Source organism: Magnolia sinica, chromosome 8 (genome assembly GCF_029962835.1).
Source record: "Magnolia sinica isolate HGM2019 chromosome 8, MsV1, whole genome shotgun sequence".
NCBI lineage: Eukaryota > Viridiplantae > Streptophyta > Magnoliopsida > Magnoliales > Magnoliaceae > Magnolia > Magnolia sinica.
Genome location: NC_080580.1, coordinates 58875492 through 58947580, shown reverse-complemented (window position 1 = coordinate 58947580; position 72089 = coordinate 58875492). Strand labels below are relative to the sequence as shown.

Sequence of the window (72089 nt, the reverse complement as noted above, 5' to 3'; positions counted from 1 at the left end):
TTGCAACACCACGCAGGATGTTACTACTGTTAAAACCTAGGTGGGGCTGTCATGATGTCAGTGAGAAATACACGCTGTTCATTCATTTTGCCAGCTGCCCAAAAATGTGGCAGATTGGAAATTCAAGTGGGCCATGCCACAAGAAATAGTAGGAATTGAATGTCCACCATTGAAACATTTGTGGGACTTTAAAACTTTTGGATCAGGTTAATGTTTTTAGGTTTTCAGTTCATTCTAAGGAAAATGACCTTACGAGCATTTTGGATGGCATATAATCATCACAGTAGACCTCAGAAAGGTTAGGCATTTCCCTCCCTACTTCATGTTGTGTGTTCCACTTGAGTTTTGGATGCCCATATCTTTTGAGTTCATGGCCTAATATGAGTTGAAAAAACGGATGGACAGGGCAGATCTCTCACAAACATCATCATGGTCAACTTACATAATTCTAAAATCATGTGAACCATAAAATGGGATTTACAGGTCTTGTGTAATTTTAAACTGGACGAGTGTAGAACCAGCCTGGTTTTTGACAAAAACCTGTAAATGGACGGTGTGGATTTCATGCAGGTTGAATCTTTTTCCCGTCTCAGAGACAGTTAGCCAAGGTAGGTACCTACCACTGTCACACAGATTTCCGGTTCACACGGCAAACAATTTATAAGGGGGCCGACTTGGCTACGACCCCCAAACCAGCCATGTGGGTGGGACCCTGACCGTAGGGCCCACCTTGATGTATTCATTATATATACATGCTGTCCACTGTTTTTCCATTTTAGGAAATGGAACAAAAAATAAAGCAGATACAAATTTCAGGTGGACCACACCACCCCTCGGGAATCAGTGGTTATTGACTATTGAAAATCTTTTGTGGGTCACAAAGGTTTTGCATCAAGTTGATTTTTCTTTTTTCCTTTCATCCAGGTCCGTGAGACCTCATCAACAAGTTATATGTGTAAGAATTTTTATAAGGTGTGCCTAATTGATCAACGGCATAGATATCTCTAAGGATTGGATAATGTCATTAGGCATACTAGTGGCTCCCACTCTAGTTGTAATTAATCTAAATTTATGCAAGGAGCGGTGTGTTATATATAGTTGTATTGCATGAACAAGTTATAGATGGACTAGGATTATTAAATTCGCATTGAGCCTAGAGAGAGGAGTTTTTATTGGTTTCAAACTCATCAACCCTCACAATTATAAAAAGAAGATCGAGTCCCCAATCCTACACATGTCTCACGCAAATTTTCCATCTTAGTATTCTCTGAAGGGTGTAAGGTGCGGATTATTACGACAATAGGCTTAGTGATGCTGTCTCAATGCACCGTACCATCCTTTCAAATCTATAAATTATAGTTTACAGTTGGTTTCAGAGTCGATTGTGGCATTGTATCAACATAGTTATCATAATATGCATCTATGTATCCAAGCAACTCCAAATGGTTAGACCCTCTATATGTGAGTCTGAAATCTTTGATTCCTTTATAGGTAGCACAACACTTTCTTTATAGCTATCTAATGTTGTATTCTTGGATTAGAGAGATACCTGCCTAACATTCCAACTTCAAAAGAAATATCTGGCAACGTACAGACTTGAACATATATAATACTTTTAACTACTAAAATGTATGGAAACTCCTTCATACAATTCTTTTTCAAATTATTGTTAGGGTATTGGGCGACAATGCCATAATTTTGTATATATTTAGTGAAGGGTCCTAGATTGAAACATGATTCGTCATATCTATCATAGTATTTACCACCACAGTCAGACCCAATGCATTTAATCTTCTTATCAAGTTGATTTTCAACTGCAGCTTTATAGATTCTAAAAGCATTCAGGGCATCTAATTTTTCATTTATAAAATAAATGTATTTAAAACAAAAGCAATCATATATAAAAGTGATAAAATATCTGTGCTCAATCTAAGATGTTATAAGGAATTGACCACAAATATCCGTATATATCACTTTTAAGAGTCTTATACTCTTAATTGCACTTTTTTCCTTATTCTGATTTATTTGCCATTAATACAATATATGCATATTTTATAGTCAATGAAGTTTATAAAATGAAGGATTTATTTCTATACTAGTCTTTCAAATCTCCCATGAGAGATATAGCATAATCATCAATACCAAAACATGTAGGAATTTTCGTAATCTAATCTTCATTTACATCTTATTTTATTTTCATGTAGGCCATTTACATTATAAATATATGAGGCATTCAAGTACAATTAGTATAGGTTGTGCACCATAGAGCTAGTGCCAATAATAATAAAATCAAAGTATATATATACTTAACATTTTATTATCAAATTTAAAAGAATATCCTGATTTATCTAAAAAAGAAACAAAAGCTAAATTGAACCTTATAAATGGAACACAAAATGTATTAAATAGATCTAATAAAGGATTAGACCCTAACATAAGCCTACAAAATTTGATTGCCTCCATATTAACTTTAACGTTGTTGCCTATATATATATTGATTGTTCCATATTAGTTGGTGGTCAACTCTATAGTAAGTCATACAAAGAAGTACAGATGTGAATATTTATACCCAAATCTGTCCACCATATGAATCTATCGGTACATTAATTAGATTAGATTTAAAATATATCAAAATAGAATTATTATCCTTCTTTATGAGTCATTGATTGTATTTTATGCAGTTTTTCTTCCAATGGCCCGACTTCTTGTAAAAAAGTAATTATTCTTTTAGCCTGCTTATGACTCAATTGATTTCCAGGTTGATTGCCATTAGAAGAACCTAAGGGTCCCTTATTAAAACCATGTTTCCTTTTTCTCTTTCCATTATGTCCATGTCAATGTCCTAAGGTTACAAATTAATATTTTGTTCCTTGTCTAATATCTTGAGCCTTTTCTCCTCTTGGAGGCCTATCCATTAAGATATTTTCTTTAAAATTAAAACATATTGGAAGCTTGTTGAAGGGAGGTTCTGCTCATAGATGTAATCCATTATGCACTCAACATCTCAGCACTTCTACGTCGTCGTAATCGATGAGATCTCTTCGTTTTTCTTTATTCACTTATTGTTTATCCACTCCTGTGTGAGTAAAGACAGTTGTAACATTCTACTTCATAGTGGATTGTTGATCTAGACGAGGTCTAGTGGTTTTTACCTCTTTGAGGGTTTTCCACGTAAAAATCTCTTGCGTGGTGTGGTTTATGCTTTGATTTATTTCATTGCTTTATTATCCCATAATTCTGGTTTGTTTTGGGAGGATAGATTTCCAGGTTGATTGCCATTAGAAGAACCTAAGGGTCCCTTATCAGAATCATATTTCCTTTTTCTATTCCTGTTATGTCCATGTCCACATCTTGAGGTTACAAATTTTCATTTTGTGCCTTGTCTAGTATCTTGAGCCTTTCCTTCTTTAGGAGGCCTTTCCATTCAAATATTTTCTTTAAAATTAAAATTTATTTTCGAAATGTTTTCAAAATTAAATATTGACATTGATTAATATAGCTCAAGTTGGAGAATATAAAAATTTCTATAAGGTGGACCTAATTGATCAACAGTATAGATCTCCCTAAGGGTTAGATAATGTCATTGAGCAAACCGGGAGACTCTAATTCAGCTGTAATTAATCTAAAATCTTATAAGAGACGATACACTATACCGTGTTGCACCCACAACATTTTAATTAGATTAGGATTATCAAATTTGTGTGAAACCTAAGGGAGAGATCTTTCAGTGGGTTTCAAACTCCTTAACTACAGTTTTTCTATTCGGCAAATTTCAGTTTACAGGATGGACAATAAACATTAAGATAGAACCTAGGAAATTTTTACCGGTGGGCAATCAATGATAACTGTTTCTGAAGAGAAAGTTTGACAGAAATGACATGTCTGCCTTTCTTCTTTCCTTTTCTTCGTTGGGATGAGAAGAGGAGAGGGATGGAGATATATATATATATATATATATATATATATATATATATATATATATATATATATATATATATATATGTATATATAGTGCATACATCGAGGTGGGCTTTACTGTCAGGGTCCCGCCCACATCGACGTTGCGGGTCGCGGCCAAGTCGTGCTCATTTACATCGCCTGTCTAACCTGGTATACGGCTCAGATGTTCTGCACATGCGTCTTCGTGTGTGATCACAACCCTCCCCAGAAAAAAAAAATAATTAAATAAATCCAGAAAGGTCCACGAGCCTGTTGCCGGTCCAACCTGACGACATTCATTGGTAATTGTCTTCCGAAACCCCGCGTAACGCAATCAGTGACCAACTAACTCTCGTGGACGTTTTGTGTCCGTCGCGCTGGAAGATCCATTGCTTCCAATCATGGTGACGTTGGGAACGGATTTGGTATTATCCGGGTAACACCTCAGTGGGTTAACCTTACCGTGGGGCACCTTGATGATTTTTTGTATATCCACTACGTACATCCGTTTCTACAGCCCCACTTTAGGACGTTCTTTAAAAAATTAAGCACATCCAAATCTTAGGTGGACCACACAACAGGAAACAGTGGTGTTTCGGTGTCTCAGCGTTAAAATTTTCAAAGGGCCCATCCTAAGGTTTTATGTTTTTTTTACTATCCAACTATTGATAATGTCAAGAAGACATGGATGAAGGCAAAATATGAAGATCAGCTTAATCTAAAACTTTTGGGGACCTCGAAAAGTTTTTTAACGGTCATTTATCACTGTTTCTAGTGGTATGGCCCACCTGAGATGTGGATATTCATAAGGTTTGGGATTGCACCCTAAAATGAGATTGAAAAACAGATGGACAGCATGGATATACAAAAAATAAATCAAGGTGGGCCCCACACGGTTAGGGTAACACCCACTAACGTGTAACCCGTGTAACACCTACTCCGCAAGCTGAATGTTTGATAATCCTGACCGTCCAACATGTGGCCACACTATCTAATGTGGAGCCTCTCAGATGGATGGTTGAGATCATCCTCTCATTCATCCAAAGTGGGCTCCGTCCATTGATTGACCAGACGACTTAGCTTCCAGCGTAGAAGATCAGATTTGGACTCACCTAATCTCTTTTCTTGCCATTTTCAGAGAAATGCCAGCAACGGCCTTCCCGAACCCAAAATTCAAACGTCAAAAACACGAGAGTGACTTGTTACGCGTTTGGCTATTGACCCCAACATCAGCTAATTGTGTGGTGTCAAAGCACTCTGGGCCCCACCATGATGTATATATTTTATCCACGCCGTCCATCCATTTTTTCAGCTCAGTTTTAGGGCATGCGCCCAAAAATGAGGTAGATTAAAATCTCTGGTGGACCACACCACAGGAAAACAGTGGGGATTAAAGCTCCACCATCAAAAACTTCCTAAGGCCTACTTTAATGTTTATTTGCCATTCAACCTGTTGATAAGGTTACACAGACCTGAATGAAGGGAAAACATAAATATCAGCTTGATCCAAAACTTCCGTGGCTTACAAGAAGCTTTTAATGGTAAGTGTTCAATCCCCACTGTTTCCTGTGATGCGGTCCGCCTAAGATTTGGATCTGCCTCATTTTTGGGCTCATGGCTTAAAATGAGCTGACAAAATGTATGAACGGTTTGGATAAAACACATACATCATGGTGAGTCCCACAGAGCTTTGACATCAGCTAGCTGGCTTGTGTTGGGGTCACTAGCCAAATAGCGTCCCGTGACTTGTAATCACCGATGGTCTCAATGAACGGACAAGATCCGCCCGCGTCGTGGCTCCCATGAAAAGAAGCTTGCCTAGTCCACACGCGCGTAGAGCCCTCCACATCTACGAGCAAGCACACGTCCAACATGGCACACGTGAGGAATATGCCAGCTTTTCGTCTGGTGGGCCACACCAGTTAGAGCTTTCGAATGAAGCTCGGGCCGTTTCACTGGAACAGGTGGGCCGAACTGCGCAAAACAAAAGGACGGCTAAGACAGTTCGAACCATCCATTCGTTTTGAGAAATGTGGCCCGCCCGGGTAAAACGGCCTGAACTTTTCGGAAAGACGGTGAACCACCATATGGGAGGCTTGGATTTCGCGCATATGGCTATTAGGACGCGTGGATGGGCAGAAATCTATACTCGTGTGGAGGTTACCAAACCTCTGGAAACGGATTGGCTACTCCCCCCGACACCAGCCCCGTGGCTGATGGTCGGTGCTCTGTGGGCCCCACCATGATGGATGTGTTTCATCCATTCCGTTCATCCATTTTTAAAGATCATTTTAGGGCTACAATAGTGATTGGATATCCATCATTTAAATCCTCCTAAGGCCCAATGTACTGTTTGTCTGACATCCAATCTGTTGATTAAGTCATGAAGACCCAGATGAAGGGAAAAAAACAAAGATTAGCTTGATCCAATACTTTTATGGCCCCCAAAAAGTTTTTAATGGTCGACGTTCATTCAACACTCTTTCCTGTAATGTAGTCCACTTGAGATTGGTATATACCTAATTTTTTGTGTAATATCATAAAATGATATATAAAAATATATGGACGGCAAGGATGAAACACATACTTTATGGTGGGGCCCACAGAGCACAGAACCTCTAATAATTTTACTCGTGCATGTCCTTATAAACAAGTCACGCGTGTAGTGAAGTTGAGCTGTTTATCAGGCAGGCCCACACCTGTGCCTCTATGTGAAACACAGCACGATGTCCGTGTGACATCCACTCCGTCCATCAGTGTCCCTTCTTGTTAGTTGTTAGGACGTGAGTCCAAAATGAGATAGTTCCAGAATTCAGGTGGGGCACGCCACATGAAACGGTGGGGATTGAACGCCTTCAAATGAAACTTTTGTAGGGCTTGGATCAGTCTAATGTTTGTCTTTTCTATTCATCCCAGTGGGAATGACCATATGAACGGATTGGATGGAATATAAACATCACAATGGGCGCCAGGTAGGTTTCAACAGCAGCGTTTCCATCACCACTGTTACCTCTCATGTGGCCCACTTAATTGTCTGATCTACATCTTTTTTAGGCTCTTCACCTAACGTGAGATGATGAAATAGATGGACGGAGTGGATATCACGTTGAAATCGCCATGGCCCAGTGTCTCCCTGTACACGGGGGACAGGAAAGTCCGGTCAGTATTGCATCCGGACAGTTGTTCAACCGTTTTCAACCACTCATCTTTTACCCCAATTCCAGTAGTTACAACTTTCCGGCCGGCTTGATTTACGGAACAGGTCACATCCACAGCGGGCCCCACGGGTGAACGGCTCCGATCTCACATACACGTACCTCGTCCACGCGTGCGCCGCGAATAAGTGTCTGCGAGTAAGATTAGCATTCCGCGAGCGAAAAATCCGACGTGGCCTCGCGGGAAACAAAGCCCAATCGCCTGGCCATCCATAAACAAAGATACTCAATTCGGCCAATCTCTCTCTCTCTCTCTCTTGCAGATTTCCAAACTACATAGCATTAGCGACGGCTATACGTTCTCCCTCCTTTTCTTCCTTTTGAATATTGATAGTCGTATGAAGTTGAAAAAACCTTCAATAAAAGCCTCCAAAATCTCCTCACTTCTTTCCTTTGATTCTTCCGTCCTCCACCATGAATCCTCTCCTCCCCATCTCTTATTTTCTATAATTCAAATCCCCTTTCTGTCTCTTCTCTCTTTCATGTCTTTTCCCCACCATGAGAAGAAGAGTCTCTGCATCATGTTCAAATTCTCCTCCCTCTTCTCCACCTTATCTCTTGCAGCTTTCCTTCTCCTTCTCCTCCTCGCCATCAGCGCTTTCTCCAATTTCTCACTCCACTCCGTCGCCTTCCGATCGAAAAGACCCACTTGGGTTTTCCCCTTTGATAAGGCTCGGGTACAGTTCAAATCGAACTCTACGCCTGCAGTTCTGCTTTCGGTAGAAGAAGAGGTCTGGGAGAATTACGTCCGAGACCCAGGTCCTGTTCTTCCTCCCATTAATGTCACGATCGAGGAGAGGATCAAATGGTTCATAGAAAACATTAATGAATTCAAGATTATTCGATCAAATGGGTTGACCCAGAAATTTGCAGCGAGGGCTCAGGAGTTCTTTGATGACGGGTGCGAGGCCCGGTTCTTCATGACATGGATTTCACCAGTGAGACTGTTCGGGCATCGGGAATTCCTCGCCTTGGAGAGCCTCTTCAAAGCTCATTCTTTCGGGTGTTTGATGATTCTTTCGACGACAATGGATTCCCGGCGCGGGAGCCAGGTCTTGAAACCTCTGGTGGATGCTGGTTTCAGAGTGATAGCAGTCACACCAGACTTGCCATTTCTGTTCAGAAACACGCCAGCAGGGGCCTGGTTTAATGAGCTGAAGAAGGGGAATGTTGATCCAGGCGAGATTCCATTAGCTCAGAATCTATCCAATCTGCTACGACTTGCAGTCCTATATGAATATGGCGGCATTTACTTGGACACTGATTTTATAGTGATGAAGAAGTTAACAGCTTTGAGGAACTCGATCGGGGCCCAGGCCATCGATGCAGAGACTGGGAATTGGAGCCGTCTGAACAACGCGGTCCTGATTTTCGATAAGCAGCATCCTCTCCTGTTCAAATTCATTGAGGAAATCTCACTCACTTTCAATGGAAACAAATGGGGCCATAATGGGCCGTATTTGGTTTCAAGGGTGGTCGCAAGAGTAGCCAAGAGGCCTGGATATAACTTCACTGTCTTGCCACTGATGGCCTTCTATCCAGTAGATTGGACTAAGATAGGTGGGTTGTTCAAGAGGCTGGAGAATCTGGTTACGTCGAGATGGGTTGCTGCGAAGCTGCTTCAACTGAGCGGAGAGACCTACGCAATTCACCTATGGAACCGACAGAGCAACAACTTGAAAATCGAAGAAGGGAGTGTCATGGGCAGACTCATATCAGATCACTGTCTCTTTTGTAAGCATGCATACAGTGCCTCAATATAAGCTCCCTGATTGTTATGAGTTGTTCTTCCATTACATTATTCTTTTTCCATTCTTCCAATGTAAATAGGAAATTTAATTTTCAATCAGACTCATATCAGATCACTGTCTCTTTTGTAAGCATGCATACAGTGCCTCAATATAAGCACCCTGATTGTTATGAGTTGTTCTTCCATTCCATTATTCTTTTTCCCATTCTTCCAATGTAAATAGGAAATTTAATTTTCAATCAGACTCATATCAGATCACTGTCTCTTTTGTAAGCATGCATACAGTGCCTCAATATAAGCTTGCTGATTGTTATGAGCTGTTCTTCCATTACATTATTCTTTTTCCATTCTTCCAATGTAAATAGGAAATTTAATTTTCAATCAGACTCATATCAGATCACTGTCTCTTTTGTAAGCATGCATACAGTGCCTCAATATAAGCACCCTGATTGTTATGAGTTGTTCTTCCATTACATTATTCTTTTTCCCATTCTTCCAATGTAAATAGGAAATTTAATTTTCAATCAGACTCATATCAGATCACTGTCTCTTTTGTAAGCATGCATACAGTGCCTCAATATAAGCGCCCTGATTGTTATGAGTTGTTCTTCCATTACATTATTCTTTTTCCATTCTTCCAATGTAAATAGGAAATTTAATTTTCAATCAGACTCATATCAGATCACTGTCTCTTTTGTAAGCATGCATACAGTGCCTCAATATAAGCTCCCTGATTGTTATGAGTTGTTCTTCCATTCCATTATTCTTTTTCCCATTCTTCCAATGTAAATAGGAAATTTAATTTTCAATCAGACTCATATCAGATCACTGTCTCTTTTGTAAGCATGCATACAGTGCCTCAATATAAGCTCCCTGATTGTTATGAGTTGTTCTTCCATTACATTATTCTTTTTTCCATTCTTCCAATGTAAATAGGAAATTTTATTTTCAATCTGAAAATCTCATACAAGAGAAGGAAATAGCTGTTTCAACTTTCAAGTATTAATACATGTAAATGTACAAATTCCTTTGATTGTTTCCAAGGAATGGTAAACTAGAATCTGAAATTATAAAAAAATCAATGGGCATGATTCCTCTGTTCCAATCGTACACCAACATCTTCCACTGCCCGTCGATGGTGGGTGGGAATCCCAACTCATTGTAGGATGCTGGACTGGAAATTACATGATCAAAACTTTCTTCCACAGATGATGACCCTCAATCGTCTCAACCTCAGCTTGAATCCAAAACCTCTGCATCTCCATATGCCAAATCCAGGTAAAATCTTAAATGAATTTTTTCTCATCAATCGATGTTTGCTTTTTGCTCTCTTCTTTGCAAAACCCAAATCTCTCTCTCCAAAGCTGCTATCTGATGCAAACCCATTAAGAGAACCCAATCCAGAACCATTGTCGATTGGTTGGACTATTTTCATGGCTGCCCATTGCGACAACCCTTGAAAGTCTTCATCCTCATCACTGCCCCACAGATATATAGGCTTGATTATGGGCGGCCCACTATATTCAGTGAAATGTGTAGACAGACTAGTATGCTCCATGTCAAACAATCTACTAAGGGACGTGCTTCCTCCTTTCATCAGATCTAGCAAACTGCTGCTTTTTCCAGACGAGGATAATGAAGAACATGAGGCAGCAGAGGAAGAGAGAGAAGCCAAAGAGGAGCAAGAGATATACAGAGATTTCTGGTAGTTGATTATCTGCCTGATCCTGTCCTTCTGAATCTCAGGATCAATTCTGCCTAGCATTTCATCATCAACTTCTTCAGTTATCTCCGATGGATTCTGAACTGCTTTCATCTTGGCAAAAATAACTAATTCATGCAAGATACAGGAACCTTATGTAATATGTTGTCACAAGCCCCAGAAAAGGATGATGTAAGGAAGAAACAGAAACTGGGACAATGCAAAGGAGGCTGGAAAACGACCAGGTCTCCTAATAATAATAAAAAATGCTGGAGCCGGCAATGAGGAATTTCCTGGACCCATCTGTTGTTTGATAGGAAGTCATTCTCAATGGATAGAAATGCAGACAAATTTAAAATACAAGCGACTGTCTTTATGTTTGTAAATGTAGAATAAATGATATCCATTTATCTGATCAGACGGAAATAGCAAAATAATTGGTTGTGATTTCCATAGTTCAAAACTCGAAAACTCGACTCAATCTTTAATCAACTTGATTCGATATTTTCGTAATTAAATTTCTAGTATTTAGTGCATTTAACATGGTTATAACCCAAAATAATTAAAACAGAAATCAGATAATTGTTTGTGATTTCCATAGTTCAAAAAACTCAAAGTCTGACTCCAACTGTACCTAGGTCGGGTCAACTCAAAGACTCAACTGAGTCTTTAATCAACTTGATTTGATATTTTCATAATTAAATTTCTAGTATTTAATGCATTTAAAATGGTTAGAACCTAAAGTAAATAAAATAGCAATAAAATAATTGGTTGTGATTTCCTTAGCTCCAAAACTCAAAAAGTCGACTCACTGATCAACTCAAAGACTCAACCAAGTCTTTAATCAACTTGATTTGATGTTTTCATAATTATATTTCTAGTATTTAGTGCATTCAAATGGTTAGAACCTAAAGCAATTAAGATAGCAACAATATAATTGGTTGTGCTTTCCATAGTTCCAAAACTCAAAAACTGAACTCATGAATCTCTACCTGGGTTGGGTCAACTCGAAGACTCGACCGATGATTCAATATTTTTATAATTAAATTTCTAGTATTTTATACATGTAAAATGGTAAAGCTGAAGTAATTAAAATCACGAAAATAACATGCAACCTTGTGGTTTAGTAAGCTTGCAGCACCTTCTTGCCTAGATAAGCGAGGTCGCCTGTTTGATTCAAGTCTCCTGCCATTTTACTTTTGAAACAAAAGAGCAGCTGGCTGGGCGAGTGACTCAGTCGAGTCAAGCCAAGTTGAATCAAGTTTGCTCAATTTTTTAGCTGACTTGATAGGTTGTGTCAAGTCCCAACCGAGTCATGCCACTCAGCGAGTTTCCATGAGACTCGGTTCAAAATCTGGCTGAGTCGAGTTGGACTTGGCTGAGTTTTGAGTCAAACTACCAAGTTCTTGAACTATCATGATTTCTAGCAAGCCACAAGGTCACACCAAGGCTCAAGCATCAATTTTAATTCATGTTTACTCTTAACCATGTGAAATGCCAATTGCACCCCAAGTTTAGGATATACACCCCTTTTTTCTCTACCTTCTGAATGTGTATAGATTTTTCTCCTAAGTATGTTTAGCCAAAGAGGAATTATATGATTAGCAGATTAGCAGCCCATGTCTTCGCACAGTACATACACGTTTTCAATTCAGACAAGTGGGCTGCATGGTCCAGTAGTCCAGACCATTGGACAGCTGAGTTCCATCATGGATGGACTATGCTCCAAATGTCTCCAATATAGGAAGATCTTAACCAAATTTGAGGTTCCAAAAGCTGTTGTATATTAACTTACTGGCTAGTTGTTAACAATGTCAAAAATCAACAATTAACCACTCCTCACCCAAACTAATATAAAAGGAGATCGTAGTATCTAACTGTGTTAGATTCAAAAATATAGTGACTACAAAAGAAAAGTAAATAAGAACAAATACGACATGTTAATGATCAAATAAAAATAAGAATGTTTAGACAAAGACTTGACTTCTAATACATCAGGACTTGGGTATCAATCTGGGAATTTTTTTTAGGCACGGTCCATCCATGGGGATGGAACAGGCCAATGATCTGGATTACAAGACCATATGCACCGCTCAGAATTGAAAAACTACATATAGCATCAGCATGCATAGATGCAGGTTGTGTATCATATGATTCCTCGTCTGGAAATTTATTGAATTCCCAAGAATCTTTTAGAAGTTTGACATAGAGCTTCGTCCCCTAGAAAAGTCATCTCATCGAGTTTTCAACCATTTTCTGTCAGTATTGCTTAACAAACAAGTAAATTGGAAAAGATCATAAAGGTCCGTCTAAAAATTTACAGAGCCAAACGCTAGGAAACTAAGGGCCTTTAGGAAGACAACTGAAAATGAGTTCATCTCATTTTAGTTAATCATAATTATGTATTACAGATCTTGATCTCTATTACATAATTCCATTTTAATTAATCATAATTATGTATAAAAGACCACGATCTCTAATACATGATTATGATTAAAAAAATGAGGTGAAGACATTTCAGATCTCTAAGGCATGATTATGACTAAAAAAATGAGTTAAAGCCATTTTCAGGCGTCTACTGAATAGGGTGTAAGATTTCTTTTCAGAATGTGATTTGCAAAGATAAAATAAGGGCGTGAAACAGACAAAGGTACCAGAGTGCAAGGTTTTTGAATTTCTTGCAAACTCATGGGAAGACCCTGGGTGTTACACTTTTCCTTTTGATAAAGAGAGTAGGTCTATTGAAAGAGAACTAAAATCAAAGCAGAGAACAGATGGCACAAGGCCTGAAAATAGAAGAGAGGTAATATAAACTGCTACAAGAAAGCAAGAGAAAATCAATGAACTTGCACGTATCCTATCATCGTAGGAGTAGCTTACTGTAGAGCGGGAAAAAAAAACGAAAGAAAAAAGGAAAATCACTAGCATACAATCCCAACTAAAGCAATGCTCAATTCAGCAATAAGATATTGACATCTTCAATTTTGATCATGCTATCAGAAGCGCCTGTTCTTATGTAGACAAAAAAACTGGTTTTAAGGAATATGTCTAGAATTATATAAACCAAGAGGAATTATATGATGTTGAAACACTGATGTACACAGTATACTCAGGCATTCAGTTTGTACTTTGTAACATTTTGGGGCACATGTTACTATAATCGAAAACTGTATTGTAAAGTGATCATGTGTGGATGGACCATGACATAAAAATGTCCCAAATTGGTAGATACAAGGCACCAATCTTGGGCACTTCTTTTTAGTGCTGACTATGGACCATTGTTGTATTTCCCTTTGAAACTATCCATTTGCAGGCCACGAACTGAAAGATTAGAGATGTCCTATCGAGGAGATAGTCAAAGCATTATCGATGTACAGTGGGGCCGAACAGATGAACAATCTGAATTTCTGAACCATGGGCCCCTGTAACGCCCTGAAATTCGGGGGTCGAGCATAACTCAGCTCCCGAGTTTCAAAACATCACTCATGCAACATATGTAATGATGGATGTATGTTGTCTATATGAGTACATAAAATATGGAGTAGATTAAGCCAAACTGCAAACATAATCCAGGGATAAGTGAAAGACGTAAGCGGAAGACTTATAGAAATATATATGTATATCTATGTAAGTCCCTAAGATATGTATGCTTTGCCAGGTCATAACTACAAGTGTTTGTTTTCAAAATATAAGTATCAAAATGAAATCATCCATTACAAAGGAAACCCAGAATCCCCATAGATCAGGACACGGCTCACATAAACCCGACTGAGAACTGCATAAAAGAAAACGCGTCCTCGTCATCCTCATATTCCTACTCTGCCTTAGGGGTCACATCATCATCTACATCTCAGACAAAGTCTGGTTGGTGTTAAAACACCGTCCCAGAATGTGGGAGTGAGTAATCAACTCAGTGGAACTATACAGTAAAAGCTAACATGTTATCAATCAATCAAGCAGTAATGATAAGGCAATACAATCAAACATGTCCTAATTACTCTTGTTAATGCAAGGATGTATGTAGAAATGATGCATGCTCTCGCCTGCACTCCCTCAACGTCTTCATCTTACGGTACACATGACAACCTCCTGCAGTGCCCACGATGCCAAAGCACATGCAATGCGGTGCATGAACATGATTACCAAGTTGTTATTAGTCCTTTTCATATAGCAGGATTGGGAAGCTAAGGTACCTTCCTCATATCAATTTCCAAACGGTGATCCATTCTAAGGTCGTCAGTCCTAGACAATCTCATACGATCATATGGTTCTAGGTCGCTGCAAAGGGCTCGTCACCAATCAATGCATGCCTATCATACCTTAGTTACTACCCTAAGGCTCGTCGCCTCAATGCAGTATCATGGTATGCTCGAGGTCACTACAAAGGGCTCATCACCAATCAATGTAGGCCGACAGCACGAATATAGTGTCCCATACCACCATAATCGGCTCACGAGTCTGGTGTACTCATTGGTCACTACGGGGAGGCTCGTCACCCCAGCGTAGGCCAACAGCTCGACCACGGTGTCCCATACCACCATGTCCGGCTCATGAGTCTTAGTGGATCAAGGTATAATGGTTAACGGGATTGCATTGGTAAGTTTGGTACCCTAGATTCAAACAATAGCGTCCATACATGGTGCACATCCACCGGGACAATCGGGTTACTTGACAAGCTCGACTAGCACGAGCCACGTTGAGTTAAACGACATAGAGTGCGCAAACACTCCGTGTAGCCAAACCACTGTCGACAACCCTAATATGACTCGGGTTCGTCAAACACATCCTACGTGGCGAAAACAACCTCGGCCACGAACTCAAGGTTTGTTACCGATTCCCTGGACTATTTCATAGCCCCAAACACATTCAAGTATAACAGATATTCATACCAGCAATTCAGAACAGTAATGGATCAACAATTCTAATCATACAGTATGTGAGCATTTGATGAATATCAACTTAACATGGATATACACATAAGTAGTGCCTGAATTTAAACAACAAAGAATGTAAATTGCATGTAGGAAATCATACACATCAATAAGATAGTTGAGAATCTCTTCTCAATGCCCATAAATAGGATAATATATTACACACTTGATCATTCAGACATTTCTACAAACACTTAGACTACATATTCCAACATACATGACGTATGTTGGTGATAACACACATTTGGACAATACCTTTTGCCAAGGAGTTGACACACATACAACTAGCACGAATACACGACAATTAATCATGGCAAACACATATTCGTATTTCATACGTATACGATGCTTTCTACATATACAAGGAATACACAAATCTCAATATAGCTCATATATATCAGGAACGCAATATAAACATCGCATTTGGCATGTGAAATTGCACCCATAACAATAATAAACCATTAACCGATATTGAAAGCCTTGAAAACCATAACCTATACGAATATAGTCCGCACCTTAAACCAGGAAGTGAGTAACAGATCTGGTTCAGACGATAAGTCTTCGTCAACGGTGACTAGATAACCTAAGGTATGAATAAAAAGAGCTACATCAACACTTAGACTATTCTAAGCTCCAAAACAGGCTAGGGTTTGATTGACTTACCCAAGAATGAACTTAGAATCGCTAGAATAACGATTCAGAAGTGATGGTTTAGGGACGCCGAATAACAGGGAAGAATCTCAAGATGATTCACCAACTTCTCTCTCACTTTCTCTCTCTTTTCCTCTCTCTCTCCAGCTAGGGTTTAGAAAATTCGTATGACATTTGAGAGTGAGGGTTTAGGGTCTTTATATAGGCCTAAAATTGATAAAAATAGCCTCAGGGCCAAGGTATACTTAGGTTATAACCAAATCAGGTCTATTTCGATCTAACGGAGCGCTTCTGGTGGTCCCTTTTCCACGTGCGGTCGGACTTAAGCTCACTGACCATGGATCTAGGTCAGGCTAAGTTTTTGTACCGATCGGATTTACAGATCACTCATGGCGGACCAATCTCAATTCAACGGTCACCGAAACTCGATCAGGTCCACCGGCACTTTGACATGCCTGGGCCATCTTCCCTAATCTGAGGGTAAATTTGGGTCAGAATCCAACGATCAGATTGCTTAAAATCAGCGCGCAAGCGACACGACTTAGATTTCATAAATTCATATTTAATTTCTCACCTTTCTCACACTCTTTACTCCGGACTCAAGCAAATCGACTCAGGACATCATCTGGACTTGATTTTTGAGGTGATTGTCAAGCCCAACAAGGTGATCATAATTGTCTAAGATCATCGCTATTGGACTTTTGACACACAGTCCAGGTCTGATACAAAGTTTCCAAGTATTCCCGAGAGCAACTGGATTTAGCGTTGAATCCTAGATTTCAGGGTAACATAGCGCTAACGATTCTACAGGTTTTGAGTCTTACAGATCAAAATTAAAGTGATTAGCGCTAATTTCACAAGTAATCGAGTTTGGCGCTAGTTAACCCACATGAACTTCTAAAGAATTTGAGGTAGTACTCGGGTCTTTGCACGAAGTTTTCCGGGTCATTACAGCCCCGCTCCAACAAACCGAAAGCCCTAGCATATCATTCATATCCTTGCGTTGAGGATTATAAAATTCTACATAAACAAGCAGCTTACTAAGTCAATAAGAACCAATACATGTACTTCACAAAAGCACCAATGTGCCATATAATTCCTTGCTTCAAAGTGCCAATTCTTCCATCGGAATATGCCCAAAAATAAAGTCACAAGGCCCAAAAGCAAAAGAGAAGTAGTATAAACCGCCACAATAAAGCAAGAGAAACTCAATGAACTTGCATGTATCATCATAAGAGTAGCTTATTGTAGACCCTCCAGGGGGAGGGACTCGCATACAATCCCAATTAAAGCAATCCTCAATTCAACAACAAGATATTGACATCTTCAGTTACTGTTCATGCTATTAGAAGTGCCCTATCTTGTGTGAACAAAATTTGATGGTATTTCAAGATGAAAAGCTATTTTTTTTTAATGGATATGTCTAAAAAGTATATAAACAAAGAGGAATTATATGATGTTGACCCACTGATGTACACGGTATCCTCGATTTCAGTTTGCACTTTGTAAAATTTTGGGGCACATGTTACAATAATCCAAATCCAAAACTGTGTTCTAAAGTGATTATCTGTGGATGGACTTGACAGAAAAACTCCCAAATTGGTAGATAAAGCTACCAATCTTGGGAATTTATTTTAGTGCTGGAAATGGATCATTGCTGTATTTCCCTTTGTAACTGTCTATTTGCACGCCATAAACTAAATGATTAGAGATGTCCTGTTGAGTAGATATTAGAAGCATTATCGATCCATAGTGGGGACAACGAGGCAAACGGTCTGGATTTCTGAACCATGGGCCCCACTCCAACAAACTGAAGGCCCCCATACATATCATTGGGTTGAGGATCATAAAATTCAAATTCTATATAAACAAGCATCTTACTGATTGAATAAGAACCAATACATGTATTTCAGGGAAAGCACCAATGTGCCATACAATTTCTTCCATTAAAGTGCTAATCTTGTCTTCCATCCAGATCATTTGGAAAGGTATTATATAACCATTACTGACATTTTGTAGCCCAAAAACAACTTGTTGAAATTGGATGCCCGATGACAACTGATGGAACACGTCAAGCTATGCCCTTAAATCATCAAGGATTGTAACAAACCACCATACTCCACAACTCACGTCAGTTGTAACCCACTTTGTGACAGCACTCACCTGGCACCTGGCCTTTATCAAGGTAGCGCCTTCCACCTCATGGATAGCCTATAAATTGGTTAAGTCCTGTAAAGGGAGAGCCAATCTTTGAAAATATAGTTGTGGGCTGTAAACGAAGAGCCTTTAAATGTAATCACAGGTTTTTGCCTGTAAATCAAATGGGGTTAAAAGCTGTAAATGATTTACAGCCTGTAAGAATGATTTACAGGCATTTTTTTAGCATCTAAATCCAGACTGTAAATCATTTACAGTTAGGCCCATTTACAAGCATACAAATGACCCCTAATTGCAATTTGCTCAATTCACTCTATTGAACTAGTTATTTCAATTCAATTCAGAAGTGCATCCAAATGCAGTCGAAATTAACCAATGAAAGAACGAGTATAGAATTGCCATAAAGATCAATTGGCTTTTATAAAAACAAAAAACCCAATTGACACTACGGAAACCACACAATATCAGCCATTCACCAATATCAGCCGGGATTTCATAATTTCCTGAGAGAGAGAGAGAGAGAGAGAGAGAGCAGAAAATGATTTCCATCCATTGGAAATGGCATTAAAGCATGAAAGTCCAATTGACACTACGGAAACCACACAATATCAGCCATTCACCAAACAATTTAAAGAAGTATTCACTCATTTGGAATTTCAGAAGCCATGAAATGTATCATCATAAGAAGCTGAGTAGTGTAACAGAGAAATCAAAGCCAATCACTTGTAACTAACTAAACAGAGACTCATATGTTTTAATGTGGGGCTCGCATAGGATCTCTTACCTTCTTCTTCCTGTAGTGAGGCCTCGCCTGATTTTAGGGTGTGTTTGGTTGCACCAATTTCATGATATTTAGTGAAACCAAACGCACCCTTTAGAAATAATTTAAAAAAAAAATTGCATACCAAGATATCAACAGAAGATTACAGAGTGAGGAAACAAACAGTGGTTGACGAAGCAGGCAGGCTGAATCTTCTGTTATCAAGGCTGCTCATCTGGAGGGGCCAAAACAGATGGGTCATGCCTCCGAAAATGAGAAATGAGTCGATTTTCTACATACCCTTAGAGTGTGGACTATTGACTACACCCCCCAATCATATGCGACCAGTGAGTAACTTAAAATCAGCAGCCGACAGAGGAGAATCCCAAAAAAAATAGGGTGTTGTGGGTGCACTCAAACGTGCACGGGAGCGGATTAGCTGTTACCTAACAGTTTAGTTACGGTTGTCAATGGGCCGGGCTCGAGCCTACCAAAATCTAAATTTTGAATAGGCCCAGCCAATGGCCCAGCCCTTAACAGTTCAAAATCTGGGCTGAGGTAAACCCCAAGCCCACCTCTGAGGGCAACACCACCTAATATGCAACCTCACCCTTTTGGCGGGGAGTTGATTCATGCTGGACGCGGATTGCAAGTTGTCACACCCCAAACTCGGAAACCGAGCTTACAAAATTCTCGATCACCAAATCTGGCACCGACAGCCTACGTAGAATCCCATTCTCGGCTCCCGGCACCCATTTACCAAGTTCCAATCCTAAGATCCTACAAGGAGGATTTCTAATATCAATTTGATTCATAATGAGTATAACTATAAGCATAACCCATGAACAATAACCACAAGAACACCATCACAAAATCCACTATGATCAAAAACTTTTAAGTACAAGGCATATGAAAGGAAAATACAATATAATGAAAATAACCAAAAACTCCAGAAGCTCGGCTGCACGCTCCAACTCTGACGAGGCTACGGCTGTGTCCTGACATCAGCTGCACGCATCGATCGTGCATAAGCTTATAGAAAGCTTAGAAGGTGGTGTAAATATGTGCACAATATAAGCGTGCACAGAATGCAAGGTCAGAGTAATGTGGAATCATGGTGATGAGTACATGAATGCAATCAGCCGTACCAAGGTTATGCGGTGTAAGATATGAATGTTATCGGCCATAACACGGTCATGCGATGTGAAATGCAACTCAAGCAAGTCAATCCTCATTAAATATCAGTACAGTTCTCATTCTAGATAATCACCGAAGTTTAGTACACTCCAAGTGGCACTGCCGCTCTCCTAGCCGCATAGTCCAAGTGAGCGTAAGAAACCTCACTATCTGCTTGGCCAATAGTCTGCCAATACCTATTTGGCATATCGATAGCGGACCCATTCATGAGCTGGTCAAACTCAACCTAGTATTGCGCCCTACCCTCGGGTGAGTAAGGCCACACCCCTTTCCAACCGACCACGACACGGTGGGAGACGCTGCCTCCTGGTATTCGGCCCTCGTGCGTTCATATATCCAGTCGGTCTCGACGTTGGAGTCATTCTCTAGTACCATTGGGTTTAGAGATTTTCACCTAGGGACATCTATGGTGCCCTGATGCTTAGTAACAATATTTTCGGTATTCAATCCAGCCACCCACGATGTGTCTGTGGAGGCTATGGCCCTGATGTTGCTAGGGCATACAATAATCACAATCACACAAATGCAAGTGCATAAATCATACTATCAGACATGCAACAATCCTGCGCGTACCGAGTGCTCATGTGGGGCAACTTCGCCTATCAGGGAGCCCATAAACAATCTGCCCGGAGGCTTATGCTATAATCAGTCACTCCTCACATCAGGCATACATATGATGCGTATGATCATGAATCATGGATCTATACTAACAAGTTATGCTCTGTCATAACTTGTTTAGTATAAATCCATGATTCGTGATCATACGCATCATATGTAGGAATTTCTTGTTTATTGCAAATTTGTATACAAAAAGCTTAAGCTAAAGGGAATGCCCATTCCTTGTGAAGGCTTTCACGAGAATGCTTCATCGTACACGCAGAAAACTTTGTTGTGCTCACCGTATATTTATGTGGTTTATTCGCACCGTCTATCCATTTTTTCAGCTCATTTTAGGGGTTGAGCCTAAAATTGAAGCATATCCAAAACTCAAGTGGATCACACCATAGGAAGCAGTAATAATGATTTTTACCGTTGAAACCTTCCAAGGCCCACAATAATGTTTATTTGTCATCTAACTTGTTTATAAGATCACATAGATATGGATGAAAGAAAAACATTCACGCCCTCTGTCCATTTTGAAAACTCAATTTAGGAAATTTTTCCAAAAAATGAAGTAGATGTAAATCTCAGGCAGACCATAATATAGGAGAAAGTGGCAACCGGCAAATAAAAACTTACCTTGGGCAACAAAAGTTTTGGATCAAGCTTATATTTGTGTGGTCTTTTCATCCAGGTTTTTGTGACCTTATCTACAGGGGCAAATAAGCATTCTGGTAGCCCACATGAAGTTTTCAGTGGTGGGGATTCAGTCACTACTGTTTCATGTAGTATGGTCCACCTAAGATTTGGATCTACTTCATTTTTGGAATCATGCCTTAAAATGGGCTTTCAAAATGGATGGAGAGTATGGATGTAAGATAGTGGGCCCCAATGGTGGAGATCCACCCAAACAGCACCCCTTCTTTCCATCCCATCCCAAGTGAAAACAAAAACAAAAAGAAGGGTATGGAATTCATCCCATACGGAAAGAAGCAACCCAGTCTCTTACACTGAAATCCTTGACAACGACTCTTCAAATCAGCCCATAGCTGTCTGGGCCCCACCATTTTCGGCATGCAACATCCACTCCATCCATCAATTTCTAGTATTTAGTGCATTTAACATGGTTATAACCCAAAATAATTAAAACAGAAATCAAATAATTGTTTGTGATTTCTATAGTTCAAAAAACTCAAAGTCGACTCTAACGGTACCTAGGTCGAGTCAACTCAAAGACCCAACTGAGTCCTTAATCAACTTGGTTTGATATTTTCATAATTAAATTTCTAGCATTTAACGCATTTAAAATGATTAGAACCTAAAGTAAATAAAATAGCAATAAAATAATTGGTTGTGATTTCGATAGTTCAAAAACTCAAAATGTCAACTCACTGATCAACTCAAAGACTCAGCCAAGTCTTTAATCAACATGATTTGATGTTTTCATAATTATATTTCTAGTATTTAGTGCATTCAAATGGTTAGAACCTAAAGCAATTAAAATAGCAATAAAATACTTGGTTGTGCTTTACATGGTTCAAAAACTCAAAAACTCAATCTCTACCTGGGTTGGGTTAACTCGAAGACTCACCGATGATTCAATATTTTTATAATTAAATTTCTAGTATTTTATACATGTAAAGTGGTAAAGCTGAAGTAATTAAAATAACAAAAATAACATGCAACCTTGTGGTGTAGTACGCTTGCAGCACCATCTTGCCTAGATAAGCGAGGTCGCCTGTTTGATTCAAGTCTCCTGCCATTTTACTTTTGAAACAAAAGAGCGGGTGGCTGGGCGAGTGACTCAATCGAGTCAAGTCAAGTTGAATCAAGTTTGCCGAGGGTTTTTAGCTAACTTGATAGGTCGTGTCAAGTCCCGACCGAGTCATGCCACTTAGTGAGTTTCCATGAGACTCGGTTCGAAATCTGGCTGAGTCGAGTTGGACTTGGTTGAGTTTTGAGTCGAACTACCAAGTTTTTGAACTATCATGATTTCTAGCAAGCCACAAGGTCACACCAAGGCTCAAACATCAATGTTAATGCATGTTTACTCTTAACCATGTGAAATGCCAATTACACCCCAAGTTTAGGATATACACCCCTTTTTTCTCTACCTTCTGAATGTGTATAGATTTTTCCCCTAAGTATGTTTAGCCAAAGAGGAATTATGTGATTAGCAGATTAGAAGCCCATGTCTTCGCACAGTACATGCACGTTTTCAATTCAGACAAGTGGGCTGCATGGTCCAGTGGTCCAGACCATTGGACAGCTGAGTTCCATCATGGATGGACTATGCTCCAAATGTCTCCAATATAGGAAGATCTTAACCTTTTGCAGCCTACAGATAGAGCAACTAAGAATGAAATCCAACAAAGGTGCATATTCAGCTCAAAAAAGTCTGAAGATTGGTCGCTTTAATATTTCAATCTGGGAATTTTTTTTGGCAGGGTCCATCCATGGGGATGGAACAAGCCAATGATCTGGATTACGAGACCATATGCATCACTCAGAATTGAAAAACTACATATAGCATGCATAGATGCAGGTTGTGTATCATATGATTCCTCCTATGGAAATTTATTGAATTCCCAATAATCTTTTAGAAGTTTGACATAGAGTCCCTTAGAAAAGTCATCTCGCCGAGTTTTCAACCATTTTCTATCAGTATTGCTTAATAAACAAGTAAATTAGAAAAGATCATAAAGGTCCCTCTAAAAAGTTACAGAGCCAAAAGCCAGGAAAATAAGGGCCTTTAGGAAGACAACTGAAAATGAGTTCATCTCATTTTAATTAATCATAATTATGTATTAAAGACCACGATCTCTGATACATGATTATGATTAAAAAATTGAGGTGAAGACATTTCGAATTTCTAAGGCATGATTATGGTTTTTTTTTTAAACGAGTTGAAGCCATTTTCATGCATCTATCGAACAAGGTGTGAGATTTCTTTTCAGAATGTGATCTGCAAAGATAAAATAAGGGCGTGAAACAGACAGGTACAAGAGTGCAAGGTTTTTGAATTTCTTGCAAACTCATGAGAAGACCTTGGGTGTCTAGTAACTATAGAATGTCAAAGATACATTTAACACTTTTCCTTTTGATAAAGAGAGCAGGTCTATTGAAAGAGAACTAAAATCAGAGCAGAGAACAAATGGCACATGGCCTGAAAACAGAAGAGAGGTAATATAAACTGCCACAAGAAAGCAAGAGAAAATCAATGAACTTGCACGTATCCTATCATCGTAGGAGTAGTCTACTATAGAGAGGGAAAAAAAAGGGAAGAAAAAAGGAAAATCACTAGCATACAATCCCAACTAAAGCAATGCTCAATTCAGCAATAAGATATTGACATCTTCAATTTTGATCATGCTATCAGAAGCGCCCGTTCTTGTGCAGATAAAAAAACTGGTTTTATGGAATATGTCTAGAAGTATATAAACCAAGAGGAATTATATGATGTTGAAACACTGATGTACACAGTATACTCGGGCATTCAATTTGTACTTTGTAATGTTTTGGGGCACATGTTACTATAATCCAAAACTGTGTTGTAAAGTGATCATGTGTGGATGGACCATGACATAAAAATGTCCCATAGATCCAAGGCACCAATCTTAGGCACTTATTTTTAGTGATAACTATGGACCATTGTTGTATTTCCCTTTGAAATCATCCATTTGCAAGCCACGAACTGAAAGATTAGAGATGTCCTATCGAGGAGATAGTTGAAGCATTATCGATGTATAGTGGGGCCGACCAAATGAATAGTCTGAATTTCTGAACCATGGGCCCCGCTCCAACAAACTGAAAGCCCCAGCATATCATTCATATCCTTGGGTTGAGGATCATAAAATTCTACATAAACAAGCAGCTTACTGAGTCAATAAGAACCAATACATGTACTTCACGAAAGCACCAATGTGCCATACAATTCCTTGCTTTAAAGTGCCAATTCTTCCATCGGAATATGCCCAAAAATAAAGTCACAAGGCCCAAAAGCAGAAGAGAAGTAGTATAAACCGCCACAAGAAAGCAAGAGAAACTCAATGAACTTGCATGTATCATCGTAAGAGTAGCCTATTGTAGACCCTCCTGGGGAAAAGGAGGGGGGGAACCACTTGCATTCCCAATTAAAGCAATCCTCAATTCAGCAATAAGATATTGACATCTTCAGTTACTGTTCATGCTATCAGAAGTGCCCTATCTTGTGTGGACAAAATTTGCTGGTATTTCAAGATGAAAAGCTGTTTTTTTTTTTTTTTTTGAATATGTCTAGAAAGTATATAAACAAAGAGGAATTATATGATGCTCACCCATCAAGATTTCAGTTTGCACTTTGTAAAATTTTGGGGCACATGTTACAGTAATCCAAAACTGTGTTCTTAAGTGATTATCTGTGGATGGACCTGACAGAAAAACTCCCAAATTGGTAGATCAAAGCTACCAATCTTGGGAATTTGTTTTAGTGCTGGAAATGGACCATTGCTGTATTTCCCTTTGTAACTGTCTATTTGCATGCCATAAACCGAATGATTAGAGATGTCTTATTGAGGAGATAGTAGAAGCATTATCGATCCATAGTAGGGAGAAAGAGGCAAACAGTCTGGATTTCTGAACCATGGGCCCCACTCCAACAAACCGAAGGCCCCATACATATCCTTGGGTTGAGGATCATAAAATTCTATATCAACAAGCATCTTACTAATTGAATAAGAACTAATACATGTATTTCAGGAAAGCACCAATGTGCCATACAATTTCTTGCATTAAAGTGTCAATCTTGTCTTCCATCCAGATCATTTGGAAAGGTATTATATAACCATTACTGACACTTAGTAGCCAAAAACAACTTGTTGAAATTGGATGCCCGATGACAACTAATGGAACACATCAAGCTAGGCCCTTAAATCATTAGGGATTGTAACAAACCACCACACTCCACTACACACGTCAGTTGTAACCCACTTTGTGGCAGCACTCACCTGACACCTGGCCTCTGTTAAGGTAGCACCTTCCACCTCATGGATAGCCTGTAAATTGTTTTAGTCCTGTAAACGGAGAGCCTATCTTTGAAAATATAGCTATTGGGCTGTAAATGGAGAGCTAGTATATGTAATCACAGGTTTTTGCCTATAAATCAAATGGGGTTGAAAGCTGTAAATGATTTACAGCCTGTAAAAATGATTTACATGCATTTTTTAGCATCCAACCCTGAACAGTAAATCATTTACAGTTAGCCCCATTTATAGGCATACAAATGACCCCTAATCGCAAATTGCTCAATTCACTCTATTGAACTGGTTATTTCAATTCAATTCAGAATGCATCCAAATGTAGCCGAAATCAGCCAATGAAAGAATGAGTATAGAATTGCCATAAAGATCAATTGGCTTTTATAAAGCCAAAAAACCCCTTAGCATGGAATCGGGATTTCATAATTTCCTGAGAGAGAGAGAGAGAGAGAGAGAGAGAGCAGAAAAATGATTTCCATCCACTGGAAATGGCATTAAAGCATGAAAGTCCAATCGGCACTACGGAAACCACACAATATCGGCCATTCACCAAACAATTCAAAGAAGTAGTCACTCATTTGGAATTTCAGAAGTCAGGGAATGTATCATCATAAGAAGCTTAGTAGTGTAACAGAGAAATCAAAGCCAGTCACTTCTAACTAAGTAAACAGAGACTCATCTGTTTTAATGTGGGACCCACAGAGGATCTCTAACCTTCTTCTTCCTATAGTAAGGCCTCGCCTAATTTAAGGGTGTGTTTGGTTGCACCAATTTCATGATATTTAGTGAAACTAAACGCACCCTTTAGAATTAATTAAAAATAAATAAATAAATAATAAAGCATAAAATTGCATACCAAGATATCAGCAAAAGATTACAGAGTGAGGAAACAAACAATGGTTGATGAAGCAAGCAGGCGGAATCTTCTGTTATCAAGGCTGCTCATCTGGAGGGGCCAAAACGAATGGGCCATGCCCCAAAAATAAGAAATGAATCGATTTTCTTCCCATAGAGTGTGGACTGTTGACTATACCGCCCAATCACATGCAACCAGTGGCTAACTTAAAATCAGCAGCCGACAGAGGAGAATCCCAAAGCAATGCCAATATGGAGTGGGTTGCAGCGTATGAACGGGCGGGATCACCGAGCTTTGGCTCATACACATCGAATAAATAGCCTAACCGAAAGCAGATGTTTTGTTCCACAAAGCATCTCAGAATGAGAGAGAGAGAGGTCAGGGAAGGAGGTATTGTTGGCCAAAAAAGAACGACCCAAAAAAATTAGGGTGCTATGTGTGCACTCAAACGTGCACAGGAGCGGATTAGCTATTACCCAGGTAACAGTTTAGTTACAGTTGTTAATGGGCTGGGCTCGAGCCTACCAACATCTAATAGGCCCAACCAACGGCCCGACCCTTAACAGTTCAAATTTTAGGCTGAGGTAAACCCCAAGCCCACCTCTGAGGGCAACACCACCTAATACGCAACCTCACCCTTTTGGTCGGGAGTTAATTCATGCTGGACGCGGATTGCATGTGACACCCTGCAAGGAAGTTTCTATGGTCAAAAGCTAAGTGGGCCAACCATGATGTTTGTGAGAATTCCACCCTGTTCATCCATTTTGCTAAATTATGTTGGGACATTAGCTCAAAAATGAGGTAGATCCAAAACTTAAGTGGGTTAGGCGGTAGGAAACAGTGAGGATTGCATGTTTACCATTGAAACATTATTGGAGCTACAAAAGTTTTGGATTGAACTGATATTTTTGTGTTTTTAGTTCATCTTAAGTAGGAATAATCTTATGAACTGATTAGATGACATATAAACATCACGATGGACCCCAAGGAGTTTTCAATAGTAGGCATTTCCCTACCTACTTTTTCTCTCTTACGGCCTACCTGAGTTTTGGATCAGTCTCATTTTTGAGCTCATGCCCTAACATGAGTTGGAAAAACGGATGTACAAGATGTATTTCTCTCAAACATCACGATGGGTAGCACTTTGATTCTGACCATGGAAACTTCTTACGATGCATTGTAGGTAATCAAAGTTCGTTGATATTTGGCATAGTATGATGGTTGATGCATAGGCATGGAAGGGGATTGCATCCTGCCCTCGCCTGGATCGACTCAGATCTAGTTAAGGGCTCTCGATGGCCCAGTGTAATGTATAGGGTTTAGCCATGTCGTCCATTCATTTTTTTCATGTCATTTTAGGTATGAACTCAGAAATAAGGTGGATTCAAGGCTCAAGTAAACCTATGGATGTCATCCTGTAGTTGGGCGTGTGCGCTTCCAAAATGGTACATTGTTCGTCACTTGATTTTGAATGGGTATGGTGTTGATTCATAATGGTGCATTTAAAAGACTTAAAACTTGCCAATAGCCCATAAAGGCCTAGAATTTATGGTCCACTAGACCTGTAGAATAGCATTAAGTTGGAGAATTAGAGAATATTCTCCAAACTAAGATGACTCTTAGATAAAATCTATGATCAAGGATTCTAGGTAAGGACCTCGTTAATGGAGAAAGAAGGGGTTAGGCACCCCTTTTGCCCGTACTTGCATACAATCTCTACTTTACAAGATTAATTTTTTATTTTTTATTTTTTGAAAAATTTGAGGTTCCAAAAGCTGTTGTATTAACTTACTGGCTAGTTGTTAACAATGTCAAAAATCAACAATTAACCACTCCTCACCCAAACTAATATAAAAGGAGATCGTTTTATCTAACTGAGTTAGATTCGAGAATATAGTGACTACAAAAGAGAAGTAAATAAGAACAAATATAACATGTTAATGATCAAATAAAAATAAGAATGTTTAGACAAAGACTTGACTTCTAATACATCAGGACTTGAAAGTTCGACGAAGTATAGAGCATACAATTGACAGTTATGCAAACTATAAGCAAATGGTGTATGAGAGGGATGATATGCAAATGTAAAGACATGAAATAAAATAAACGGTATGATTGCTGCCCATGTACGTGGAGATGTGGGAGGAGAAAAAAAAATCTAAGACACTCCTCATAAAAGGAGATGATCGGAGATACCAAATTCCGACCCTACTCTGTCGATTCTCAACTGTAAAGATGGCTTGGACGCTAGAATAGACTAGGTTGGAGGGTTTGGATGGATGTTGCTCACTTTCACTCTTTTTTCTACTATACTCTGACTCTGCCCTCACTTTCACTCTAACTCTGTTATATCTTCTTGTGATTTTCCTCGTGTTGTTGTTGTATATCTCTTTCAACGAAAGGTGAGCCTCTATTTATAGAGGTTTGCTTGATTTTCTAATAATTAGTAGTAATTTGGAGAACAAATATACCATGTGAAATGATCTAATCGGCTGGGAGATACATGTCATCATGAATTTACTTTGATAAGTGGTAAAACAATTAACCGGTGAGCACAAGGAAATTTAAATCGCAGTTACCTCCTGTGACTGAGGACTACAGGACTGGCTGATGGGGGACGCGATTGCGTCCTACCCCCGCCCGGATGGTAATTCGTCTGAGCAGGGCTCTGTGGGGCCCGCCGTGATGTAAGTGTTTTATCCACGCCATTCATCAGTTTTCTCAGATCACTTTAAGGTATGAAACAAAAAATGATGTAGGTCTAGGGCTTAAGTGGACCACAAAGTGGGGATTGAACGTACACCATTAAAAACTTCTTGGGAGCTGGAGAAGTTTCGGATCAAGCTAATATTTGTGTTTTCACTTCATCCACGTCTGCATGACCTTATTAATAGGTTGGATGGTAAAACAACATCACGGTGGCCCTTAGAAAGGTTTCAACGATGGGTATCATTATCACTACAATTTCCTTTGATGTGGTCCATTGGAGCTTTATGTCTGCTTCAGTTTTTGTCTCATACTTAAAATGATTTGAGGAAAGTGATTAATGGCTTGAATAAAACACTTACATCATGGTGGGCCTCACAAAGACCTACCCGGACGGTAGGATGCAATCCGCTTCCGGCTAATGGGATGTCGTTCATCAGTTGGGATGCGGGCATACGTCAAACTGTGTCCTTCAATCCTCCTGTCCTGCAGTCCATTTCTTGATACCCAACTCATGTCAGGCCACAGCATATACCTTTGATCACGTGGTTCACGAACCATGTTAACCCCACCCTCTTTACTCGATACCCACATAAGGTCCAGTGAGAAGCACTAGTGTAGCTTGGATGGGTTAGGTCAGATTGAGAGTGAGCCCGAGCTTGACCCAGCATCAAGAGGATCCAACCAGCTACCTGACCTAAATAAATGTGATTATTTCCAAATTCCAACCTGACCTAACCCAACCCGAACTTACTCAACCCCAACCCCACACCCAAGGACCTTGTTAACCCACCCCAACCTGACCCAAACTCAGGTTGGATCAATCAGATGCAGGTGCAAATATTTTGGAACTATAAGTATGTTATTTTTTGAGAGAGAACTGAAATTTATTAAAACACTCACAAAGTGAGAAAAGAATACAAAGACCAATATCTCAAAAAACAAGTAGCTAAAGGGGAAGGCAGCCGAAGCTGCCTTTACAAAGGAGATTGATTAAAAGCCAAGAGAGAGGGAAAGGATTCCCAATACAAAGATGTGGGCAAGATACCCCGAAGGATGCTAAATTGAGAACTTCCTGATTAGAATCTTTGGTTGAGATAGAAAATGATATTTTTGGCACCCCAACCAAAGATTTTAATCTCTTTTACAATAAAATCTAGATTCCAAGGATGGTTCTTGGCCCCACTGACCCAACAGTTAGCATCTCTGCTTGCTTCCCTGATAGTACAATCAACAACCTTTAGCTTTTTGCTGGGTTGAAAGGTAAACTTTATATAATCACCGCTAACACCCCAAGGAATTGCAAATGACATAGTTTTGATTGACAAAACGAGGGAGTTGGTAAATAAATGCAAAGCTAGAGCTAAGGAGGGATGCTTTAGAAATTCAACAAAGATCAGGAATTGCATTGGTGTGAAGGTACGAGTGGGTTCAAGTTGGATGGCAATTGTAGGGGGAAAAACAACAGATGCGATCATGAGATTCAGCTTGGAGAAATCTCAAAGACATGGGAGTTGATTGGTAATTTAATAGTGTTACTGATAATCGCAGTGGGATGGTACTCATGCAAGACCAAAAAAAAAGGATTAATTTCAACATTTAGTTGTTGACTAGTTCCATGAACATCAATGTACTCTTGCATGTTCAATCAACAGAACAAATAAAAAGCTGCAGGCTAATTTTGGTGCAACCAGAATATATAAGATAGAATGTGCATCCTCTCATCCACACTATGTAGTGGACCATTTTGAGGATATACCAGATTACCCCATCCACAAAAAGCATCTCAAATGGGAGTGGAATTATAACAGGTTTCAGTTCTTATCAAATATCATCCCATTCTCATTCCCATGGGCACCAGATGCACACCACATTTTTATTAAGGATCTAAACTAAGCCCTTAGATTGTAACAATAATAGATGAAAGACATGAGGAGAGTAAACCCCTGCGAAGATGGCAAGCACCGTCATCAATTATAGTATAAGGTAGTCGTTTACTTAGAAACAAACAGAAGCCAAATCCAAAACTGCATGGCTATAAATCCATCTGCAGAGTGAAGTGGTGCATGCTAGCCTCTGAAAAAAGACTAGAACAAGATACAAAAACCAAAGCAACGGCGATCAAGCCACCAACTACAACAGTTGACTGAACCGTTAACCTTCAGTGCTTTGAAACAATGCCTTAACCTCTGCAATAATGCTTTGAGCTTCCTCAATCTCAGGACCTTGCTGATTCGACTCCTTCAACTCTTCCTGAAATAGAAGGATATGTTAAGGGTCCATTTCATTAAATCACAGTGTATCTAGTTTAGCTCAGTAGGTTATACAAACCAATAATCCTGTCAGGTCAGCAAGGGAAGCCTCCAGGTGCGTGTGGCAGTCGGGAACCATCATTCTCGACTCGGCCAACATATTCTCCTGTTGGAACGAAACAAAAGCTACTAAAATTAAGTAGAATGCTATCACTCAAGTCTTATAAGTTCTAAAGAGTGACCGTCTACACGTTTGATGTTCTATAAGTTCCCAGATAATGCACCATAAAAACCAGGCTACCTAATTAAGTTACAAGGCAATAGCTATAACACTAGATAAAACTGCTTAGATATATTTATATCTATGTGACAAGTACAAATAATCATTTTACAAAGGTGTCAGCATGGCAGGTTTTGACATCACCACTCCTGTCACCTTGTGGTGCAAGTGTCTAAGCTGAATTGTGCTCAATAAAACAATGAGAAGTTGTGATCAATTCAATATGAAGATGAGTATTCACAATACAATGGACAGAGAGAATTAATACAGGCCATCAATTGGAAAATACCAAAGTTGTTAATTTCATTTTATTTCGGCTGAAATGTTTCGTTTCTCTAAAATGAAAGTGAAACCACCCTGTTTCATTTGGGCCGAAATTCCAACAACTACCAGACTTATGCCAGAATGTTTCCAGGACAAATTTTTTTCTCTGTGGTTTCTGATTTTCAGCCATTTGAGCTGGTATTTCTCAATGCCATTAGTAGCATTTCACCTTTAGGGGAAAAAGGGGGAAAAAAAAGGATCCTGAGCGGGAATGATAAAAATTAGAGAACACTCCTTTTAGGCAAAGAATACAAAAAATTTAGAACAAGGCCCCCAACCAACTTGACCTCGTCACTATGGATGGGGGCAACCAAACTCTTAACCTAGTCTAATACATCAATCTTTACCCTCCTGAATACATCCGCAACTGACTTGCGGCTACCCCAAAAGACCCGATTGTTCCACTCCCCCGACAAGCCCCACAAGATCGCCACTAGAACCAGCCTCCAAGCCACCTCATCTTTCCTCCCTTCTCCTCCCCCATGCCACATGAGGAAGAACTCTTCAATTGACCTGAGCATCACTCACGAGACCTTGAAGACAGCAAGAAAGCTTCCCCATTATGTGGGCAAATGTGCAATGGATGAACAAGTGGTTCACTGACTCCGCGTCCCTCATACACATTGGACAACAGTTTGGGACCACCAAAGTTGAGGATCACTCTCCATTGGTAGAGAGGGTTTCCTATTTTCTCAAAAATGATTGAGACCTTCTGGAAAGACAGTTAAGAAAATGGATGACATGTCCAATCACAAAAAATCAAAACCAAAACCAGCAATACAGAAAAAGAAAGGAGAGAGTTATGGCCAAATCAATGACTGGAAGTGGCATGTTGCACTTAATGCAACATCCAAAGCCAAGAGTTTCAACTAGAGTTGCCATGAAAGTTGTGAATTGCCATAAATAAGAGTGGTATGCAGAGAAGTCAATGGATTAAGCAGAAAGGATTAAGGAATCCCATTCAGAAGCTCATAAAGCATGACAAGAGAAAGATGGGTAGAAACTTAGCAGCAAAACATCACAGTAGTTTTAACAACCATGGAGCATGTCACTTTAACACCATAAAAGAATAAAGAAGAAGAAGAAAACTAGCATGTCAAACCTAAGTAGAGCCGTCTCTATATGATGATGAGAATTGAACTTGTAATAGACAAAATTAGGCCACTCATAGTGATTCAAAGAACTCAAAACTACATTTTGATAACAAATCCAATAAAAAGAGTGGATATAAGAATGCAACAATTTCTCTACAATGTAAGTGCTACAAAATAGCAAGTCAAAAACAGGCATGGATAGGATGTGTATGGCTCATACTTTATCTAAAAATAACTTTGAAGTGAAGTTTGAAAAGCTAGATTCTTACTAAGGATCTCAAAAGCAAGCATCAATAGGATACCAAGGACTAACACTCTAGAAAATCACTAAAAACATCATACCATTCCAAACTCATTGGTAAGGATGATAAAATTGCACATCCAATGACCAGCACATCTCTGAGGCTTTAGGTGCATACCTGTTGCTTAAGATCGTAAGGATCAGCTCCTTTCTCCTTCATGTCTGCAGTTTTTGTAGTTTCTTTCTCAACCTCTTTCTCATAAGAATGAAGCTCTTTAAGGATGCGTTTGCATGTACCGTTGAGCTGCACAAAAGAGAGGATGTCCTCTTCAGTTACTAGTAACTTATGAAAGCACAAAAAAGAATGATGCTTTTCATTTGAAGAGACATACATCCACAAGGCCAATCCATGCAATTAACAGGCAACAAAGGGGGAAAAAATTCAAAAAAAAAAAATACTTCAATGCATTTTAGTTGCGAGCACCAGTAGTAATAAATCATATAAATGCATAACTTGCGTGTTAGGGAGTGACTATTCACACATGTCATCACTGATGGAAAAGAAAAACGATGTGTATTACAATAGTACAATATTATTAGCATAAGCAGAAAAGAATGAGTGTATGCATCAATCAGAGAGGTGGGTGCAGATATCAATTCTCTACCTGTTACTATTATTAACTAGTGTAATGACGCGGAAAATTTTGTGCAAAGACCCGAGTACTACCTCAAATTATTTAGAAGTTAAATGTGGGTTATTTAGCGCTAAACTCAATTACTTGTGAAATTAGCATCAATCACTTTAAATTTGATCTGCAGGACTCAAAACCTGTAGAATCGTTAGCGCTACATTACCCTCAAATCTGGGATTCAACGCTAAATTCAGTTGCTCTCGGGAGTACTTGGAAACTTTGTATCGGACCTGGACCGCGCGTCGAAAGTCGATAGCGATGATCTTAGACAATTATGATCACCTGGTTGGGCTTGACCATCACCCCAAAAATCAAGACCAGATGATGCCCTAGGTCGATTTGCTTTAGTCCGGAGTAAAGAGTGTGAGAAAGCTGAGAAATTAAATATGAATTTATGAAATCTGAGTCGTGTCGCTTGCGCGCCGATTCTAAGTTTTCTGACCGTTGGATTCTGACCCAATTTCACCCTCAGATCAGGGAAGATAGCCCTAGCATGTCATAGTGCTTGTAGACCTGATCGAGTTTCGGTGACCGTTGAATTGAGATTGGTTTGCCACGGCTGATCTGTAAATTCGATCGGTACAAAAACTCAGCCTGACCTAGATCCATGGCCAGTGAGCTTAAGTCCGACCGCACGTGCAAAAGGGACCACTAAAAGAGCTCTGTTGGACCAACATAGACCTGATTTGCTTATAACTTAAGTATACCTTAGCCCTGGGGCTATTTTCATCCATACGAATTTTCTAACCCTAGCTAAGAGAGAGAGAGAGGAAAAGAGAGAAAGTGAGAGAGAAGTTGGTGAATCATCTTGAGATTCTTCCTTGTTACTCTGCATCCCTAAACTATCACTTCTGAATCGTTATTCTAGTGATTCTAAGTTCATTCTTAAGTAAGTCAATCAAACCCTAGTCTGTTTTAGAGCTTAGAATAGTCTAAGTGTTGATGTAGCTCATTTCTATTCATGCCTTAGGTTATTTAGTCACCGTTGACGAAGACTTATCGTCTGAATCAGATCTGTGCGCATTTTCTGGTTTAAGGTGCAGACTATATTCGTATATAGGTTATGGTTTTCAAGGCTTTCAATGTTGGTTAATGATTTATTATTGTTGTGGGTGTAATTTCACATGCCAAATGCGATGTTTATATTGCGTTCCTGATATATATGAGATATATTGAGATTTGTGTATTTCATGTATATGTAGAAAGTATCGTATATGTATGAAATACGAACATGTGTTTGCCATGATTAATTGTCTTGTATTTGTGCTAGTTGTATGTGTATTAACTCCTTGGCAAAAGGAATTGTCCAAATGTGTGTTATCACCAACATACGTCATGTATGTTAAAATATGTAGTTTAAGTGTTTGTAGAAATGTCTGAATGATCTAGCGTGTCATATATTATTCTATTTACGGGCGTTGAGAAGAGATTCTCAACTATCCTATTGGTGTGTATGATTTCCTACATGTAACTTACATTCTTTGTTGTTTAAATTCAAGCATTACTTATGTGTAAATTCATGTTAAGTTGATATTCTTCAAATGCTCACATACTATATGATTAGAATTGTTGTTCCATCACTGTTCCAAATTGTTAATATGAATATCTGTTATAATTGAATGTGTTTGAGACTATGAAATAGTCTAGGGAATCGGTAACAAACCTTGAGTTCGTGGCCAAGGTAGTTTTCGCCATGTAGGACGTGTTTGATGAACCCGATTCCTATTAGGGTTGTCGGTAGTGGTTTGGTTACATGGAGTGTTTGCGTACTCTATGTCGTTCAACTCAACGTGCGCTCGTGCTAGTCGAGTTCGTCAAGTAACCCAATTATCCCGGTGGATGTACACCATGTATGGACACTATTGTTTGAATCTAGGGTACCAAACTTACAAATGCAATCCCGTTAACCATTGTACCTAGATCCACTAAGACTCATGAACCGGACATGGTGGTATGGGACACCATGGTCGAGCTGTCGGCCTACGCTGGGGTGACGAGCCTCCCCGTAGTGACCAGTGAGCACACCAGACTCATGAGCCGATTATGATGGTATGGGACACTATATTGGCGCGTCGGCCTACATTGATTGGTGACGAGCCCTTTGTAGTGACCTCGAGCATACCTTGATACTGCATTGAGGCGACGAGCCTTAGGGTAGTAACGAAGGTATGATAGGCATGCATTGATTGGTGACGAGCCCTTTGCAGCGATCTAGAACCATATGATTATATGAGATTGTCTAGGACTGACGACCCTAGAATGGATCACCATTTGAAAATTGATATGAGGAAGGTATCTTAGCTTCCCAATCCTACTATATGAAAAGGACTAATAACAACTTGGTAATCATGTTCATGCACCGCATTGCATGTGCTTTGACATCGTTGGCACTGCGGGAGGTTGTCATGCGTACCGTAAGATGAAGATGCTGAGGGAGTGCAGGCGAGGGCATGCATCATTTCTACATACATCCTTGCATTAACAAGAGAAATTAGGATGTGTTCGATTGTATTGCCTTATCATTACTACTTGATTGATTTGATAACATGTTAACTTTTACTGTATAGTTCCACTGAGTTGATTACTCACTCCCACATTCTGAGATGCTGTTTCAACACCAACCAGACTCTGTCTCAAATGCAGATGATGACGCGACCCCTGAGGCAAAGCAGGAGTATGAGGATGATGAGGACGCGTTTTCTTTTATACAGTTCTCAGGTAGGTTCATGTAAGCCATGTCCTGATCTACGGGGATACAGGGTTTATTTTGTAACGGTTTATTCCATTTGATACTTGCATTTTGAAACACAAATGAATGTAATTATAACTTGGCAGGGAATGCATATCTCAGGGACATATACTGATATCTATACTTCTTTAAGTCTTCCGCTTGCGTCTTTCACTTATCCCTGAATTATGTTGCAGTTTGGCTTAATTTATTCCATGTTTTATGCACTCATACAGACAACATACATTCATCATTACATATGTTGCATAAGTGATGTTTTAGAACTCGGGAGCTGAGTTATGCTCGACCCCTGAATTTCAGGGCGTTACAAGTTGGTATCAGAGCATGATTTGGATTAAACCGGACCTGGGTTATAGTCACACAACTCACGCTGTTGCCACCTTAGTGTAGGAAGGTGCGAGCTTATTCTAGAATTTGTGTAGGTTTTCCAGTTGCTCTTATCGGCGAAAGTTGACTGAAAATTATCGCCGAGAACGAGTCCGTGCACACTCCTGATCACATACAGTGACCCAAAATCTCTTCTAGACTATCCATTGTCGGGTTTAGACGGTGTATCATCCCTTTCCCACCATTAGAAAGCCGGTTATAGTGTATTTATATCAGATTCTACTCCTAGTGGCCCGATAAGTGTCGAATCGGACTGAGGGCCTAATCGGGGCAATTCCAGGGGGACCCACATCATTTTTCAGCTTAGGGGCCAAGAGGACCTTGCCCAAATGGTGAGTCATTGCCGGACTGTTCAAAGACCGGCGATGACCTCACCGGTTCGACAAGCCCTCGCCGCCCAGCGGGCCGGTTCGGGCCGACGCATGTGGGGTCTAGTATGGCCCACTCATCTAAGGTTGCACGATTTTAACCCTTTCTAAACCCTCATTCCTTCACAAACCCACCCTCCAAGCTTTTCTTTTCTTGAAATTTCTCTCAAAACCCCACAAAAATCCCTCCCCAAACCCTTTCTTCCATTTTCGTGCATCCCCATTTTACCCACCTTAAAACCCATCTCCATTATTGTTTTTCTCTCTTTTCTTTCCATTTGAGCACTCAAATCCTTCCTTTGAGTCTCAAATTTGTGGAAGCCTCATCATTCTTCCCATTTTTCTCTTCTCTCATTTTCTATGGCCCTATTTGAGCTTGTTACGGTCATATTTTCCATCTCCACCATTGTCTCTTTCATGGGGAAGAAGAGAGCGCCCGTTGATGAAGCCGGGCCTAGCCGCCCAACCCGTGCACGGAGGCCGAAAGGTGCCATCATGAGCACGACCACCACTTGAGAGTTTTAGACAAAGCGGGACCTCGATCCTCAAGCTCCTGTTGGAAGAACTCTGTTGGTGAAGCTATCTCATGGAGTTTATGAAGGCCGTAGGGTCCTTTTTGAAGCTCATGTAGATCCGCGGCTATTTGGCGAATTTCTCTTATTGGAGCACCTGGAAGAGGCCGGTTGGTGTCGCCTATTCGAAGGTGAATACCACGCCAATGTGGGTACTGTCCGAGCTTTTTATGCCCACATTCGGGAACCTTCGCTAGAGCCATTGCAGTTCAAGATCCCTTGCGGTGGGAGGCCACGATCAACGTCGCTTTGATATCCCAACTTTTGAACGTGCCGCTTAGCGAGGTTCATGCTAGTGAGAAGAATCTGAGTAGTGCGTGCGAGAGGGATCGCCGCACGCGGTTCCTGTGTGGTCGTCTGGTCGAATGACAGCCTAATAGAAGCCTTTTAGTAACCAACATAACCAACATGACGGATGACTTCCGCTTGCTTCACCACATGTGCACATTCAATGTTTATCCAAGGTGGAGCAACCACAGTGAGTGTACGTGCCTGATGGTAGATTTCCTGTATCAGGTGGGGCAAGGAGAGAAGCTATGTGTGCTAACATATATCTTGCATCAGATTATCCTTATCGCTCGTTCGAATAGGAGGACCGAATCGCTCCCATTTGACCGACTTATTTGTAAGCTTGCACATGAGTTTGGCTACAGGCTTGGGGCGGAAAAGCCGGTACTTGTTCGTTACATTAATGAGACGACCCTTAATCAGATGGACATTGGGCCTCGTCGACGACAAGCCTCACTTGAAGAAAGTGAGGATGAGACCGAGAGCGATGAGGAAGAGAGTAATGGCGAAGTGGAGCAGAGATAGAAGAAGAAGAGGAGGACGAGGAAGAAGTGGAGGCCCAAGACATGAGTGAGAGTTCTCCTCCTGCGGCACCAGAGCAGGGCACAGATCAGGTCACCAGGGATGCCCGTATAGCTCGGCTTGAGGAGGGTCAGGCTACCCTACGCCAAGATATTATGGATCTTCGAGGCTTCGTGAAGCATAAGTTCAAGAAGATGTCTCGAACTCTGAAGTCTATCTGTGTTGTCTGCAGGATAAGGGTGCCCCTCCTCCATCTCCTGATTCTGACGAGCAATTGTAGATGTAGTCGTCCCTTGCTCTATTTTATTATTTGTTGTTGTGTGTAGCCGTTATAGGCGTAGTAGTTTGGAAGTTGTTTATTGTTTGAAGCTTTGGATGTTATAGCTCGCATGATTTCTCTGTTGCGATTCATGTAATGCTGTACTTCTTGTATTGCGACAATTTTTTAAAATGAAATGCATGTTATTTTTCCTTGAGTTGTGATGTAAATGCCGTGTGGGTGGATTATATGGATGTTGAATCTCACAGGTTGCACCCTCTATTGCCTGTAGGGTATGCCTCCTAAGTGTTCCAAGACTTCGGCCCTTCTATCTTTGGGAGAGTCACTTGCCCGGGTTCCCCCCTAGGCGATAGCCAGACGGATCCACAGTCAGGCCCGTCTCATTTTGGTGTTGGGCCAGACTCTCAGCCAGCTACTAGCCCCGCTGCTGGGCCGACTCCTGTGATACCACCCATAGCTACACCAGTCACGCCTTCGGTTCCTGAGCCGAACCGTGCATTTACGTTGATGCCTTATGCATCTTCATCCACTCTGCCTCCTGATAGGTTTGAGCAGATGATGCTGTTGATGCAGCAGCAGCAGATCCAGCAACAGCAACACCAGCAGCAGTTTTTGTCTTCCATGGCTGGCATCTTTGCTCAGTCGATGGGGGCGACTTCACCTGCTTCACTTATGCACCCATCTGGGAACGCTAGTGCTAGTGGCACATTTGAGCGATTTCAGCGCTTACGACCTCCCACATTTGCGGGTTCTCATAGACACGAGGAGGCCAAGTACTGGATTGATCGCATCTCTACGATGCTGAGGCCACTTCATTGTTCTAAGGCTGAGCAGGTCGAGCTTGCCTCCTTCGTGTTTGAGAAGGAGGCCAGTTTATGGTGGGATAGTGTTCTCTGCATAGTTGCGAAGGGTTTTGAGTGGACGTGGCAGGTGTTTGAGGCACGCTTCTGCGAGAAGTATTTCACAGTCACTTACCGACACGAGAAGGAGAGTGAGTTCCTTCGCTTCCGTCAGGGAGGGATGTCGGTGACTGAGTATGAGAACCGGTTTACTGAGCTGGGTCGTTATGCTCCATTGCTTTTGGGTGATCAGTCGATGCGGATGCGGCATTTTTCTGAGGGGTTGAGGCCTAAGATTCGATTGAAGATGTATTGTGCTAGCATATCTTCTTATGCTAAGTTGGTGAGCATGTCCCTGTGAGCTGAGCAGGACGGGGATAGGTCATCCCGTATGAGAGCACCTATGGTTCCCAGACAGCGACCTGACTTTCCGAGTACACCATTTCTTGGCAAGAGGCCGCGAGCAGATTCTCCTCCAAGACGTGTTACATCGTCAGCTCAACCGATGCGTTTTGACTTACGCTGTTCGTACTGTAGGAAGATTGGGCATTCGGATCGTAATTGCTTTACGCGAATGCAGGACAGTGGATTTACTCCACCGCAGAGGATCAGTCGTCCGATGCCTCAGGTCATATCACCTCCACCCCTTCGTTTAGTGCCAGCTCACCCATCCTTCAGACCTTCTGTGCCTCGCTTCAGGCCACCTCAGCGGCCCATGGTTCCTCTGTCGAATCTCTTATAGCAGGCTCGTGTTCACGTGCTTACAGCTGAAGCGCCTGGGCCTGACTTGGTACCAAGATCTTTTGAGGTTACAGCTCACATCCAAGGTATTTTCGTTTCTTTGTTGGTGGATATAGGGTCCACTACCTCTATTATATCATATGTGGCAGTTAAGCGCCTGAGTTTGGGCACTGTTACTATGAAGGGAGTGACACTCACTACTGCTACAGGGACCTCCTCTAATATTACCAAGATTTGTATGGGTTGTTTGATCGATCTAGGGAGCAGATCGATTCTTATTGACCTCTTTGTCGCACCTCTATACCATTACGATGTCATTTTGGGTATGGATTGGCTCACGATGATGCGAGCAGAAATTGATTGTGAAGCTAGGTTGGTGACAGTCCATGGACCTGAGGGCGAGACATTTACTTTCCCTGTTTAGGTCAGTTACCCTTTCCGTTTTGGTTGTTATACTTCTCTGTTGGAGAGTATTGCTGGTTCGACACTTGATAGCACGCCAGTAGTTCGGGATTTTGAAGATGTGTTCGAGTCGATTCCTGGATTACTCCCTCAGCGCGAGATTGATTTTACTATCGATCTCATGCCTGGTGCGACACTTATTTCATTGCCCACCTATCGTATACCTCCGAGTGAAATGGAGGAATTGAGGAAGCAAATAGATGGCTTGTTGAAGTTGGGTTTTATTCGACCTAGTATGTCCCCTTGGGGAGCACCTGTTCAGTTTGTCAAGAAGAATGATGGTTCCTTGCGATTATGTATAGATTATCATAGGTTAAATCAGGTGACTGTGAAGAACAAGTATCCTTTGTCAAGGATCAATGATCTATTTGATCAGTTGAAGGAGGCACGGTACTTTTCGAAGGTTGATTTGCAGTCAGGGTATCATCAGTTGCGCGTCAAGAATGAAGACGTGCAGAAGACCGCATTCAGGACTAGCTTCGGCCATTATGAGTTCCTTGTGATGTCATTCGGTCTTACGAACGCACCGGCCGTGTTCATGGATCTGATGAACAGGGTGTTTCGGCTATTTTTGTTCCGATTCGTCATTGTGTTTATCGGTGATATTTTGATATACTCTGCGAGTTGGGAAGAGCACGAGGAGCACTTAAGAGCGGTTTTGGATACTCTTAGGAAGAATCAGCTTTTTGCGCAGTTCAAGAAATGTGATTTCTAGAAAGAGGAAGTCAAGTTCCTAGGACATGTGGTGTCCAAGGAAGGGATAGCTGTCAATCTCGCTAAAGTAGTTGCAGTTCAGGATAGGAAGCAGCCTGGTTCGGTTACTGAGGTGAGAGCTTTCTGGGTCTAGCAGGCTATTATCGACGTTTCATACAAGACTTCTCGAAGATAGCTAGACCATTGTCTCAGTTGACACGGAAAGACTTGAAGTTTGCTTGGAATGAAAAGGCGAAAATAGCTTTCAGGAGCTGAAAGACAAGTTGACGTCCGCCCCTGTGCTATTATTGCTAGAGCAAGGGATTAAGTATACGATATATACTGACGCCTCTCGCATTGGTCTAGGTTGTGTCCTTATGCAGAAGGACAGGGTGATTGCATATGCCTCGAGACAGTTGAGGAAACACAAAGAGAATTACCCTACACACGACCTGGAGTTGGCAGCTGTCATTTTCACATTAAAGCTCTGGAGACATTACCTCTACGGAGAGGAGTTCGAGCTCTTTTGCGACCACAAGAGCCTTAAGTATATTTTCACACAGCGTGACTTGAATATGAGGCAACGCCGATGGATGGAAACATTGAAAGACTTTAAGTTCGATGTTTCATACCATCCGGGCAAGGCAAACCTTGTGGCAGACGCGTTGAGTCGTAAGAAAGCTATAGAATTTACGGCTCCACTAATGATAGCAGAATGGGAGATGATGGAGTTTGTGCGAGACTTTGAGCAGAAACTTACGGTGGAAGAGCCGTATGAGGTTATCGCACACATTCGAGTACAGCCCCTCATTGACGAGAGGATCATTATAGCTTAAGCAGATGATGAGCTATTGGCAAAGATGAGAGAGCGGATTGGTACAGATGAGGACTCCGAGTGGAGTATTGGTTCAGATGGGGGCCTACGATATCGTGGCCGGCTATGTGTCCCAGACGTTCTTGACTTGAGACGGGAGGTTCTCGAGTCAGCCCATAATTCTAAGCTTGCAATGCATCCCGGTAGCATAAAGATGTATCAAGATATGAGAAGATCCTACTGGTGGGACAACATGAAGGTTCACATTACTAAGTTTGTATCTCGTTGTCTCACGTGCCAGCAAGTCAAGGCAGAGCATCGCCGACCTCTTGGACTGCTTCAGCCCATGCCCATAGCAGAATGGAAGTGGGACTTCATCTCTATGGATTTTATTTCAGGGCTACCGAGAACGAGGAAGGGACATGACTCTATTTGGGTGATCGTCAATAGATTAACGAAGTCGGCTCATTTCTTACCGATCAGAGTCACAAACTCTGCAGACGAGTTGGCTAGGTTGCACATCAAGGAGATTGTACGTCTGCATGGAGTTCCCTTAGAGATTGTGTCTAACAAAGACACGTGATTCACATCTATCTTCTGGACTAGTATTCAGGAAGCGATGGATGTAAAATTGAAGTTCAGGACCGTGTTTCATCCGCAGACAGACAGGCAGACGGAACGTGTGAATCAGGTTCTGGAAGACATATTGCGAGCTTGTGTTTTGAATTTCAAGGACAGTTGGGATGACTGTCTCCCTTATGCAGAGTTCGCGTATAATAACAGCTTCCAGGCGAGTATCGGCATGGCTCCCTATGAGGCATTGTATAGTCACCCGTGTAGAGTACCGCATTGCTGGGTAGAAGTTGGCGAGCGTAGTTTGATTGGCCCAGAGTTGGTACAGCGACTTCAGAGAAAGTTGACATTATTCGACGTCGACTTCTGACAACCCAGATCAGGTAAAAGAGTTACGCTGATACGAGGCGGCGACCGCTTGAGTTTGAGGTTGGAGACCATGTATTTCTTAAGCTTTCTCCTATGAAGGAAGTTCTGCGGTTTGGTAAGAAGGGGAAGCTCACGCCGAGATTTATTGGTCCATTTCAAGTACTGGATCGAGTGGGAGCGGTAGCATACCGCCTTGCTTTGCCCACACCACTTGCGGGCGTGCATAACGTATTTTATGTTTCTATGCTGAAGAAGTACGTTCCTGATCCTTCGCATATTATCAGTTGGGAGTAGATGCAGTTGAGTCAGGATGCCACATATGTACTGTGACCGACACGTATCCTAGACAGGAAGGAGTAGGATTACGTAGCAAGGTCATCCCTCTTGTGAAAGTACTGTGGACGCATCATAGTGAAGAAGAGGTTACTTGAGAGACTGAAGCTGAGGTCAGAAAGAGCTACCCTCAGATCCTTGAGGAGTATGAGAAGGTACAAATTTCGAGGACGAAATTTTTCTTTAAGGGGGGGTAGATTGTAATGACCCGAAAAATTTCGTGTAAAGACCCGAGAACTACCTCAAATTCTTTAGAAGTTAAATGTGGATTATTTAGTGTTAAACTCGATTGCTTGTGAAATTAGCATCAATCACTTTAAATTTGATCTGCAGGACTCAAAACCTGTAGAATCGTTAGCGCTATGTTACCCTCAAATCTGGGATTCAACGCTAAATCCAGTTGCTCTCGGGAGTACTTGGAAACTTTGTATCGGACCTCGACCACGCGTCGAAAGTCCGAAAGCGATGATCTTAAACAATTATGATCACCTAGTTGGGCTTGACCATTACCTCAAAAATCAAGACCAGATGATGTCTTGGGTCGATTTGCTTGAGTCCGGAGTAAAGAGTGTGAGAAAGCTGAGAAATTAAATATGAATTTATGAAATCTGAGTCGTGTCGCTTGCACACCGATTCTAAGCTTTTTGACCATTGGATTCTGACCCAATTTCACCTTCGGATCAGGGAAGATGGCCCTGACATGTCATAGTGCTTGTGGACCTGATCGAGTTTCGGTGACCGTTGAATTGAGATTGGTCCGCCACGGCTGATCTGTAAATCCGATCGGTACAAAAACTCAGCCTGACCTAGATCCATGGTCAGTGAGCTTAAGTCTGACCGCACGTGGAAAAGGGACCACCAGAAGTGCTCCGTTGGACCAATATAGACCTGATTTGGTTATAACCGAAGTATGCCTTCGCCCTGGGGCTATTTTCATCCATTTTAGGCCTATATAAAGACCTTAAAACCCTCACTCTCAATTCCATACGAATTTTCTAACCTTATCTAAGAGAGAGAGAGAGAGAGGAAAAGAGAGAGAAAGTGAGAGAGAAGTCGGTGAATCATCTTGAGATTCTTCCTTGTTACTCTGCATCCCTAAACTATCACTTCTGAATCGTTATTCCAGTGATTCTAAGTTCATCGTTGGGTAAGTCAATCAAACCCTAGTCTGTTTTAGAGCTTAAAATAGTTTAAGTATTGATGTAGCTCATTTCTATTCATGTCTTAGGTTATCTAGATGTCGTTGACGAAAACTTATCATCTGAATCAGATCTGTGCACATTTTCTGGTTTAAGGTGCGAACTATATTCGTATAGGTTATGGTTTTCAAGGCTTTCAATGTCGGTTAATGGTTTATTATTGTTGTGGGTGTAATTTCACATGTCAAATGCGATGTTTATATTGCGTTCCTGATATATATGAGATATATTGAGATTTGTGTATTCCATGTATATGTAGAAAGTATCATATACATATGAAATACGAATATGTGTTTGCCATGATTAATTGTCGTGTATTTGTGCTAGTTGTATGTGTATTAACTCCTTGGCAAAAGGAATTGTCCAAATGTGTATTATCACCAACATACGTCATGTATGTTAAAATATGTAGTTTAAGTGTTTGTAGAAATGTCTGAATGATCTAGCATATCATATATTATTCTATTTACGGGCGTTAAGAAGAGATTCTCAACTATCCTATTGGCGTGTATGATTTCCTACATGCAACTTACATTCTTTGTTGTTTAAATTCAAGCATTACTTATGTGTAAATTCATGTTAAGTTAATATTCTTCAAATGCTCACATACTGTATGATTAGAATTGTTGTTCCATTACTGTTCCAAATTGTTAATATGAATATCTGTTATAATTGAATGTGTTTGGGACTATGAAATAGTCCAGGGAATCGAAAACAAACCTTGAGTTCGTGGCCAAGGTAGTTTTCGCCACGTAGGTCATGTTTGACGAACCTGAGTCATAGTAGGGTTGTCGACAGTGGTTTGGCCACATGGAGTGTTTGCGCACTCTATGTCGTTAAACTCAACGTGCGCTCGTGCTAGTCGAGTTTGTCAAGTAAACCGATTGTCCCGGTAGATGTACACCATGTATGGACACTATTGTTTGAATCTAGGGTACCAAACTTACAAATGCAATTCTGTTAACCATTGTACCTAGATCCGCTAAGACTCATGAGCTGGGCATAGTGGTATGGGACACCGTAGTTGAGCTGTCGGCCTACGCTGAGGTGACGAGCCTCCCCGTGGTGACCAGTGAGCACACCAGACTCGTGAGCCGATTATGGTGGTATGGGACACTATATTGGTGATGTCAGCCTACATTGATTGGTGACGAGCCCTTTATAGTGACCTCGAGCATACCTTGATACTGCATTGAGGAGACGAGCCTTAGGGTAATAACTAAGGTATGATAGGCATGCATTGATTGGTGACGAGCCCTTTGCAGCGACCTAGAACCATATGATCGTATGAGATTGTCTAGGACTGACGACCCTAGAATGGATCACCGTTTGAAAATTGATATGAGGAAGGTACCTTAGCTTCACAATCCTGCTGTATGAAAAGGACTAATAACAACTTGGTAATCATGTACATACACCGCATTGCATATGCTTTGGCGTCGTTAGCACTGCGGGAGGTTGTCATGCATACCGTAAGATGAAGACGCTGAGGGAGTGCAGGCGAGGGCATGCATCATTTCTACATACATCCTTGCATTAACAAGAGAAATTAGGTCGTGTTTGATTGTATTGCCTTATCATTACTGCTTGATTGATTTGATAATATGTTAACTTTTACTGTATAGTTCCACTGAGTTGATCACTCACTCCCACATTCTGGGATGCTGTTTCAACACCAACCAGACTCTGTCTCAAATGCAGATGATGACGCGACCCCTGAGGCAGAGCAGGAGTATGAGGATGATGAGGACGCATTTTCTTTTATGCAGTTGTCATGTGGGTTCATGTGAGCCGTGTCATGATCTACGGGATACAGGGTTTATTTTGTAATGGGTTATTCCATTTGATACTTGCATTTTGAAACACACATGAATGTAATTATAACTTGGCAGAGTATGCATATCTCAGGGACATATACCGATATCTATACTTCTTTAAGTCTTCCGCTTGCGTCTTTCACTTATCCCTGAATTATGTTGCAGTTTGGCTAAATCTATTCAATGTTTTATGCACTCATACAGACAACATACATCCATCATTACATATGTTGCATAAGTGATGTTTTGGAACTCGGGAGCTGAGTTATGCTCGACCCCCAAATTTCAGGGCGTTACAATTACACTTTTCAAGTGATGTAGGGCTTGGTACCTATTGAGATGTGGAGCCACATCTAGGGCTGCACTACCGGTCGTGGGCTCAGTTCGACTGGTCGTGGCCCCTGCTCAACCAGTCGTGGATTGGCACGACTTAAAGTCCAGCGAGCATAAATTTTTAGGTCCAAGGTGCTCGACCGGTCGTGGGCCATGCTCGACCGGTCGTGGGGTCCACTCGACTGGTCGTAGTTATGCAGATTCATTTTTGAATCTGATGTGGACTGCGGATTTTCTGTGTCACCGTTCCCAAGGGTGCAAAAGGGAAGTTGCCAAAACTATAAATTGGGTCCCTAGGGCTATTCTAGGGTTAAGGTAAATATTGAAAAATATTTCTAAGGTGTGAGCAAGGGATTTTCTTTGTACTTGTAAGGGAGAGGTTAGTATATTGCCTTGTAATCTTCGTTCTTCATAGTGGAAGTTTGCATCTGTAGTTTTTTACCCTCGATTGAGATTTTTCGACATATATCTTATCTTGTGGTTTGTTTTGGATTGCTTTAATCTGTTTCTAGTTTATATTTCTTCCTGTTTATCGTTTGTAGGTGAGGCCTGAGATTGGATCTAGGCTCATTGCGTTGTTGGCGTGCTATGCAACTTTTGTTCTATTGGGAGCGATGACGGAAGAAGGGAAAAGTAGAATTGAGAAGCTTGATGGTTCAAACTTTGCCTTCTGGAAGATGCAGATGGAGGATTATTTGTATCAGAAAGACCTCTATATTCCTCTAGGAGGAAAAGAGAAGAAACCAGAAAAGATAATAGATGATGAATGGTTTTTACTGGATAAGAAGGCTTTAGGAATGATCCGACTCTCTTTGTCTAAGAGCATCACCTTCAACATATCCAATGTGAAAACTACAAAAGAATTAATGGAAGCCTTAGCCACTATGTATGAAAAGCCCTCAGCATCCAACAAGGTTCATCTTATGAAACAGCTATTCAACATGAAGATGTCAGATGGTGGGAGCGTGGCAGAACATCTAAACGAGTTCAATACAGTCACGAGCCAGTTGGAATCCGTTAGCATTATTTTTTAAGATGAGGTCAAGGCATTATTGATCTTATCCAGTTTACCAGACAGATGGGATGGTTTGGTGATTGCTGTGAGCAATTCTTCAAGGTCGACAAAGTTAAAATTTGATGATGTGGTCAGTCTAATTCTCAGCGCAGAATCTAGAAGAAAGGTATCTTGAGTTTCAGGGGATTCAGGAAATGCTCTAAATGTTGAAGGAAGAGGAAGATCGCTGAACAAAGGAGGCAATAAACACGGGCGTTCTAAGTCGAGGAAGAAGTCCAATGGACAGAAAGATAAAGATGGGTATTGGCATTGCGGCAAGAAGGGGCACATGAAATGTGATTGCAGGGCGCTCAAGAAACAAGAAGGAAGCTCTCAAGGCGGGAAGGATTCAGTGAATCTATCTGAGGAGAGTGACACAGAGGCGTTAATCTTGTCTCTTGATGCGAGGAATGAGACTCGGGTTATAGACTCGGGTGCTTCATTTCATGCCACTTCATGTAAGGAAGTTCTGCGTGATTACGTGTCAAGTGACTTTGGGAGAGTCTACCTGGGTGATTATGAACCTTACAGTATTGTTGGAAAGGGGGATGTTCAGGTCAATCAGAAAGATGGAACGGTTTTGAAATTGAAGGATGTCAGACATATACCGAGTTTGAGAAGGAATCTGATCTCAGTGGGGCAGTTGACCGATATCGGTTATGTAACAACATTCACCGATGATTCCTGGAAGATCACAAAAGGTGCCTTGGTGATATCTCAAGGCAAGAAGGAAGATACATTGTACGTGAGTTCAGGATCGTATAGTTCATCGCAGTCACATTAATTGAAGTGAATGGGCAGTTATGACATCAGAGGTTGGGACATATGAGTGAGAAAGGGATGAAAGTGCTATGCTCGACCCCCGAATTTCAGGGCGTTACATCTATTGACTTGAAATTCTGCGAAGACTGCGTGTATGGCAAGCAAAAGAGGGTAAGTTTCAAGAAGATGGGACGCACTCCAAAGATGCATCTGTTGGAGCTTGTACACACTGATGTGTGGGGACCGGCACATGTATTATCTCTTGGTGGCTCACGCTATTTTGTTTCCTTTATTGATGATGCTAGTAGAAAACTGTGGGTCTATTTCTTAAAGCATAAATCTGATGTATTTGATGTATTTAAGAAGTGAAAAGTTATGGTAGAAAATGAGACAGGTAAAATAGTAAAATGCCTCAGATCTGATAATGGGGGAGAGTACTGTGATAAGAGATTTGAGGAGTATTGTGCAGCAAATGGAATCAAACATCAGAAAATGATTCCAGGGACACCACAGCAGAATGGTGTGGCTGAGCGCATTAACAGGACCATCCTTGAGCACGCCAGGAGCATAAGGCTATAAGTAGGGTTGCCTAATACCTTTTGGACAGATACTGTGAATACTGCCGCATATCTCATCAATAGAAGTCCTTCAGCACCATTGGATGGTGGGCTACTAGAAGAAACGTGGACTGAAAAAAAGTGAACCTTGCACATTTCAGAGTGTTCGGTTGCACTTCATATGTTCACATTGATGCAGAGCACAAAAACAAGCTGGATGCGAAGTCTAGGAGGTGCACATTTATAGGCTATGGGCAGAATGATTTTGGTTACAGGTTTTGGGATGCAGAAAACAGAAAAATCATCAGAAGTAAGGACGTAGTCTTTAATGAAAAAGTGATGCATAAGGACAGTGTGTAGGAAAATAAGGCCAAGGAGAAAGAATTCGTAGCGTTGGAAGAGTTACCGGACACGTGTGTTACAACGCTATAGGATGATCATGCACAGGAGTATTATGAGGCAGATCCGCATACACTAGTTGTGAGGAGGCCTACTCGAGAGAGGAGACCCACGGTCTGATACTCACCCTCTTTACATTATCTACTGCTGACAGATAATGGTGAACCAGAGTGTTTTGAAGAGGCATTACAGGCAGATACACGGGTTAAGTGGGAGCAGGCCATGGATGAGGAGATGGACTTTATTGAGTCTAATCGTACATGGGAGCTAGTCACTCTACCCAAGGGTAAGAAAGCTCTTCATAACAAGTGGGTTTACAGACTGAAGGAGGAGCACGATGGTTCGAAAAGGTACAAGGCCAGATTGGTTGTGAAAAAGTTTCAACAAAAGGCAGGTATTGATTTCACTGAAATATTTTCACCTGTGGTGAAAATGTCTACGATTTGCATGATTTTGAGTATAGTGGCTTCAGAGGACTTACATCTAGAGCAATCAGATGTTAAGACAGCCTTTCTTCATAGGGATCTTAAAGAAAATATATATATGCATCAGCTGACAGGATACGTGGCACCAAGAAAGGAGAACAAAGTGTGCAGACTGAAAAAGAGTCTATATGGCTTGAAGCAGGCCCCGAGGCAATGGTACAAGAAGTTCAACGGTTTCATGTCGAGAAACAATTTTAGAAGATGTTATGCAGACCACTGTTGTTACTTGAAGAAGTTTGATACATCGTACATCATCCTTCTTCTGTATGTTGACGATATACTTGTGGCCGGTTCAAGCATGAAAGACATCTCAGATCTCAAAAGACAACTGTCTAGAGAATTTTTCATGAAGAATTTAGGAGCTGCAAAACAAATCCTAGGCATGAGGATAAAGCGTGACAGGGAAAATAAGAAATTAGTTTTGTCACAGGCAGAGTACATAGCCAAGGTACTTGATCGATTCAATATGGGATGTGCTAAGCCGATTAACACTCCATTAGCCAACCACTTTAAGCTATCTAAGGAGCAAGGTGCAAAGACGCAGGAGGAACAGGACTACATGACTAAAGTCTCATACACGTTAGCTATTGGGAGTCTCATGTATGCTATGGTGAGCACGAGGCCAGACATTTCTCAAGCATTGGGAGTTGTTAGTAGGTTCATGAACAACCCCGGAAAGGAACATTGGGAAGCTATGAAGTGGATCCTTAGATACTTGGTACGTACTAAGGATGTAGGGCTATGCAATGGTAGATCAAAAATCAAGCTACAAGGCTATGTGGATTCAGATTTGGCAAGAGATATCGACAGCAGAAGAAGCACTACAGGTTATGTCTTTACTTTAGGTAGTGCTGCAGTCAATTGAGTTTCTCAGTTACAGAAGATAGTATCTATCAATACGACAGAGGCAGAATATGTTGCGGCTACAGAAGCATGCAAGAAGATGGTATGGATGGAAGGTTTCATGGAAGAGTTGGGTAAGAAGCAAGCAGATTGCAAGATGTACTTGACAGTCAGAGTGCAATACACTTGGTTAAGAATTCAGCCTTTCATTCAAGGACCAAGCATATTGGCATCAGATATTACTTCATACGTTTGTTACTGGAAGATGGATCGATTGCTCTGGAGAAGATTCATACAAGTGAGAATCCTGCGGATATGTTGACCAAGGCGGTTACACGGGAGAAGCTAAAGCTCTGTTCAGCTTTGATTGGTCTTCAGGCTAGAAGATGGGGAGATGATGCACTCCAGATGTAGAAGACGAAGGTTTATGGCAATGTGTCTCCAAGTAGGAGATTGTTGAGATGTGGAGCCACATCTGGGGCTGCACGACCGGTTGTGGGCCTAGTTCGACCGGTCGTGGGCCCTGCTCGACCAGTCGTGGACTGGCATGACTCAAAGTCCAGTGAGCATAAATTTTTGGGTTCGAGGTGCTCGACTGGTCTTGGGCCATGCTCGACCGGTCGTGGGGTCTGCTCGACCGGTCGTGCAGTTTGCTCGACCGGTCGTAGTTACGTGGATTCGTTTCCGAATCTGATGCAGACTGCGGATTTTCTGTGTCGCCTTTCGCAAGGGTGTGAAAGGAAAGTTGCCAAAAGTATAAATTGGGGTCCCTTGAGCTATTCTGAAGTTAAGGTAAATATTGAAAAATATTTCTAAGGTGTGGGCAAGGGATTTTCTTTGTACTTCCAAGGGAGAGGTTAGTATATTGCCTTGTAATCTTCGTTCTTCATAGTGGAAGTTTGCATCCGTGGTTTTTTACCCTCGATTGGGATTTTTCCACGTATATCTTGTCTTGTGGTTTGTTTTGGATTGCTTTGATCTGTTTCTAGTTTATATTTCTTCCTGTTTATCGTTTGTGGGTGAGGCCTAAGATTGGATCTAGGCTCACTGCGTTGTTGGCGTGCTGCGCAACAGTACCAACTGTCCATGACATAAATGATGTACCCAGTTCAGGTGTAACAAGATGAGTTTCATATACACCAAACCATAACAAGTAAATGGCTCATGGACAGCTGACAGATGTATATTACAACATTGACATGTGATGCGACTGCATCTCATCCCACACGTGCACACTCCTTTCATATGCACAAGAAGCGGTCCAGAAGAGCCCACTTAAGGACACATGGCATGAGTCCTTTGCTACAATTTCTTCTTTTATTTAAGTTTCTTAGGGGATTTCATTTCTCTTTTAGAAAATCCAATTTTAGTATATTGGAAGTAACAATATTCAATGACTTATAAGTATGCTCTTATGCCCATACATATATAGAACTTAGTCATTGAGAATTTTACTTACAATAGAAGAGAGCGGGGTTTGTGATCTCTAGCATAAAGGCTAGATGATTGTTAAGCCCTGCTCTCAATTTTTATTATTCTTTTTATCTATCTGTGCATGTGGACGTCTGAGCCTAGCCTAGTAAGTTAGTTTCAATTTTATTTGATTCTAGTTGCATTACTTTTGGTGTAAGAGTAAGTTTTGCTCTTGGGAAGGGCTTTATTTCTCCACTCTCTCTATTCTTCTTCCCCTTTACCTTTTTTTTTTCTCCAAATTATTCTTTCCCCAGCCAAATCAGACCCCACTAAGCCTTCAAAATAGTCCAATTTGTCCCATATCTCATCCCATTCACAACCCCAAATCTGAAGCAAAAAGAAAAACATCCCTCGACCTGCTGAAATTTAGTCCTGAAATCTATAAACCATCTCTCTTCAAATCTGCCCTGTATCTGCTTGCAATTCAGCCTCATTGCAGTCCAATTTCTGAAACCAAAACAGTCTAAAAAGTTGCACTATGATCAGTGGACAAAACTTTCCCATTAACTATTCCCAAAACAGTTCATCACACCCCAATTTTTTGCCCCAAAATCTGTCCCTAATTTCAACAATAGCCTGCCCAGGTTTCCGTCCAAATCCTCTATAAAATCCAGCCATAAAATTCAACCTTCTTACACCTCAAACATTGACCCCAAAATCAGCCTTCATAAATCTCTACTTTCCTTCTCTGTTATAACTCTGTAAAACCTCTGTAATACCCATTGTTTATTCCCACAAGAGGTTCCTATAGTCCTACGAGGCAGGGGGAAGTTAAGATGATATATCCCTGTGCAGTGTTCCTAATATCGATACAATCGGCCGATGTTATCGTTATCGCTGGTCAGCGAGATGAAACCCATCCGATACCCTCGGAAATTAAAAAAAACCAGAATTCTTTTTATCATGCGATATATCGGACAATATTGCATGATTTTTTTGCCAAATCACCGATAGTAGCGATACTATCATGTTGTGTCTACAAATTTACCGAAAAACTTAAAAGAAAGAGAGAGAGAGAGAGGGAAAATCTTTCAATCCATGTAAGAAGGGATTTCGGTACCTGTGAAAGAAGATTGCATGATCGGAAGCTGAATTTGGTGGGCCACACGATCGAGAGTTAGTGATGCGCTGTAAATGTGAAAAAACTTCAAATTCCTTTTTGTCGAATAAATCATAGATTTCCTACAAAAGGGAGATTTCGGCAACAAATCTGCCAAAAAATCGTTGGATTTGGGGATTTTTTGGGAGAAAATTTAGGGAGAACTATCAGCCGATATTATTGTTATCGCTGGTCAGTGAGACGAAACCCATCCAATACCTTCGGAATTTATTTTAAAAAAAAAAAAAACTAGAATTCTTTTTATCGTGCGATATATCGTACAATATTGCATGATTTTTTTTATTACAAAATCACCGATATTAGCGATACTATCGTGTTGTATCTATAGATTTACCAGAATTTTTTTTTTTAAGAGAGAGAGAGACAGAGAGAGAGAGAGAGAGAGGGAAAATCTTTCAATCCATGTAAGAGGGGATTTCAGTACATGTGGAAGAAGATTGCGTGATCGGAAGCTGAATTTGGTGGGCCACACGATCGAGAGCTAGTGATGCGCCGTAAATGTGAAAAAACTTCAAATTCCTTTTGTTTTTTTGTCGAATAAATCGTAGATTTCCTACAAAAGGGAGATTTCGGCAACAAATTTGCCAAAAATCATTGGATTTGGGGGATTTTTTGGGAGAAATTTTAGGGATTTAGGGTTTCGGAATGACTGGAACCCAATCACTGTTGCGAAAATGGCTTCGGAAGCCCTTTTTAATGAATGAGGTGGAGAAACGTACATATGGTTGATCTGTCACAGCTCTGTGGGGTCCACCTTGATGTATATGTTTTATCCAGACTGTCCATCCATTTTTCCCTATCATTAAATGACGTTAAACCAATACTTAAGAAGATCCAAATCTCTCGTGGACCACACCAGAAAAAGTGGTGAATGACCATTAAAAGCGTTTTATTGGCAATGAAAGTTTTGGTTTAAGCTAATATTTGTATATTCCTTCATCCAGTTCTGATTGACCTTATCAACGGGTTGGATGACAAATAGACATTACTGATCTACTTAAAGCTGTCCTTGATATGTTTTTAATAGTGAACGTTCAAACATCATTGTTTCATGTGGTGTGTTCCACCTGAGATTTTGATTTACTTAATTTTGAGACAACATCCTAAAATGATATGGAAAAACAAATGGACGGAGTGGATATACAACATATCATCAAAGTGGGCCCTACGGTAATGGTAACACCCGCTAAGAAGTTGGCCGCGGTGCATGCGGTGCATTCGGTGCGACTTGGTTGAACTAAAAACGGTGTGGCCCTTACAGTGGGGCCCATATATATGTATATATTATATATCCATTCTGTCCATCCACTTAGAGATATTATTTTATGTCACGACACAAAGAATGGGTCAAATCCAAAGCTCAAGTGGACCCCACCACACAAAACAGTGGGGGATTGAGCTCCTACCATTAAAAACTTTGTGAGGGCCACAAAAGTTTTCGATCAAGCTGATATTTGTGTTTTACCTTGGTCCATATTTTTATGAACTTATGAACAGGTTGGATCTCAAATACACATCATGGTGGACCCCATAGAAGTGGTTTCAAGTTTCATCGGTGGGCATCATTGCCCCAATGTTATCTGTGGTAGGGTCCACTTGAGCTATGGATGGGCCTTATTCTTTGTCTCAGACCCTAAGATCATCTCTCCACATGGATGGACGGTGTATATATATACTGAAGAGGGCCACAATCAGGGTCCCATGCACATAGTTGGTTCCATCACAGCGCTGGCGCGAAAACGGTGGGACGTCCATATTCTGTGAATGCCGTAGGAAATTCCTATGCTTGGATGCTATGTGAGGTCAACCATGATGTTTTTGAAAAATCCACACCGCCCATTCATTTGTCCAGATTATTTTAGGACATGAGACCAAAAATTAGATGGATTCAAAATTAAAGACAGCCATAGGAGAAGGAAAACTATAGTACCATACTACCACTCATCAACAACCACCTATCACTCAGCTCCAAGGAGACGCGACGCTAATTTCATATATGAACGTGAGGCTTGTCCAGCATATCAGCAGCCCCAATATCCTCAACAAGGATAATAGGCACTTGTAGCTCCTCGTCATGATTATCCAAATCAAGTTAAAGCTACCCCATCAACTCAGACAAAAGACCCGACCAAGCATGTGAAGGTGGAAATTACAGAGTACAGTGGCAGTTTCAATCTTGACATTCTGCATGATTAGTTAGAGTCAATAGAAAATTACTTTGAGTACTTCCAGCTCGCTGAGGAAGCCAATTTTCAGTTTACAACATTCAAGTTAAAGAGACCAGCCCTAAAGTGGTGGAATTCGGTGGGGGAGAGACTTGCAACACAGTAGCTGCTTCAACCCATCTCAAACTAGGAAGAGACACAGCAAGATAAAACAGAGGCTTCTACCATCCGGTTATTATTATTATTATATTTTTTTTTGGGAACATTGGAGAATTTTATTAAGAAGGCAGCAGCCAAAGAATACACAAAAGAAAGAAAGAAAAAATTACGACTCTAACCAACTAACAAGAAACTGGGCAATAACTTTAGACGTAACCGTCCATTCTATCATATGCATTTTAGGCCCTACAAAGACCTCTAAAACATACCCCTGCTGATTCTTGAATTCTTTTCTCCTAAAGGGACTAAATCCCCGTAACTAAGCATAGTCACCAAACTTTTTTCCCAATCTTTCCTGAACCACCACCATGCCACCTCAAAAAAAAAAATGACCAATGGATCTCCACCAAACCCATGCAAGACCGAACAAATTGAAGAAACATTCCAACATCCTTCTTGCAAAAGGACAATGAAGAAATGGATGGTCCACCAATTCCTCATCCCGATAGCACATTAGACAAACATTTGGAAGGATTATCTTCCTCTTGCAAAGGTTGTTGACCGTTAACACCTTATTGCAACCTACAACCAAGTTAAAGCAACAATCATGGTAGGAGTACCATAACGCCAAATGTAGGTAGATTGATGAACTCCAACACTGGATCCTCTTCCACTACGTATTTTGAAAATAAAATAAAATAATAATAATAATAATAATAACTGAAAATTTACTGGATTTCTCTAATAACCAAAGCAGCGAATCCGCTTTTGATAATACCGGGTCAACCTGGAAAGCAGCTTTAACAAATTAACCAACTCTTCAAGCTCATCATCGTCTCAATTCCTTCTACAAAGCGGAGGTTAGAAAACTTCTTCACCTTGTACATTGAAACAGCTAGCAACCAAAATCATTAACCTCTACCAAAAGCCTTGCAAGCAGCGGGAAGACCTCACTCAATTTTTTGTTTCTCCACTAGGGGTGTCAATGGTACGGACTCAGGCCTGCAAAAATCAGATTTTTTAATAGGGCAGCCCGACAGCCCAGCCCGAAACAGTTCAAAATACGGACCAAGACCAACCCTAGGCCTGGCCCATTTGCAGCCCTATTCTCCACCCATACGTCCTCCCAAAACCTTATTTTCGACCATCCGGTTATAAATTCAAGATGTTCAAGAAGCTTCTAGATATGCAACAGCACAACCTAACTGTTGAGGAGTAGACCCAAAATTATTTTGATCTTAAATTAAGTTGTGATTTGGCAGAGATTGATGTGTGGCAGGTAGCGCGCTATTGTAGAGGGCTCAGGAGGAGTACACAAAATGGGAAGATAGAGGTATCCTTGCAAGGCATGATCAATAAATTGAAGCCCAAAACAGAAAAATAGTGTAAGCCTATAGAGTTGCTTGGTTTGATGACACTTTATTCTAGTGACAAGGCAATGTTTGGTAAACTTATCTCACAGGTTGTATAAAGCATGTGGTGTGACATTAGCCCTATGAAAGGCACACACATTCTACTGAGTCGACAATGGTTGTATGCCAGAAAAGTTTACCATTCCAATCGCAAGAATATGAATACGTTCACGTACAAAGGTATTACATAAGTGGGGGGCCTGAATGTGAAGAGCCTGAATAGTGCTATGAAGGCGCTCCGTTTAAAGATGGCTTAGACGGTTTTGGGCAGAGGTAATGGTAGCTGTTGGGCTTCTTTCATGAAGGAGAAATACGCCCCTGATGTGTTAGTTCCAAGGGACTTCAGCCGTGCCTCATACGCTTCCCCCCTCTGGAGAAAAATCTACTCCCTTTTCCCTTCCATCCCTCCCCTCTCCCGCTGGCTCATCGGTCGAGGTGATTGCAATTTTTGGGAGTCAGACTGGTCCGGCCTTGGCCCTTTAAAAAACTGGAACCACCGGCTTTATCATCTTCAGCCCGCTCGTGTCTTAGACTGGATTGGCCCCAACAGTTTGCGAGACCCTACTCACACAAGTCTTTTCTTTCCTCAGGTGGTCATCGACCACATCAATGATAAGGGTTTCTGCACCTCTCCTTCAGACGACTCTAGGATTTGGATCCCCTCTCCATCTGGGGAATTTACTACTGCTTCAGCCTGGTAATGCTCTCGTCTCTCTGGTGTGAAACGGAGTTGGTCCAAATGGGTCTGGCATTCCATCCTTTCGCCTAAGTTTTCCCTTCTCACCTGGAAGCTCATCCATCACGCCCTCCCCGTCGACTCCAGGATCCAAGTGAAAGGCATCTCCATGGCCTCCAAGTGTGTTTACTGCCTCCCCCCTTCCTCTCCCAATCTTGAGACGATTGACCATGTCTTCTCCACTAGTCGGTTAGCTACTCAAGTGTGGGGATCATTCGAAGATTGCTTCCATATCCCAAAATCATCCTCCCAGCTTTCAGCCTTTTCCAGAGCCTCAATCTGGTGGTCCATGGTTGGGCCCACTGACCGTTTCCACTCCCTTAGAGGCTTGGCTCTAGCTTTTATTTTTTGGAAACTTTAGAAGGCCAGGAACGCAGCTCGGATGGATGATCTAGCTATTGCTCCAGCCAACATCATTTCCAACATCAAACATTAGATGAGGCTTCTCGTTTCTCGCCTCCTGCTCCCCAAAACTTCTCTCAGCTCATCTGTTGTTGCCTTGCGTCAGTTGGGCCTAGACGGTGATATGACAAGGCCTCCAAAGATGCAGGTTGTTCACTGGGTGAGGCCTAAAGCTGGTTGGATCATGATCAATGTCGATGGCTCAGCTCTGGGTAACCTGGGCCCTTTGGGTGGTGGGGGAGTCGATAGGGATAGCTCTGGGTCTTTCTTATTTGCCTTTGCTTCCGGTTATGGGATTGAATCTAATGGCCGGGCTGAGGCCAAGGCTATCTGGGAGGGCCTAGCCTTTTGTATTGAGAGAGGTTTCTCTAAGGTGGAACTTGTCAGCGACTCCATGTCTACGGTGGACTTAATCACTAATAGGTGCTCCAAATCTTAGGCCCTGCGATATTGCTTGATCAGAATTCGATCTCTCATGGACAACATCGACGCCTCCATCTCCTATTCTCCTAAGGAGTCGAATGCAGTGGCTAATAGTCTTGCCCGACTGGGTAGTGGGGCTCAAATCAACAAAGTCTTTCAGTCCATAGCTGATCTCCCTCCCATTGTTCGCGGTAGGCAATTCCTGGACAAGCTCGGGCTAGGCTACATCAGAGAAAAATAGTCATCTGCTTTCATTTGTTTTTTGTTCCTCCGACCCTGCCATACTTGTACATTTCCTTTCTTGGAGATATATGAAATCTCCTTTTGATTTTATTTTTTTAAAAAAAGGTATTACGTAAGCGTATTACTCTTAAGCCAATGAAGGATGATGAGCCCCAAGGAGAAACCACATATTTGACAATATTTGGAATGTCTTCGTTTGTTGAGGAAAGCGATGATCAAGGAATCGTTGCGCTTTAATGGGGCAAGAATGTGAATCTGAAACAACTCATGATGCTACAACAACACGACCTAAAGTTCAGGACTTACTATCCAAATTTCAAGATTTGGTTATATATGAGTTGTCACTTGTGTTTTAAATAGTGCGTAGCGTATTGCATAGTGTTCAACACTTTATAGTGTGTAGTGTAGGCTACACGATACTTGTATTTTTTTTAATTATAAATAGAAATATATATATATATATATGGTAAATAGTAAGAATAAATATGATAAATAGAGTGGTAGTCGACATGATGGACCAAACAGGTTGAATTCCATCCCATACACACACCATAGTAGGCCCCACAATAACCATCATGTGAGCCAATGCCATAAAAAATAATGCACAACCACCCAAACACCTCCATTAAAGCATGGTAGCCCAAGTGATGGTTGATAGGGTTGCATGTCATGCCATATGCACACTATAGTCAGTTTTCAAAATCATTATCATATCACAAATCGTAATAGAGATTGAATCGAAAATCATATCGTAAATCGTAAGATTTTTTATGATTTTTTTTTTTCAAAAATAGGAAAATAGAAATAAATAAATTAATTAATTAAAAACTTAGCAATCATCCTTTTGCCATCAATATGCACCAAGTAATACCACGTCATGATAGTGTAAAAGATTCTTTTCCTTTTCTTTTTTCCTTTCTTTTTTTAGTATTTCGAGAAATTTTCCTTAAAAACCCATACAAGGATCCTTTAATAATTTGTGTTCTTGTCATCTTTCTTGAATGTAGAATCATATTGGAAAAGCAGCATTTGATTTTGTAGACTGACGTAAAAAAGATATTTTGATTTCTAACCATCATTCCACAATACATATAAGTCAACATGATTGTAACCATCCATAAAAGCATTCCAGATAAGTCATACATCAATTTGATGTTTCAGCCAGTTAAAAAGTACGAAATCATAAATAAAATAAAATAAAAAGCTCTATGATTTAAAATTGAAGAGAATATATACATCATTTGATCTCTTATAAAGAATAAAATAGAATACTTTATCTTTTCTAAATAATTTATTTTTTAAAAAGTTTTTTCTAAATGATTCGTAAAGCTCCCACCAATTTAAAAACATAAAACGAAAGCCAAGTAAAGCTTAAAATAGAAGAAAAAAGATATAATTTGAATAGTAAATCAGGATTTGAATCGTAAATCGTTGGATTCAAATCATAAAATCATAAAATTCATATAAAAAGGGATTCAATGGTAGGATTCAAATCATAACTCAAATTGTAAATTGTGAATTTTGACAACATTGACCACAATAGGCCCCATGCAGAAAAATGTAGTAGAACAATCCTATCCTACAACATTGCATAGGAACTTGTCTTCTAAAAAGGAAAAAAAAAATTAATTGAATAAAAAAATCCCTAAAGAAACCATAACCAAAATGAAAAAGAATCTGCTAAGAGATACTAAGGGGCAATAACATGCATCTATCAAGCTTGAGAAGAGATTCAATTAATCAAAAACTAAATTTTTGAGCTCCACGGCCATATAGACGTCAAAGGGGAGAAATTTGATTTTTTCCCTTCGCTTGTGCTCCAGTACTCTTGAAAATAAAAGGACCTTCTTGTAAGGCCAATTGATCGGCCAAAATCTCTTCTTCAATGGCTTTGTGGATCAAAGAATCGAAAAAATAACTTTTAGGACTGAAGGAATGTTTGTCATTAAGCATTAAGGTCCCTCTTTCAAAATCCATTAGTTTTAACTTTTAATGCATTTTGTTTAAATGTGAGTTTTGCATCATTGACAACAATCGTAAATCCTCAATTGTACACATAGAGGCTCTTTTATAGATGGTTAAGATTGCCTGATTTGGGTACATGAACAAATATTCTCCGTCTATAATAGGATCCAATTATTTGGATGGTCTGGATATCTCTACATCATTGCCAAGTGTGAAAAGGATTAATCCCCATCATTTTATACAAGCGGTTGAACTAACAACTAAATATCTCTTCTTCTTTTTTAGTGAAAGTGCATTTTAATACACACACATACTTATTTCAGAATTTACATTCCGGTGCCTTTTTCAAAAGGGTTTTCTACATAAATTACATTAATTTAAGTAATTATCATTAATTGTCTTCCGTTACATTTCTTAGAGGCAGCTCGGGTGGGATATGCGAACAAAAGGGTTGGCAGCTTGGGTGCGCCCCACTATAATATTGATGTGAAATCCACCCTGACCACCAAGTGCATGTATATATTTTGGATTAAGTTTAGTGTTCAAATTATCTCCGATATTATCAAAATATCTCCGATATTATCTTTATCTCCAGCTTAACGATATCGATAACACTGGTAGCGATACCGATAATGCTAGTTGTATCAGAAATTCAAGGTATTAGCAATATATCGCCAAAGTACCGCCAACGTATCAATATCGATAATGTAATCATCAATATTTTCAACTATGTAAATTCTAGGTGTCGCTTGTATTACCAATGCATCAATATCGCCAATATTTTCGACTATGTAAATTCTAGGTAATGCTTGTATCATAAGTGTATTGACGATATTTCAATAATATCGCCAACGTATTGATATCATCAAAATTTTGTTTGTTAGGAAATTTTTTATTCATTTTTTTTTCATGGACACATGGTTGTTTGTAGTGTTCAATTTGTCATTAATAATATTGATAATATCTCGATATTATCGATATCGTAACATTCAACATATTGATACCACAATCTTTCATTTCATTTCCAATTGTTGATGATTTCTTGGTGAAATATCATTTGTTGTTGATATTTTTCAACATCGATGGATGTTTGGACGGAAGGTTGGATGGTTAAATAGGTCGGAGGGAATGGTTGGACTGATTTCTTATAACAACATATGCTTTTAAGGCCCCATTAAATGAAAACATATTATGTATGCATTCTTTTTGTAAATTTTTTTTTTTTTTTAGATGTACAAATATGTACATTTTAACATTTCCTGAAGTTTCACTAAAAATTCCACTGTTATTCCTATGTTTCCCCACATTTCCAGTTATTGGCGATATTATTGGTGATATCGATATTATTTTTGTATCCCGTCTAGCGAATCTTATAGCGATACCAATACTTCGAACACGGGTGAAGTTGATATTTGTGTTTTCCCTTCATCCAATCTTGTAGCGATACCGATGCTTCGAACACTGGTGAAGTTGATATTTGTGTTTTCCCTTCATCCAGGTCAGTGTGACCTTATCAACGGGTTGGATGGCAAATAAACATTACAGTGGGCCCTAGGAAGTTTTTAATGGTGGCCTTCAATAACCGTTGTTTTCTATGGTGTGATCCAGTTGAGATTTGGATCTACTCTTGGAACGGTGGTAGACTCTCGAGAGTCAGATTACCCATAGGTGGTGAAAACCAACTACGGCCTCCATGGCAAAAGCCACTACGTGCATTTTCAGCCACAAAATTTATAAAAAATAATAATAATAATCAAACATCTTTTATTCCACAAAATTCCGGGGAATCAGTTCTCCATAAAAATGGGTACAAGCTCCACAGACATCATGGTGGACACTCGATGAACAGCCTAGATCCAACAGACGTGCAACATCATCATGTACTTGTAGGCATTTCGGTTTGATGCATGGATATAAGTGACTGCAAATAACATTTTTTCCACTTGGTTTTTTACACATTTACCTTCCAAATAAAATCATTTTCCACAGAATCCTACTCTCCCATAGAATCCTACTGGACAATGGGTTGTTCTTAACTTCAAATTTGACGGGGAACAATGGAATTTCGCACTTCCGATACTCGATTTTCCTGCCACCCCTTCTTGCTTTCTAACTGCATGTTTGCAGGCCACCGATTAGCTGGTTAGGATCCGCTTATCGGCAGTAACTTTCCAGTCAGGGCATCCATGGTGCGACCCAAAGTGGATAAGATTTGTTTGCTTTCCAAAAACAATGCAGATTCTAGCAACCAGAGAGGAAAGGAGAAAAAAAAAAAAAAATCACCAAATAAATCTTCAAGATCAACCTCTGCATCTGTATGTTTCCACTGGTAAATCACAGAATTTCATTACCACCACCCCAAAAAAAAAGAAAAAAAAAAGATCTCGGGTAGTGGATAGATATCGGAAGAAAACGTTCAAGACAGGATCCTCTGCACGGCTGGTAATTGCGCATCCAGCTTTAATTACCATCAACTGTTCTGTAACACTCTCTGCACGACGCCTTTGAGGGGAAGACTGCTTATGTGTTTACAGTAGCTCCATATGACTGGTGATAACATCTGGGCATGATGAGGCTTGCAGTAGCTCCAATCGAAGGTAAGGCGGGCCAAACTGCAGGATGTAGTCTTCATCTAAACCAATCATACAAGCACTCCAAATAGCCAATCACTCACCAAAAACTGAAGCTCAGTAACAATGGAAGATGAAAAAAAAGTCAAGGCGAAACCCAACTCTCTTGGACTGTTCCGTACAGCCAGCACAAGACCTCATCCGCAAATGCCAGGCATACTCCTCCCTGAAATTGGCACACGCAAATCCTCAGCACGAAACAGATCCCACTACATCAGGAGAATGCCTCATTTGTTGATGAGTTGCACTAAATTTTTCACAAGGAGACACTTTACTTTTCAGAGGTTAAGGTGTATTTGGATGCACCACCAAATTAAGATGCAATTTGGGTCGAAGAAAGGGAAAATAACTGAGAAATTTTATTTTCCATACAAAGTTGCAATCACATTAGTTCACATTGGCTTTGAAATAAAGGCAACTGCAAGTTGAGGGCAATATTGTCACTAGACAAAGTGTTCCTAGTCATTTCCTCTTGATCAATCTGAATCCTTGCAATATAATTCACTTGTGCATCCAAACACATATCAAACCATTCTCAGAAAGCCCTTTGTTGGAAGCATGCAATTCATATATACTAAACCTAGTTTAGGACCAAAAAAAAAAAAAAAAGAATACAGATCTCTACCACCTAAAACTAACATGGAATGCAATTGGCAGATGCACATCTATGATGACATGGAACGCATGCATGGGATCCGTATCACTCAGCTAGCCCTCCCCACCATGGATGGGAAACTGCCTAATAATCACCCGTCTGGTAGAGAGAGGCAGTTAAGTAATAGTGGATCAACAGTTGACATCAACTGAACAAAAACATCCATAAAATAGTTTGATGTAGCTGTCCATCATAGGGCCCACCAGAAGAATTCTCGGAATCTTATTCCACTTGTTCTACATCCCCATGTAGATGTGTCACAAATCCATGAACGTTAGCATTCCCAGCATGCCGCCATATCGACTTGCTACCATATCCATAGAGTGAACTGTACTTGCACAAGACTAGCAGTTGTCTTAGTAATGTACTTGGGGGCGCAACTTGGGTTCAGGGCAATCCGCACCCAACTGACCCAACCCAAGTTTGGGTCGGGTCGGGTTGGGTTGTCAAGATCCTCGGGTTGGCTTCAGGTTGGAAAATGCACACCCTATTTGAATTGCCATTGGGTTTGGGTTGAGCAAATTCGGGTCGGGTTGGGAACCATCATATACATTTGGGTAGGGTTAGGTCAGGTCGGTTTGGGTAACTTGGGTTGGATTGAGCATAGAGGACTGGATTGAGTAAAGAGGACTTCAAGTTGGGTTTGGGTTTGGCACCTCGGGTTGAGGCGGTTTGCAGGTTGGGTCCTCTTGAGATTAGGTTGGGCTTGGGTTGACCCTCAACCCGACCCAACCTGCCCAAGCTGCACCACTAGATGTCCTAAAGTCCTAAATGACACATGGGATCAATCCCCTAAATGAATTTAAGCAGAACAACTTCCCAATAGTGACTTCTAAAAGAATAGGAAGCATGGGATGTATGAGACTTACAATGTGCAAAAGAGAAAGAAGGCACAAAAAGAAGATCCGAACACTCAGTGAACTTCGCAGGAAAGGAATCCAAGTACCTGCCAATAGTTCTTCATCTTTACCCTCTGAGTTATGTCGTTGGTTCTTAGCCTCTCTGTACGGACTAATCGACCTGCATCATCCCTGCTTGGGCAAAGATGACGTTACTAATTATCTGCACTGCAAATCTGAGAAGCATATAAGACAACATTGGAAGTTTTGGCTAAGATATTCAATGAAATAGCAGCAACCTGTTAACTAGACATTGACATGTGTGACAGTCTCAAAGGGGGACAACATGTCAAACACAGGACCTGTTACACCCAGCATAGAGACACCCTTACAGATACCTATGATAATATAGAAACATTGCCATCATTGCCTAGGTCCGGCTATTTGGGACCGGCTTCTCATCGTATCATGGCAGATGTCAGCCGACCGGTTGTCCACCTGACATCAAAACTCCTATCTGCCCAGGCAGAGTGCACACCAAAACATAAAACATAACAATAAGAAGTGCACTTGAGCCTGTTGCCAAGTCAGATCCCGCCAGTGACGCCTGGTCATGCACCAGTTTTCTGCTCAAAGTTCACCAGTTTTACATGTGAAACAGGAAACCAGAATGCCCATATAATGGGACACAATATTCCATATGTCATGTTAATTTACACTTCTAATCAGGTTGACATGGGTCACTTGATTTCCTATGTACATCTACTCCTTATCATGTATTTCTCTCCATTTTCTATCTGTTTGCACAATTTCAATTTTATGAAAATAGTCCAAACTGTTTGTTTCTGATATGCTAAGCTACTAGTTCCTCCAAAAACTGTATAGGATACTACTTGAATTGGAAGGATCTGAATATGAAATGAACCATATAGAAAGATACTGTTGTATAAATAGTTCTTTTTTGGTAGGGTGTTAGAGCCACTGCCTCACCCAGTGCCAGTGTCAAGGCACAATCCCAGGACTACCCCACTTCAGGAGAGCATATGCTACCAGCTGGAATACCTAGCTGGGTGTGCTGTATAAATAGTACTTTGTACATGCCTTTAAAAAAAAAAAAAAAAAAAGTACTTTGTACATGCATAAGACAGAAAAAAAAAAAAAAAGAATCAAAAGGTATGAATGTCATGCAGGAAAGTGTGAGCACAAATTGAGACTGTATTGAGCCTTTCCAAAGATATAATTTGGTACATCACCTTGCCAAAAAAAATTCTTTACTGCATAAATAAAAAAAAAAAAAAAAAAAAAAAAAAAAAAAACCAATGTTTTTCACAAATATATATATATAGACACACACACAGAAGTGTTGACATCTGACCGGCAAGTTAACCCAACACTGCAACTTTAGAGGGAAAAAAGAAACAGGTTGCCCTTATTACATGGCTTTCAATAAAAACTAAAGCGGGTAATAAGAAGGAAGAAAAGTCTAGATATGTATGGCTCACAGCATTCCATGGAACTTTTCAATAGTCAGAAACAGTATATTATTACACAAAAACGAAAATGCATGTTATGGGTAGTGGAATCACCTGAATCCAACAACAATGAATGGGACATCGGCTAGAAATGACTGTATCTGCAATATCACAAACATAGACATTACTGGACGAAACAAACCAAACCAATTCAAAGAATAAAAAATTCAAGAACGCTATCCAGATGATCAATAAGTCCCTATACCCAGAATTTCAGCAGTCTCTCTCTCTCAAATCTTTCCTCCGTATGATAATCCAACTGTGATTAGAAAGGAAGAAGAAGAAGAAGCAAAATCACTACTAGTAAGCAACTCCAACAATGGGGGTAAGTATCAAAAGCTCATACCCAATGGATGAAGAAATAAATCAATGTAGCATGATTGCATTTTATATAAGATCACTGTAGAATAAATGTCAACCTCACGACTTGTTTTCAACTCCACATAGAACCTCCTCCCATCATCAGTCGAATCACAGCAGTCCATCTCAGCGCCCATAATAATACGATGAGCACCTAATTTGGTTTTAATCACGGAACAGTATTCAACATTTGCATCAATATGATGTAGCCCGTCTGCATCAGTGCTCCCAGAGTCCTCAGTGGCAAGATTCTCAAAAGAGTATCCCCAAAAGCACCTGCTTAAACAGGGGACAACTAAAACTTGGTGAGATCTGGTAACCTATGTCATTAGGAACAGAACACACCAGCTGCTGTGCGCGCATGATACAACATCCATTTATGCATGCACGCACGCACGGAATGTGATGTGAATAGGCAGACCCCTCTATGTGGGACCCAAAATAATTTTGATCCAACACAATGGAGTCGAGCAAATGTTAAGGCTTAGGAGCCGAATCTAACGTGGGCAATTTGCAATAACATAGTGATGCAGGCCCACAGACCACCTAGGCCCATGACCCATCGCAGGGCCTAACATGTGCTGATTTTGGAGTACTTATTTATAGATTTTGGACCTAAATATCAATATTTGCAATTTACTATTTGTGGAAAGTATAGGAGCTTATTTAAATATGAGGTCGAAGAAAGGGAAAATAACTGAGGTACATGTGTGTCCCAATTGGATGAGGGGATCAAGTTGGCCCCACCAAGTGCTTTTATATGTTTTAGGCATGTCTTCACACGGTTTTAGATGGTATGGCTCACATCAGTTCCATATACGGCAGATGTTTGGGATATCCGATAAATTAAAGGGGACTCATCAAGTACACAGTGTAGATGTTCGACGCGGTGGGGCCCACACAGCTTGACCTCATGGGAAGTTCCCATGAGCTCGACCTCATAGTACCATTTTCCTTATAAAAATTCATCTATTTTATTTACAGTCACACATACGTTACATCTATTTTAGTTTCAGGCACATGAAACTCTATTACAAACCAAAGTCTATAACACGAGCATTGGTTTTTTGGGACACAATACCAACAAATGGGCTCTGAATTGTGCATGCCACATGAAGACACAAAATCCAAAGGGTTTGTTTCCACAAACATGCAGATAAATTCAAGTCATTGGTTATAAGCATGCATATTTTTAAAATTTTAGAAATAACATCCCTCCAAATTTTTTTCATAGATCTCAGAGGCCATGGCTTTCTTGAAACAAGCTGTTTGAGCAAAAAATGTTCATTGGCTCCTTCCACGTCATAAAAATATATAGTTTCACTCACTCAATGTTTGACTGACAATTTTTCTTTTATTTCTAGCATCACTGTTGTGATGTGGCCATAAATGAAGTGGACATTGTAAGATCTTTATAAGGTGGGCCTACATCGATGAATGGTCCAGATTGTCCTATAGCCTGGATGATGCAAACGGGTATACCAGTGGACCCCACTGCGTTGTGATTTCAGAATAGTCTGCGTAAGGGATCGGAATGCCATAACTGTGGTTACGCACACAGCAGTTCATGTTCTACTAGGATTCTTAAAGTGTGGAGCCGTGGGAAGAAGAGTTGTGATGGGTTTCAAACTCTTCTTCACCACAACTATATATCTAGTGCTAGGCCCCCGATCCAACACACAAGTCAGAAACGTCAGTCCCATCTAAATTCTGAATTCAGGTGTAAGGAGAGGAAGATCTAGTATACTGTTGAAGTTCTGGTATTCTATATAGTAGATCTGTTATCCTATTATTCTCAGCAATGGCGTCTCAGTTAGGTAAGCCATCTGAACCCTTAATCTCCATGTCCTATGCACAGCCCGATCTCAGGGATTTCCGCATACAGATTATATTACAGTTGGTATCAGAGCAACTGTGCAAAGGCATGGATGATCAGATTCATCCATTACAGATTCATACCAGTAATTGAGTTTTTTTTTTTTTTTTTTGAATTCGAAACCCATATCAGCTATTAGGGTTTTCCAATTCAAAACCCAGTCAGTTAATTAATTAGGGATTTTCAATTCGGAATCCCCAAATCAGGATATTGAGGATTTTTCGAATTCGAATCCCCAAATTCAGTTAATTAGGGATTTTTCCCTGAATTCAGAAATCAGAGAAATTAGGGATTTCGAATCCTAAATCCCATATTGGGGATTTCAGTCCTATTATCCCAAATCCAGTTAAAATTAGGGATTTTGGATTCGAACCCCTAAATACAGACATCCAGTTAGGGATTTCAAATTCCCCAAACACAGTATTATTAGGGATTTCGAATCCCAAATTCAGATTGGGAATTTCATATTCTGATTCCCAAATTCAGATTGGGGATTTCCGATTCGAATCCCATATCAGAAGTTGGGGATTTCTAAACCCATATTCGGCATCCATCAGGGATTTCGCGACCCAAAATCTGATGATAGGGCTTTCGATCTCTAATTACAACATTAGGGAATGAGATTCCCATATTGGAATGGGGTTTCTCGTACCCTTACCTCCATCATCGGTGTTGACAACCATGGATGCACTGACCATCTTCGACAGCGTCTATAGACAGTCGCCAGCCGCGCTTCTCCTCCGCTGCAGCCATGGATCCCGGCCATCATTAACCACATCACTCCAGTTGATGTCGATTTCCATGGATGTCCAGAGTGCTGGAGTTGCGCAGGAAGTCGCATCGGCGATCTTCTGTCTTGGTAGAGGCGGCTCCTGTCTTAGAAGGGGAGGCTGCACATGAGTATAGCGTGTTTTGCCCATTTGAGTCGATAACGGGTTTTTTCTGCCCTTTATTCCATCGGGTAAACGGCCCCGGTTACAGTTGATTCGGATCCGCTTGTGGACCCGCAAACGGGATCCACTTGTATCCAAATCTTGTTGGACTTGACACACTTTGAGCCCATTATTCACATCCTGGGCGGTTCGACCACAGGTGGGCCTCATCAGTTGGCAATAAGTATGAATATTGTCTAGGACCCATCTTTTGGACCATCTAATTATCAATCAACTAATATTGTTTGTAGGCCTGTGTAGACACTGAAAATTGGCACCTACGCTGATATAAATGTTATGGATTAGTGGTGGGGGTGATTAGGCTGATTTGTAGATGTTTGAGTCGTCAGTAACCGAATAATCTCAGAATCCCGCAGTCGGCTAAAACCGCGGAATACGTAAGGTCGAGAAAATCCGAAGACTTCCCTCCCTTAGATTGACTCCTGATCTGTGATCCCGGATTATGGGTAAGAGACCTCAGTTACAAAGAGGGAAGGTGTTAGGCACCCTTTCTGCCCGTACAAACATATGGTCTCTACTTTGTGTGGTAAAACAATCTCAAAGAATGGATGATGTGGTCGAGATAGGACTAGGCACACACGTGGATTTCTAATGCGGCAAGATCGGAAATTTCGGCAGGCCACAGAGCATACGTCCAACAGCGTATCTAGAAGGCGGATGTAATGATGCTTATGCAAAAAGATAAGAAAAATGTACTAGATCACTAGGAATTTCTAATGTGACTAGATCCGGTGTACGGCAAGTCACAGAGCATACGTTCACTAGAGATCTAGAGAAGCAGGGGGGTTGAGAAGGGAATAGATGTCATGATAAATGCTTGTATGTAAAATAAAAGGATCTTTGGCTTGATTTTGAATAGGCTAAAACATGGATTGAACCATGATTAATTTGGACTTGACTTGGGGATCAGGATGGTTTGAAAGGTAGGGAATGGGCTAAGGGGATAGCTGAAAAATCTGGACTTGGAGGCTTGGGAGCTCCTCCTCACCCACACTTTCTTCCTCTCTCTCTCTATCTCCCTCTCCTTCTCACTTTAGCTTGGAAATGAGAAGTGGATTGTTGGGGGATGGATGAAATGAGAAGAGGAGAGGTCTATTTATAGCATTCTCCAATGGCATTGCTGTAAATAGGGGGTAGGTAAGGGTTAAAATGATGAAATTGAGGCTTGTGATTGGCTAAGGAGAGAGGAGTGCCACGTGGCGTGTTCTCATTGGCTCTGGAGGTCAGTAAAATGGTAAATAGTGAAGATAGTGGGGGAGGGGGGGGGGGTAAATCTAGGGGAAAGTTGACTTTTAGACGCTGTGGACAGCTGTCCACACGCAGGCCGCATGTGGCGGCACACCGA

At 40.7% G+C, this 72089-nt stretch overlaps 3 protein-coding genes across 3 annotated transcripts; 1 reads left to right on the top strand and 2 right to left on the bottom strand.

The window, feature by feature from the left end:
- The first annotated feature begins 7491 nt into the window (after positions 1–7491).
- LOC131253356 (uncharacterized protein At4g19900-like) lies at positions 7492–10897 on the top strand. Its single transcript, XM_058254329.1, has 2 exons — positions 7492–8888; positions 10505–10897. The coding sequence occupies exons 1-2, from the start codon at positions 7493–7495 to the stop codon at positions 10615–10617; spliced, it is 1509 nt and encodes a 502-aa protein (XP_058110312.1). The 5' UTR covers position 7492; the 3' UTR covers positions 10618–10897.
- Positions 10898–26474: 15577 nt separating this feature from the next.
- Positions 26475–59038, bottom strand: LOC131254269 (uncharacterized). The gene is made up of 6 exons (XM_058255261.1): positions 58915–59038; positions 57242–57300; positions 33849–34013; positions 31811–31897; positions 31639–31732; positions 26475–27094 (listed from the first exon to the last, which is right to left on the bottom strand). The coding sequence occupies exons 1-6, from the start codon at positions 59036–59038 to the stop codon at positions 26958–26960; spliced, it is 666 nt and encodes a 221-aa protein (XP_058111244.1). The 3' UTR covers positions 26475–26957.
- A 5054-nt stretch (positions 59039–64092) lies between these two features.
- On the bottom strand, positions 64093–70557 carry LOC131254268 (NAD-capped RNA hydrolase DXO1-like). Its single transcript, XM_058255259.1, has 7 exons — positions 70487–70557; positions 67975–68191; positions 67761–67814; positions 67610–67656; positions 66131–66215; positions 64632–64695; positions 64093–64531 (listed from the first exon to the last, which is right to left on the bottom strand). Exons 1-7 carry the CDS (start codon positions 70555–70557, stop codon positions 64428–64430), a joined length of 642 nt encoding a protein of 213 aa, XP_058111242.1. The 3' UTR covers positions 64093–64427.
- Between the last annotated feature and the right edge of the window lie 1532 nt (positions 70558–72089).

Bases quoted from the DNA above. Each gene is read 5' to 3' on its own strand.
- LOC131253356 (XM_058254329.1), top strand. From the start codon at position 7,493: ATGAAGTTGAAAAAACCTTCAATAAAAGCCTCCAAAATCTCCTCACTT. The intron at 8,889-10,504 runs GTAAGCATGCAT...TCCTTTCATCAG, and splicing joins ATCAGATCACTGTCTCTTTT to ATCTAGCAAACTGCTGCTTT.
- LOC131254269 (XM_058255261.1), bottom strand. From the start codon at position 59,038: ATGGTCAATCGTCTCAAGATTGGGAGAGGAAGGGGGGAGGCAGTAAAC. The intron at 34,014-57,241 runs GTTTGTCTAATG...TGCTTTCATAAG, and splicing joins GGAAGATAATCCTTCCAAAT to TTACTAGTAACTGAAGAGGA. The intron at 31,898-33,848 runs GTATGCACCTAA...TCGTTCCAACAG, and splicing joins CTTACGATCTTAAGCAACAG to GAGAATATGTTGGCCGAGTC.
- LOC131254268 (XM_058255259.1), bottom strand. From the start codon at position 70,557: ATGGCCGGGATCCATGGCTGCAGCGGAGGAGAAGCGCGGCTGGCGACT. The intron at 67,815-67,974 runs GTTGACATTTAT...TTCTAATCACAG, and splicing joins AGTTGAAAACAAGTCGTGAG to TTGGATTATCATACGGAGGA. The intron at 64,532-64,631 runs GTTGGGTTTCGC...TGATTGGTTTAG, and splicing joins GTACGGAACAGTCCAAGAGA to ATGAAGACTACATCCTGCAG.